The 72089-nt window shown below is 42.0% G+C and overlaps 2 protein-coding genes across 2 annotated transcripts; one reads left to right on the plus strand and one right to left on the minus strand.

Annotated features, from left to right (window-relative positions):
• The first annotated feature begins 40215 nt into the window (after positions 1 to 40215).
• LOC135711431 (nucleoside hydrolase-like) lies at positions 40216 to 47023 on the plus strand. Its single transcript, XM_065234300.1, has 3 exons — positions 40216 to 40279; positions 45864 to 46304; positions 46367 to 47023. The coding sequence occupies exons 2-3, from the start codon at positions 45864 to 45866 to the stop codon at positions 47021 to 47023; spliced, it is 1098 nt and encodes a 365-aa protein (XP_065090372.1). The 5' UTR covers positions 40216 to 40279.
• A 23693-nt stretch (positions 47024 to 70716) lies between these two features.
• Positions 70717 to 71369, minus strand: LOC135711401 (uncharacterized). Its single transcript, XM_065234278.1, has 3 exons — positions 71249 to 71369; positions 70988 to 71182; positions 70717 to 70916 (listed from the first exon to the last, which is right to left on the minus strand). The coding sequence occupies exons 1-3, from the start codon at positions 71301 to 71303 to the stop codon at positions 70717 to 70719; spliced, it is 450 nt and encodes a 149-aa protein (XP_065090350.1). The 5' UTR covers positions 71304 to 71369.
• Between the last annotated feature and the right edge of the window lie 720 nt (positions 71370 to 72089).

A 72089-nucleotide genomic window follows, 5' to 3' on the forward strand; every position in this document is an offset into this window, starting at 1 on the left:
GGGGGGTGATAGCCCGCTCGCTACACCAACTCCGAATCCCCAGAGGGCTGTACAAGATTCTGGAAATCTACTTCCAGAATCGTGTGTTGATGTATGACACAGAAGATGGCGAAAAATGCGTTAGAGTCACCGCAGTAGTGCCACATGACTCCATCCTGGGCCCGGTGCTATTGAACGTCATGTACGATGGAGTGCTGAGGATAAGATTCCCAGTAGGCGTGAAAATTGTTGGTTTTGCCGACGATGTCACGCTGGTAGTCTACGGGAAATCCCTCGAAGAGGTAGAGCTGACAGCGGCTCACTCCGTTAAACTTGTGGAGGAATGATGAGATCCAGAAAACTGGAGCTTGCTCACCACAAGACGGAGGTGGTCGTAGTCAACAATCGCATGTCGGTGCAGCATGCGACGTTGACAGTGGGTGTGCGCTCTCTGAAACTCGTGGGGGTTATGCTCGATGATAAGCTCAGCTTCGGCTGTCACGTCGAGTACGCCTGCCAGAGAGCGTCTACGGCGGTGAGGGCATTATCCCACATGATGTCCAACAGCTCGGCGGTTAGTGCCAGCAAGTGCAGGCTCCTCGCCGGGGTCGTAGTATCTATTCTCAGATACGGACGCCCTGCGTGGGCTGCGGTATTGGATACCGACTGCCACAGGCGGAAACTAGAGAGCATACATAGGCTAATGTGCTTGAGGGTGGTCAGTGCATATCGCACCATCTCGAAGGGGGCCGTCAGTGTCATAGTAGGGATGCTGCTGATCGGCCTCACCATTAAGGAGGACGGGGAGTGCTATGACACAATGCAAGTATTCCCACCTGCCCCGTGTGCGTTAGTGTCGAAGAGACGGCGGAACATGTTATGTTCGCCTGTCCACGCTTCTAGCCATTAAGGAGCGCTATGCTAGCGATATGCGGAGCGGACACCAGTCCGGATCATTATGGCTACTCATGAACAAATTTTCAAGCAAGCAATAAACCTAGAGATACATCAGGCATCAACTATGCAAAGAAAGTCCTCAGAAGTCTGTCTCGTCAAGATCAGTAGAGACATTGTGTACATGTCTACAGCTGGCTTGCTCCCTGAAACTTTCTTATCTTGAGGTCAAAGTCAGAAAAAAATATTTGCGGAAATTTTCCCTACTCAGTGGATATTTTATAAATAAATTCTATTTTTTAAGGATTGCAAAATCGGCTTTACACATTCAAATAAATAAACATAGATGGCATGGATCTTTAATTTGTTTTACTAAAATTGGCTCTACAGTCGAGAATTTCTCTCCCGCTAGATACCTCAAGGATTAAGTGAGGTGTTCTGTTTCACCTAAATTTAATCTTCATAAATCAGCTCAAAACCCATCCTCTGTCACCGAGTTGCAAAATCCACTCCAAGAGCCACCACCGACCGCAGATAGTAGAAGTACACGCCGTAGAACCCTGGGCGACTCCAACTCAATTGAGAATACATATTTATACAATTACCGGTTAATTAGAAAGAAAGCGTTTTTCCTACGGGTGTCTCTCTGCTGGCTTGCTAAAGAGAGAAAGAACCAACCGAAAGAGAGAGAGAGTGCGAAAAAATCGCATAAATTAATTTACTGCTGAGTTGCTTCTGCATCTGGCCCCGAACTCCTTGCAGGCACACCTCAAGATAATGACTCCCCGAGTTCCCTCGCTCTTTCTCTGTCCGTCCCATGCGAGACCTGAAAAGTGAATTAATTTAATTTTAATTTTTGCGAATCACCCCTTTCTCCGAGCGTGAACAACCGTGCTGCTCCATTTGCTACAAGCGACCCCCGGAACAGCCGGAAAATCCTCACCAAATCGGGTGGAAAGGTGGTGTGGCCCTGCGATGCATTATCATATAATTCACAATTATCCCATTTCTCGAGGAGAAACTAATTGTGGTTTATGTGTGAATGACGGACCTGGATTTGCACGGGGAAGAAAGAGACCGGCACCGGGCCAGAAAGGTTTATATTAAAAAGTGTTATTTAAACATGACCCCGTGGAGAAGGCAGGCGAGAAACGAAAATGCAATCACATTTTTATTTCATCTCCAATGGACCGCAGCTCGGGAAGAAAGCCGGCCGAAGAAATGGAACCGGAACTTCCGAACCGGGAGAGGATGAATAGGCTGAGGCTCAACGTTAGGGTGGCTTGCTATCAAAGCTGCTCTGGTTGGAAGAAACCCTCAGCACCTGCAGATCAACCCTGGCAACAAGCTGTATTTTACAATTTTATGGTGGACTTAGAGGTAAATAAATTATAACCGAAAGTGGAAAGTTATAATCGTCCAACCGGAATGGCGGCCGTGTTTGGTCAGAAATGTCCTTCCGGCAGAACCCACGGCGACAGCGGGAACTTCGCAACCAAATGTAATGCTTTTACCGTGCCAAGTGGACAGGTTTGTCGTGGGAAATTCAGTTGTCGTCGTCAAAATGAAGATTAAATGCACTTTTAATTGAAAGAATAACTGCAGACTCGTAACGGAACAGGTTGATTCTGTTTTTTGGTTTTCGTTTTTGGCACTCTGATGTGAGTGTGCGACCAATTTGATAAGCACGATTGTTTGCTGTAAGCAATGGTTTCGGGACCGGTTCGCAGCGAATTGTAAATTATGCAAACTCACAAGCCTTGGCAATGAACAAGTTGATATCGTTTTTATTGGCACCGTCATTTCAAGCGATGTTTGTATCTTTGTGTAATCTTTGTTTGAAGAGTGAACGACAGGGTTAAACACTGCCAAGCGGTCAAGTGCAAACACATTTTCATTGCAATCAAGTAATGGATGTTACATTTGATCAAAATGACGAATCGATCAGACTTCATACCTTTTCAGATTTGCATGAAACTTTGCATAATTGTTTTTTTTTTTATGGTATTTAAGTCACATTTGCCATTTTGAATGTTGCAATTTTTTTAAGAATGGTGCATTCGACATTTTTCAATAAATTGTTGTACGGAAACGTCACTTCTCATCGATGTGACGACGAAAGTTTGGAAGAAAAATAGATTCTTACTAGGCAAAATAGTAGGAAGGCGTGATCAGAAATTTTATGCCTCAGAAAATCCAGACGGTACTGACTTGGATTGAATCCAGGCTCTTTTCAGGCATTCACACTTATGCCGCGGATACACTTGTATGACAAACTATAAACGTGAGCGTTATTTGTAATATAAAATATGATCAAATCGATGGTTACACTTGTATAATTTTTGTATAGTTATTGTATGGTGTTCATAATTATTAAACAAATAATGCTCATGTTCATAGTTTGCCATCCAAGTGTATCCACCGGTGCCACTTTGTACATGTTCATGGAGCTGCCCTTAAATTGACGAAACTAATTCTTCAACAACTTAAAACTTCCCAAAATTATTGGAACTGTCCGAAAGATCTGTGAACTACGTAAAGTTCTCTAGACTTCTCTGAATGTCTTTGAAACACCTGTAATTTTCTTGATTAAAAAAATCATCTCAATCGCGGAACTTCCCTCAACATTTCTTATTTCACCTGAATTCATTGGCGTAGCTAGAAAATTTATCTGGAGGGGGCCGAAGGGGGGCCTGCTGCACTTTTTTAATTTGGCAAACTACGTCAAATTGCGTCCAAGGCAACTTATTATTGGGTACATTTTTTCTGTCACCAATAACACTAGTTTACAAAACAACATAAAAAGTGTGAACTTTAGTGGTTGACCAACGTTTCTAATGCAAAATCCTACGCTGAATTCAATGCCGTGGTCAGAAAAAATTAAAGTAGAGCCATTTTTGAGATATACAAAAATTTTGATTTTTTGAATTTTGGACAAAAGTACGATTACTAAAATGTCAATATCTTTGAAACTAGTGCACCAATTTTAAATATTTTTTTATGAAAATGAAGCTAAATAAATTTTCTATCGTTCACGTGAATATTATGTCCTAATTAAAAATTTACTTTTGAAGTCATTTAAAAATTTACAGTATTTTTTTTATTTTTCCTGCAAATTTTCCATAAAAATCTTGTTTTAATCAACATTTTTAATGGGATAAAAAGATTAAAAAAATCATTCCATAATTTATTCTTTAAGTCCATTCAAAACCGGAGAAAATGAGCCTTTAATGGATGAAATCGGTTGGAAATTGTCGAAGTTATGAGCATTTTTGTAAAATCATGGAAATTGAATGTTCCAAGATTGGCCGTTGTCCCGCTCCTAGGTTCATGCACCACTTCCAGTAAGCCTTTCTGTGGACGTGTACGCATACGGTGCATTTCACTTACACTACCAGCTGTCACGCAAAATTAAATGGGATATTTTCAACAATATAATTTACGCTAGTGTTTGTGAGACCGCTCGGCGAGAACCTAACGCAACCAACTCAATTTGACAGCTTTCTTTCTTTAACATTGCTTAACGATGTATACGACAAAACGTGAATTCAAGTGTAAAAATGTTCCTCAAAAGTTTTGTTACGCGTGTGGCAACTATATATTTACAAAATCTTTTGCATTGGAAATGATCATCACCTTACCGAGTTCAAAAATGCTGTAAACTAGTGAATATGACATTGAGGCTAACTATTATTTTAATAGTGAAACAATAAATTTGATTATATTTATTCCATAACAACGAATGTGACCTTTGAACAAGCAATGATCGTTTGTTCATGTTTTTTGTAATAAAATCACAGTCCGGATCTTGTAAATGTAAGCATCTCAAACTTCAGAAAATTCTCAGGGTTAAGTAATTTCATGAATTTTGTAACTAGATTTTTTTTATTGAGCAGTCAAATCTCAGACAAAAGAACCAAAATTGAATTCTAGGTGTTTGAATTTTATAATTTTATAAAATTCTGGCTGTTTCAAGGTAAAGTGCACACAGAATAAAATTTAATACACTTAGGATGTAGGAAAATGTTCAAGATGCACAATTTTTCAACGTAGGACTACGTCAGTGATTTCTATATGGGGGTACACTTTGTGAAAACTGAAAATGGAACATGTAACAAAATTAGCTGCTGGAGTGCAAATTTGTAACACTATAGCTAAAACACCAATTCCCTATAGAGAATCTACAAATATGGCCATAAAATCAAGATTCATCATTCAAGATTCCATCTGATTCCATTAGCAGGAAAACTTTTGAATATTTCCTGATCAACCTACAACCTACCAAATATCCAGTGAACTTTACTAATATCTTGTTGCATTAAAATCACCAATAATGAAGAATTTAGACCTATGACGGGTAAGTTTCTGGAGGTCACCCTTGAGAAAATTCTTTTACTGGCCTACGCATTGGAATGGCAAATAGGCAGCTAGAAACGTAAGTTATCCAAATTTTGCTTCAACAGAAACTCCCAAAGTTTTAAAAACTTTGGTTTCAAATGAAGAAAGAATTTGATGTTTGATTCGTCTATGAATAATGATGGCAACGCCACCACAGGGTCCATCAGGACGATCATTTCTATAAATTAAATAATTTGAGTCCTTCTTAACCTTATGGTCAGGTTTAAGGAACGTTTCAGTTATAACGGCAATATGCACGTTATGAACTCTCAAAAAGTTAAATAGCTCGTCTTCATTATCTTTAAGAGATCGAGCATTCCAATTTAAAATGTTTAATGCTTTAAAATCCATTACTGAATTTTAAAGTCATGACAATATTATTAGCAAATTTTACTCCAGTTTGAATAACTTCAAACATGGAGTTAGATTTAAGCATATTAGAAATCATGTCAATTAATGAATTCTGTAAAAATTCCATTTTAGGAGCAGTAATGCTGGCTAAGTCAAAATTGTCAAAATTTCCGTTTGAACGTTGGTTAGTATTTTGATTTCTACCCGCTGCAATAGCAGCATAGGTAGCTCCATTAACTCGCTGAACATTGTTAGCAGCGAGGGGAGTAGGTACAGATGAAAAATTTGAAGCAGGGGTGATATTTGTACCTACGGGTACTAATGTAGAATTTGTTCCTTGCTGACCGTTGTTAACAGCAGAGGAATTTGTACCTGGTCGGAAACGTGGAGCGTTTCCTACCTGTCGCTTAGAACGAGATTGTAGGATCGCTTTGCGAGTCTTACATTCCCAAAAATTGGGTTTGTGGTTTTCACCACAATTTGAACATTTAAATTTCTTAGGATCTTCCTTCACAGGACAGTCGTCCTTTGCGTGAGAGGAATCACCACAATTCATGCATTTAGCTGGCATGTAGCAATTTTTAGTTCCGTGACCCCATCCCTGGCACTTACGGCACTGAGTGAGGTTTTGGAAATGTCCTCCAGTCTTCCTGAAGTGTTCCCACTTCACTCGGACATGAATCATAAGGCTAGCTTTTTCTAAGGCCTTAAGGTTGTTTAGTTCACTAGACTTGAAGTGAACTAAATAAAAATAATTAGAAATCCCGTTGCGCGAATCGCCAGGACGGGATTTCATTTTCATTTTGATTACTTGGAGTGGCACAACTCCAAGTAATTTTGCCAGTTCATCTTTGATCTGATCCAGGGATTCACCACTGGGCAGTCCTTTCATGACAACCTTGAACACACGTTCAGTTTTGGTGTCGTAAGTAAAAAATTTGTGCTTCTTCTCAGTAAGATACTTGAGAAGACATTTAAATCCGTCCAAGGTTTCAGCCAATACACGGCATTCACCCCGACGTCCAATTTGTAGTGAAAACTTAACTTTCACGAAATTCAAAAGTTCCATGCGAAGAGCATAGAAATCGGAAGTGGTTATCACAATAGGGGGAATCTTTTCCTTCTTGGCAATAAGCCGGGAAAGTTTACTAGAATTTTTCTTGGATGATGGATCATTCTCATCATCCGTGAGCAAATCAAATTGATTACTCAAATTAATTTGAGTTTGCCCCTTTCTTTTGCGTTTAGGCGCCATGGCGGCAGTAAATTTTTATCCAAATCGACTTCCAAGCAGATTACTATAAGAATCTGCAGGATCGAAGAGGAATTTACCAAATCGATATCCAAGAAGGATTACCATGGTTAGGGTCCAAACAAGGATCGAAGAGGAATAAGAGTTGAACAAGGTAGAAAATTTTCTACAGGTTGAGCACTGAAAAGTGCTGTTTAAATTTGTTGTAGCTTTAGGTAGTAGTAACACTTCCTTCAGCAAAAAGCAAATAGATCCGCACGGCAAGAGAGCACGATGCGGACTACTATTCACCTTTGATTTGAATGTCACCTCAATGTTCGGCCTGTGTGCCACTGATTAGGAAGTAATATTAATAAGTATAGTTATATAATAATCATAGCAAACTAATAAACCTCATGAAAGGTATTCTCTACCAGCCAATCTTAGGTTAACAACCTGAAGGGTAGTATGAAGCTTCGTACCTCAACATAATAATGTAAATTGTTACACTGTAGGTGGATTTGAAAAATCTGTTTAAATTAAATAAATTTATTATAGATAAAGAAACACTAGAAAAGATATTAAACAAACGTGAATATAAACGATTCGGAACGCACTTGTATCCTTTCTTCTCTCAATGCTATTCATTGTATGACAGTACAGAGCTGTCTTACGTTTTATCTCCACTGAACTCGCTTCGCCCGCCAGGTCAGGGTTGCAGATCTACTGGCGGTGTCAACACTCCCTTTTCTAATAGCTGAGCGTTATTGATATCTTGCATAAGTTACTTTAAGAAACTGCTTTCGTCACGAGTTGCTAGATGTACTGCTCTGTTGTGATTTAAATTATGACACCAAACCAAGCCTTTTTCGTAATGGCTTCGTCCAATGAACAATGCAGGCATTATCAAAAGTTTTTGTAGACTGATGGTATAATACAATTTCCGTCTGACAATGGAAAATCGTCACTGCCGATGCAATGCAGAATAATCCAGTTTTGTAAGCTTAGTTAGGTCATTAGTTTTGCCGCTGGTTTGATTTGACTTATAATGCAATAATTTTCTTGACGTTTCTCAGAAGTAAACCTGCTGCTGCTAATGGTAACAGCAATTAGTGTAAACGCCAAAAACCAATTTTTAAATGGATTATGGTATTCTGGGCTCATTCATTTTTATACAAGAAAATATACTCCTCCAAGTACTCCCGTCTAATTATGCAATCTCCGGCATCCCTCCTATGCCCAAGTCGCCATAAAAGGACCACCGCTTAGGCCTCATCTTTCCACAGAAATGTGTAAATTATTTCCTCGTAAAGTACCTCGACACTTTAGAGACTGGTGAGCATCATCAAAAGAGACGCGCAGCCTGCCGGAACTTGACTCAGCAGCGCACTTATGCATTTTTTTTTTGTCGCCCCATGCCTCGTAACAGAATTAATTTCATTTTAACTTTTGTGTCCGACACATCAACCCCCACGAGCAGGGACAATCCCACCAGGGGGCATTTGAATCGTCCCTCCGCTCAAAGCACACATGCACCAAGCAACAACGAACCTGATAAGAATACCCTCCCTCCAACTCCACATTTGACAAACGATGAAACAAAAGATGGACCCTTTGAGCAAGTAGCAACTTGGCCGTCGCCGGCGTCGTCGGTTGGTTGATACGTTTCGGTGGATAAACCGAAAGGAATTTTAATTTATTTCAGTCAGGGAATTTGAGACCCACAACTAACCCGCGAGATGTGCGCGCGGCATGAATCCTCTATTCGTTCATACAAATTATATCTGGAATGCGCGCGCCCGGTGGGTAGTATTTATTATTTTTCTGTGCAATTCTGGTGGGAGGGTGGGAAATCCTTTGAGGTGGACCAGCATTAAAAATGCACACACGAATTCCCGCACCCGGCCGTCGTCGTGCGCGGGTAATCTTTTTGTCTTCTCGGACGTACACAGTCATGTCCCTTCCACATTCGGGATGACAAGTTGTGGGTGTGTGTGTGTTTGTTTGGTCCCGTTGGTCCTGTAAGGGGGGTGTCTGTGGAAATGCTAAAAGATATACAGCATGTTATCTTTTAATAATAATTATAATACATTTTTGCATCCCTCTCTCATACGAAATTATAAATAATTGTAACTGCGGCCGACTAGGGTGGTGCAATGCGTTGGTTTGATGACAAAATTGGGCAAGTGTTTACTGTAGATTTGTATCATTGAAGGTACTAGGGGTCTCAGATAGCCCACCAGAGAAACGTAAAATAACACCCTGATATCAACTAAATAGCATGTCTTGTATTTCCAGAATTCATTTTTGATGAAGGACTATTTTTGTGAAAACCGAAAATGGCACATGTACCGAAATTATGAAAGATTTTGAACGTTAATAACTCAGCTACCCCTGGATCAATTTCAATAATTTTATCACCAATCGATCAGAAATATTTATTCTTCGTATCGATGGCAATGCTTTTGATTGTTGATTTTCAACAAGAAGCTATTGAAAAAGTGGTAAATGTGAAGCATTGTCCAAAAGCTTCGAAATAACTTACAAATCCACCAATTACCTTCATGCATATGCTGCTTTCCCTACACAGTAATCAGATAATCGTTTCAAGACAAAACATGTCGATGTAGCATTGCTGCTTCCCCAACACTGTCATCAGAGAGTCGTTAGTAGATGAATCAAGTCGAAGTGACATTCGTCTCCGATCTTCGGGCGTGTGCGAATAGGGAGGATGCAATTGCGTAACATTTTGCACACTCATCGCCATATTCAGAACCAAACGCCCCCAACGACCACACAAAATGTTCTCCAGAGTTGTAATCATGTAACCAAACTTGGAAGCAGGGATGCAAGTTGTAGAGAATAAAAGTGAAAGAGACAAAAAGCCTTTTAGACTTGGGGCTAAGAGTTCCGATTGGTGGATACGGCAGCATATGGAAATGCGAGCTCGCTATGATGAACACAGTATCAGCTTCAGTCTCAGAGGAATTTCCGAAATTCAACGTTCCACCAGTACTACTGCGCTACAATATGGATTTTCCCCCAGCTAGAAATGTGTATACGCATATCCCGGCCGGTTTCAAAAGATTGACCCAGCAGAAACTCAGTGAGCTCTTGTCATCTGGAATCATTGAACCGGTTACGGAAGATATGGATAGATCTTTTTGTTCCTCTCTGCTAGTAGTACCGAAGGGAAAGAACGACATTCGCCTGGTCATCGATTTAAGAGGCCCAAACAAATGCATTTATAGGACGCCGTTTAAAATGCCGACTTTTGAATCCATACTAATGGAACTGCATGGGGCAAAATGGTTTTCAACCATAGATCTTAAAAGTGCATTCTTCCATGTCGTCCTAGACGAGCGCTGTAGACATTTGACAAACTTCTTCTCAGGCGATGCATTATACAGATGTCGTCGGCTACCTTTTGGCTTATGCAATGCTCCTGACATTTTTCAAGAGATTATGCAGTCCGTTGTACTGTCGGGATGCAAGGGCACAGTCAACTACTTGGATGATATCCTAGTGGTCGGCCAAACAAAGGAGGAGCATGATAGAAACCTAGCAGAAGTTTTAAAACATCTGGAAAATCACAACGTCAAACTAAATCAAAGTAAATGTGTATTTCACAAACAAGAAGTGACGTTTTTGGGCTTCAATTTGTCAGCTAACGGTTGGAGTATAGAGGACGAGAAAATTAAGGCTATCCAACATTTCCGTAGACCTGAAAATCAAGATGAAGTCAGGAGCTTCTTGGGTTTGATAAACTATATTGACAGATTCATTCATAACCGGGCAGACAAGACTTGGAGGTTAAGGGAGCTTGCGAGAGCGGAACGGTTCTACTGGTCTGAAGAGTTGGACCAGGAATTCGATTACTTAAGATGGGAAGCCTGGACGAAGGTCAAAACCTTGGGCTATTACTGTCAGACTGATGAAACCGAACTCTACGTGGATGCTTCACCACATGGTTTAGGTGCTGTTTTGGTCCAATTTAATAGCGATTCTAAGCCAAGAGTCATTGCGTGTGCTTCAAAAGCATTATCTTCGGCCGAACAGAAATACCCACATACTCAAAAAGAGGCTTTGGCCATGGTTTGGGGTGTAGAAAGGTTCTCCAATTATCTAATGAGTACAGCCTTTAAGATTAGATCAGATGCTAAATCCAACGAATTTATTTTTGGAGGCATGCATCGAATTGGAAAGAGGGCTGTTTCGCGGGCTGAGGCCTGGGCACTAAGATTGCAGACATATGATTTTTCGGTCGAGAGTGTTCCAGGTGACATGAACATTGCAGACACTCTCTCAAGATTAGTGATCGATAGCACACCAGCCGAATCATTCGACGACTCTTGCGAAGGACATTTATTATTCGTCTTTGACATGGGAAATATGAAGATGATTTGGAACGAAATCGAATTAGAAGCTGAGAACGACAAAGAACAGGCGGACATCAGAGAATCCCTTAAATCTGGTACATGGAATACAGAGTTGCGAGCCTACGAATGCCAAGCCAAGTATTTACGAGTACTGGGTGCCCTGATTTTCAAGGAGGATCGCGTAATATTGCCTATTAACTTGCGGACAAAAGCAATGGAACTAGCACATCAGGGTCATATGGGGACATCATCAATGAAACGAATCTTGCGTAACCACTTCTGGTGGCCTGGAATGAGCAAAGAGGTACAGAAGCATATAGACAAATGCGAAACATGCCTTAGATTATCGAAGAAAAACGCACCACTTCCTCTTACAAATAGAGAACTTCCACAAGGACCATGGGAAATCTTACAAATCGATTTTTTTACCGATAAAGATTTCGGCCATGGAGAGTTTTTGGTGGTTGTTGACACCTACTACAGGTACATCCATGTCATTGAAGTAAAGAACATCGATGCCGAAGCAACAAACTCCGCACTAGCAAAACTTTTTGAAGTGTGGGGTTATCCTATGGCAATACAGAGCGATAACGGACCACCTTGAAGCGCCCATACTCCGTTGCGCATCCATGTTTCACTCCCGTGTTGAAGTGCCCAACGTAGAGCAACAACTCGCGTGGTCTTTCTTTCTCCGTAAAATGGAAGACAGTGCAATTCCATTTCTACTGTATGGAAAAAGCTCTTTGATGAATCAGTTATCCTGAGGTTGGAACTGTGCTCGTCCGCACCTAGCCAACCTCGGATAGTAAACTCATCAGAACAACTGCCCCGATTCTTTATTCTTCGAAACCTTTTATACATGAATTTGTTACTTAAACTCTACACAATAGTTTTTCTCCAGTATGTACATATAAAGCGAGACAGATAAAGGGTGATACGGTCAAAATTTGGTCAAGGGAAAACGCGTGTAAATTGGTGAAATCGTTTATTTAAAAAATCAAATTAAATTTCTTTTTCAAGTTCAATTAGTATAAAATTCAGGAAAAATATTCAGTTAGGCTTCCGCTTTTCCAAATCCGAATTGCCGGGCCTTACGCTTGACCCCTGCCATCAGATTTTGTACAGCCACCTTGTCCACCTTCTTCGCCGCAGAAAGCCAGTTTGCCTTGAACTGCTGCTCGCCCTTAGCAGTTTTTTTGGTCTTCTTTAGGTTCCGCTTGACAATAGCCCAGTATTTCTCAATTGGGCGGAGCTCTGGCGTGTTGGGAGGGTTCTTGTCCTTGGGAACCACCTGCACGTTGTTGGCGGCGTACCACTCCATGGCCTTTTTACCGTAATGGCAAGATGCCAAATCCGGCCAAAACAGTACGGAACAACCGTGTTTCTTCAGGAAAGGCAGCAGACGTTTATTCAAACACTCTTTCACGTATATTTCTTGGCTGACAGTCCCGGAAGCTATGAAAATGCTGCTTTTCAAGCCACAGGTACAGATGGCTTGCCAAACCAGATATTTCTTTGCGAACTTTGACAGTTTCATGTGCTTGAAAACATCTGCTACCTTTCCCCTTCCTTTTGCCGTAAAAAACTTCTGTCCCGGAAGCTGCTTGTAGTCGGCTTTGACGTAGGTTTCGTCGTCCATTACCACGCAGTCAAACTTCGTCAGCATCGTCGTGTACAGCCTCCGGGATCGCGCTTTGGCCGTCGTATTTTGTTTATCATCGCGATTTGGAGTCACTACCTTCTTGTAAGTCGATAGTCCGGCTCGTTTTTTGGCTCGATGCACGGTTGTAGACGATACACCCAGCTTATTTGCGGCATCTCGGAGAGAGAGGTTAGGGTTTCGCTTGAAACTACCGGCAACTCTCTTTGTCGTCTCAGTGGCTTCCGGTTTTCGATTTCCCCCCGATCCACACTTCCTGGCTGTCGACAAACGTTCCCCAAACACTTTAAATACATTTGTAACGGTTGATTTGGCAACTTTTAGCGATTTTGCCAACTTTGCGTGCGAGTAGCTCGGATTTTCGCGATGCGCGAGCAAAATTTTGATACGCTGCTCTTCTTGCTTGGACGGCATTTTGACAACTGAAGAGTGAATTCCAAAATCAAAATAGGAGCAACATTCTACACACACACACCTTCAAAATGAGGGGTGTTCAGGTTTTCTAAGTGCAAAATTGAAAGAAATACGTCAAGTTGATATTGACCAAATTTTGACCGTATCACCCTTTAGTTTTTCTCTTGGAAAGTCGGTGTCTGTTTTTTTTAAACAAGAATTAATGCTCCTCGCGGTAGGAACGGCAATGTAGGATGCTTACTCACCAATGTTTACTTTGACCTTTCTCGAAGCACCTAGTTAAGCCAGCGCGCATCGCTGACGACGCGGTAGCAACTGCTTATAAACAACTGACCCTGGAAATGTGCAACATTGTCACTGCTGCTGTTGAGTTGTGTATTTTCCACTACCGTATGGGGGTCTATTACTGGTTAATTTCTTACTCAGATTGATATTGGATTTTGAGGCCTTTGCACACCTTTCCAGAGTGATAAGTTCGTTAAGATATGGGAAGACAGAGGCATCAAAATACGAAAGTCTATCCCGTTGAGTGCTCAATCGAACGGCGCGGTAGAAAGACAAAATATCGGAATCAAGCATGCTTTGGCAGCCGCCAAATTGGACAATATCAACTGGAGAACAGCTTTGGAGAGGTATGTCCATGCGCATAATAAAGTTCGGCCACTATCACGCTTTGGAGTTACACCCTTTGAGTTATTGGTGGGATGGAAGTTCCGTGGGACATTCCCCAGCCTTTGGGAATCAAATTGTACTGAATAATTAGATCGTACTGATATTAAGGAGAAGGATGCAATTTCTAAACTTGAGAGTAAAAAATACGCAGACAGCCAAAGAAGAGCTAAAGATTCGAATATTCAAGTAGGGGATACAGTTTTAGTCGCAATTCCGAAGAAGCGTAAGTCGAACCCGGAATTTTCTGCTGAAAGATTCTCGATAATTGCAAGAGATGGAGCAAAAGTGATAATTCGGAGTAAAAGCGGGATTCAATACTCTCGTAACGTTCAGGAGGTTAAGAAGGTTCCAGAAGATCTACAAGAGCTTGCTGATAGAACGGTCAACAATGACACTGAATTGGGAATCACAAACACAGAAACAGAAAACCATGAAAGTGAAACTGGAATTGAACTTGAGGACACGTTAGATGAAAATATAGAAGTGATGCAGCGTCCATCGCGAGCGACAAGAAAACCGAACAGATTCAAAGACATGATACTGTACAGCATTTTTGAATAACAAAAGATAATCAAACCACAGAAGAACACTCCAAAACGGATCTACATAGAAGAGAGCAACTGCAGAAGTCACACAGGAATCGAGCTTGACGGCATAATTTAACGAAACTAATGAATATTGTTACTACTACGAAGAAACTAAATAAAACAAAAACAAAAAACAAACGATTATATTAAGACACTTTTTTTAATTCTTAATAAAAATAACAGAGTAGTGGACCGAGGTATTGTAGAGAATAAAAGTGAAAGAGACAAATAAATAAATATCTCCTGAAATGAAATTTAATTGTTTTCAGACTTGAAAGCTACAAAAAAAAAACGATTATATTAAGACATTTTTTTTTAATTAACAGAGTAGAGGACAGAGGTATTGTAGAGAATAAAAGTGAAAGAGACAAATAAATAAATATCTCCTGAAATAAAAATTGTTTTGAGACTTGAAAGATTTCGTATCCCTTGAATTCCACCTCGCTAAAAAAAAAGGGGATTTTAGCTTCATTTGGACGTTTAAAATCTCGATGTAGTAAAAATTATCTGAACTGGCGAATGGCAAAACAAAACAGCAGCAGCGAGTAGGGTACAAAAGTAACTGTGCTATTTACAAAATTTTGGATCACCCTAATTATGACCCAACCTAATCTAATATTGGACCATGCGGGGAGATGCGATACAAAGCGACACGTTATACCTATTGCACTGAGGCGGGAGATGACTGGTGCGATGTTATTGTTTGCCCCAACGGCTGTTGGGACAATAACCTGATAGCTGGTATGCCTCGGTCGCCTCGGTAGGCAATTTAACGTGCTTTCGTTGTTGCTATCAATGGGATGATGTGATGATGCGATGATGATGAATTAAAGCTGGACCGTAATCAAAGCGCTCGGCGTATGATTAACGGCTTCCTCACTCGCGCACTAGTTGTCTTAACACTATGCCAACTAACTTTGGTGAGAAAAAACCCTCGCGTGGGGAAAAACTCAAATACTAGTGTCGTACAACGAGACCGATGCGACTTGACCAGCTCAGCGTGCCAGACGGAATGATTTGCTGAAGGTGGTTACGGGTGATTTTAACAAGATGCAAAGGAAAGTTGAAGTTACAAAGCTTGTATACAAGCCCATTGTGCCAGACATTATCAAACGCTTTCTCAACGTCTAACAAGGCCATGGCTGTGGATTTGGATACAGCTTCGGATGCTATTCATCACTCGCACTAGCTGGTGATTGGTGGAGTACCCCTTTCTGAACCCAAACTGTTCCGGAAGGAGAATGTTATTTTCCTCGACAAACTTGAGCAAACGATTGAGAATGAGTTTCTCGAACAATTTGCTCAGCGCTGAAAGGAGGCTGATTGGTCTGTAGCTTGAAGACAATATTGGATCCTTACCGGGTTTGCGGATTGGTATGATTTTTGCTACTTTCCAGATGCTTGGAAAGTAGTGCAGTTCCAAACATCTGTTGAAGATAGCGGTTAGAAGAGACTGCACTTTCATGCTGAGTCTCTTCAAGAGCAAGTTGAATATACCGTCAAACCCGGGAGCCTTCATGTTCTTGGTGCATTTCAGCGCTGAGAAAATCTGTTCCACTGTGATTCTTTCCTCCGGAAGGATGGCACAAGGGGAGGAATCAAGGTTGAGTACGCATTGCTCAACCTGAACTTCGAGCGGACTGTGGATGTTAAAGCCAAGCAAGTGCGATTTGACAATATGCTTACCAATCGCACCATTCTCCTGAGGGGTGATTATGAGCCGATCGTCATCATTTTCATCTTTGAGTGGAGGAATGGGTTTGGGGTGTGTCTTTAGGACCTTGGCAACCTTCCAGAATGATCTGGAGCGGTCGTTCAGATTCTGGATGAGCCGCCCGAAATTTTCGTTCCGGAGTGCGAACATTCTGGAAGCAATCTCCTTGTTTAGATCGGCAATTTCACGTTTCCACGCTAGATCTCCGGTTCTTTGGAACTGGCGTCTACGAACATTTCTCAGTCGAATCAATAGTTGGGTGTGGGAATCAATGGCAATAAACTTACCCCTCACAGGAACTTGTCGGACGCACGCCTCGTCAGCCACGGTTATGGCTTGGTGAAGTCCCCCCAACGCTCGGTCGATGTCCTCCACGGAGTCAAGCGGCGGGTTGTTGATGATGTGCCTGTCTACCACGCGTCCAAACTGGGCCCAGTTTACGCGATGGTAGTCCTTGCGCAGGCTTGGAGCAGGAGCTACGATGTATCCCAGTTCAGCCAACACCGGTTGATGGTCGGAGCTGAGTTCGTTCAAGGCTACCGGCTTGGACAAGCCGGTATTTGTAAGAAACAGGTCTAGCGTCGATAGGTTGCCTGCCGGTGAGATGAATGTTGGCTCGTTCGAGAACCAAACGGAGTACAGCCCATGCTGCGAATGGTCGAACAGCAGACGACCGTTCTGGTTCTGCTGGTAGTTCCGCCAGGCCTCATGGCGAGCATTCAGATCTCCTCCAACAACGAATCGGAAACCGGTACGGGTGATGGTGGCCAGGTCTTTCTTGAATTTAGCCGCTAGTCCGCTGCTGGCGGCACACTGTCGAGGGCAGTAGACGGCGATGAACTGGAAGTATCCAGTCGCCGACTCCACCTCCACACCAAGGGCCTCGATGATAGAGGTGCGGATAAGGGACAGTCTGCGGTATTTTATCCCTTTTCTGACGATGATCACAACACCAACACCCTCCCCCCTCCTCCCCCCTGGAGCTAGTACGATCAAGCCGAATGATATTGTGGTCTGGTAACCAGCAACTGTCGCCGGACTTGAGGAGGGTCTCGGTGAGGAGGCCCACGTCGATGGTATGCTTGCGGAGGAAGTCCGCAAGCTCGATGGTATTTGCTCTTAAGGAGCAAGCGTTCCATGTGACTATGCATAGTGGTTTAGACGCCATAATGCATAGCCAGTTTTACGATAGTTTCGAACTGTTCGTTCTTGTTGGTGCACTTGCGGAAAGCGCTTGTAATATGGACGAACATGTTCCAACACTCGTCCACCGAGTACATACCTTCTAGCGTTGGCGGTGTTCTCCAGGATCCAGGGGAAGTGGAATTTGTTCATCGGGCGTTGGTTGGGGGGGAGCGGGTTGCACTCACGGTTGCTGGTTGGTTCGAAGAGGCGAAAAATCGTCTGGCCCGAAAGTCGGGGACTTATTTTTCTTACGTCCTGGTTGGTTGGAGGTCGATGCATCCTTTCGGATACGCTTGAACTCCTCGCGTTTGGGGCACTGCCTGTCAGAGCCCTGATGAGCACCGCCACAGTTGACACACTTGATAACCTCAGGACTGTCATCTGGGCAGTCGGAGGAGGCATGATCCTTGGTGCAGAAACTGCAGCGTGGCAAATCATTTACATTCATTTCGGGCATTCATTTACATTCATTTACCTTTTACTTTTTTCACCAACAAAATTGCGTTACATAATGCATAAAGGTTTAGTAGGTTTTAGTATTAGCTACAACTTTTTCCAATAACTCAAATCTGTATTTCTTATGTATGCTGAACCAGAGCGATTAGAACCCACCATTGTTTTTCAGTCAATGTAAATTACATTCACTAAAAAATAATAACAAGTTCTTCCCGCTGTAGTTCGTCATGCAAAAGAGGTACATATTTGTATTAATGACTTTGTTCGACCATTTTCCACAGAGATGGCACTGTTCCGCTGGTAGGAAGTGATAAAAATCCCCATATAGAAATTAAGAGAAGTGGGAATAATTCACTTTCGGTGCATATTCAGGTCGAAAAAAAAATAAACGACAACCTAAAGAAATTAATCAGGGACTTGGTAGTTCAGTTTTTCCCGGAAATTATTGTTAAATAAGCTACAATTAAATAAAAATGATTTTTCCCTTATACAGTTTAACCTAATTTACTACCAGCTCCCAGAGAGCCAAAAAAAAATCAAATTTGAGAGAGAAAATTTGCTCTCACGACCTCAATCTCTCTCCTGCCATGTATTTTGTTGACACTCGATTTGTGATTTCCCTTTCACAGATTACAAAATAGAGTACCTGACACTACAAAACATGTCTGGTACCTCTATATATGCATTTACTTTAACATTTATGCCCCGCCCCATACTTAAAATTCGGCGGGAAATTCTGTGAGGGGTGAGCTATTTTGTGTGCAGAATGTGTAAAAAGTGAGGGACTTCGAATAATAATCTAAATGCATATATAGAGGTACCAGACATGTTTTGCACTGCAGTGTCCTCTGAGAACAATTATAGGAAAACAGATTGTGTGTAGTTTCCGATAGATGTCACCGCAAACAACAGCTGTGACATCTGATGGAACATGAATGCGGAAGCTTGACAAAACGATCAATTATTCGCAAAATTAAAAATTTACAAAAGCTTCATACATCATTTTACGGAATTCTATTGATGGAAAAAGTTAGAACCAAATGCATGTAATTGAATGTACGAAATTAATGTAGATGATAAGCTAAGATTAGTTGACTAAGAGATGAACTAGCCACAGGCGAAAAATCTCTATAATAAAGCTTTCAAAAATGACAGGTCATTTAGTGAAATTTTCATATGAATTGCTGCTTTAGAAGTAGGGTAACTGGGTGTAATAGCGGTATAATATGACCATCGACCTTTTTTCAAGTGCTTGTAAAGTAATTTGATTTGAATATTTCACCTAATGATAGGTGATATGTTTGAAAATTCCATGAAATAATGCTGTTATTACCCCACTGGCGCGTATTTGACCCAGTTCCCCTAGTTGACATGCAAACCAGATTGGGTTCAAGAGCTAGCCGATAACTTCCGCTGAATTCAACCAGCCTAAAAAATCGCCCCATCCATAGGTGGATCTCTTCCACTTGGCCGCTTCGGTGGAGCGTGTTTGAACTCTCTCTCGCTTTCGGTACTTACACAGCCGGGGAGCTGCCGTGCGGAAAGTGTATGCTTTTAATCGTGCTGCTTGGTGGACATTTAAGGAATTTTAAAAATTACATCTTTTTCTACACGTGAATCCATCCAAATAGGAGGAAAAAAGAATATATTTATATGAAAGAATAACAAGTGATCGTGTGTGGCTGCTCGCTTCTCCCGAACAACAGTTTGACATTTTAAAAACAGGGAGTTGTGGATGAAAAAGATTTACTTCTTCTTGCCGGTGGGTGGGTGAAAGGGGAGGGGGAGGGGAGGGAAAGGGTTGTGCAATATACAAATCTCTCGGCCCTGAGCTTCCGGGATGTTCGCACAAAGACAGAGAGCCACTGCAGCGCGCCGGTAATGTTTTATATAATTAATTTTTTTGAGTCACATATTTTTGTTTGGCTTCCCGGTGGATTCGGAATCTCGGATGCGTGATGGCAGGTCTCTCTTTTGCTTTTTTTGTGTGTGTTGTAGTTGAGTTCACATCTGCTTTGTGGTGAAGAGAAATGAATTCTATAATTTCATTACACGTTCAGCTGTGTGGTGGAATTTTATTTTACGGTTGGTGCATTTATTAAGATAAGGACTTTGAAAATTAATTGCCAGTGTGGGATTGGTCGGCTCTTTCCGGTTGAGTTGTTTAACTGAATTTATCACCGCAGAATGCTTGTTGTAGGAAATAATATCAATATGTTACTTAAAGCGGATTCACCCCACTCTAGAAAAACAATAATTTCAACTAAGATGCGGAAGTCATTTCTGGTCACGTGTGAAAGTTTTAGCCTCAGGTTGTGAGTTGGTAGTAGAATAGCCAATGTGAAAGTCATCCCCGCAGAATGCGATAACCGAAATCAAACAACGAGTCTTCAAGGATTAATAAAGTGACGGAAATTCGGGTTCCCTTGACAGTCCTTAACCATTGGCGTTGTCGGTCGCAAAATCATATTATTCTAAACCCTCGGGCAAATGTACCTACATTTCTGGGGGAGAATTCCTCTACGCTACACTTTTGCACTGCCAAAAACCATCGATTCACCACTCGATATCGATAATAGCCTTAGATGGGGTTTGACGCCTTTTACGTCAGAGGAGTAAATTCGAGGGAGGAATGAATACAAATAGAAAGGACTTTCTCCCCTTGTAATCGTCGTATGTGGAACATACGTAGGCGACCCTCTGGGTTATTTTTATGTTTTGCTTGCAATGTTTGTATATACAAGAAATTACCTCGATTCTTGGTCTGCAGCTTGGTTTTGCAAGTGATATTTGCAAATTGTGACATATTTATACAGCCATTCCATAGCAAAACGATATAGTGGTTCTCAGAATTTCGTAAAAATTTGTAGTTTTGTTCCTCATCGCAAACTATTAGACCCGTATTTTTTTTTTTTCATGTTACCATTTCTATGTTAGGGTCAGGCATGGAAAATCATTTGCATTCATTTCGTGCATTCATTTCCATTCATTTGCCTCTAACTTTTTTCTTCAACAGCATTCCGCAAAATAATGTAGGGGAAATGTTTGTAATATCGGCCTAAGTGTCCCCAATTTGGGCCCATACATTGATTCAGCAATCAACTAAATTTTCAATACCTGCCAAAAATATCCATCAGTACCGCCCCAATGACGCGATCATCTAGATATAATTGATTAATAGAAGATTTTTAGCGATGAGCCCCATCTTAGATCCATAGGCCAACATTAGAGCCATTTCCCCGATATAGCTTTTGTAGATTTTGTTTGTTTTTTTTTTTTAATTACTTTATTTGTACAGGCTCAATCGAATAAACTTTACAGAGCCAAGTTATCATTTTCTTTATACATTATAAATGTCTTAAATCTAAAATTAAAGAATTGGAACCGATTACTCGCGGTCTTCTCGAGGTTAGTGGATGACAATTGTTTGGATCGGGAGAGGGAAAAGGAGATTTGGAATATGATTTATGATTCAAAAATTTCACTATTTCTAAAACATATACTTAATCCTATCGACGTTATATCAACTCTGTAATTATACAATTATTACAGAAACAAATCTACAAAAAAAAATACACACACACATACAAAACACAAACTAAACACAAGGTTAATCAAACTAACAATCTATGGTTAATATTCTTCAAGAAAACATATATGAGTTGCATAAACTCCAGATCGCGTCTAGCCAAAATGTCCCGAACTGGAACATTAGGTTGTCTACCTCGAGCCCGAAGTGAATCGTACAGTTCAGATCTGACTCCGCGATGCTCAGCACAAGACCAAATAATGTGATCTGCGTCCTGGTAACCTTGTCCACATTCACAGAGATTACTGTCCCCCAGCTCAACACGGAGCAAGTGAGCGTTTAACGAGTAGTGATTGGACATGAGGCGAGACATCATACGAATGAAGTCTCGACCCACATCCAACCCCTTGAACTAAGGACACTTCGACACCTTAGGGATGATTGAATATAATCATTGTCCCAAACTCCCTTCACTCCATTTATTTTGCCAGCTGGCGAGTGACTGATGACCATAAATGAAGAAAAATTCATCGTAGGCGATTTGTCGATCGTAAATATCACCTTTGCAAGCGAGTCCGCCTTCTCATTGCCCGGAATCGAGCAATGAGATGGGACCCATGCAAAGGTGATGACAAAAGATCTTAAAGATAAAGCAGTTAGAAGCTCTCGTATTTTCATGAGAAAATACGAGGAGTGCTTTACCGGCCTCATGGAGCGAATAACCTCGACAGAACTGAGACTATCCGTAAAAATAAACTAATGATCTGGTGCAAGTGAGGCGATCGTTTCTAGCGTATAATGTATTGCCGCCAGTTCAGCAACATATACGGAACAAGGAGCATGAAGCATTCGAGAGACGCTATGAAATTCGTTATAAATACCAAAACCTGCGGACGCCTCTATTAGTGATCCATCTGTGAAGAACGATCTTGCGGAATCAACTTGGCCAAACTTTGCAGCGAAAATTGACGGAGCAATCATGGAACGATGATGCTCTGGGATTCCGCGAATCTCTTGCGTCATGGATAAATCAAATAGAACAGAATTGTCGAAGTCGGAGAAGCAAACACGATAGGAATTATGCTGCGAAGGGCTGACATCCTGTGTTATGTACACGTAGTACAATGATATAAAACGAGTTTGAGGGTTTAGCTCAAGAAGCTTCTCAAAGTTTGCAATCACCAGTGGGTTCATAATTTCACAACGGGTGAGGAGAACCAGCCCAAGGCTGAAAGCCTCTCTAATAAAGATAAATAATAATAATAACGGGTGAGGAGCCTGAGGGATAATTCCGAAAACCGATCAGAGAGTGGCAACATGCCCGCTAACTCACTAAGATTTTTTTACAGGAGTCAGTATTTTTTTACTGGGTTTTTGAATTACTGAAAAAGTCGGTAAGAATTCAAATGACCGTTATCCGTAAGGAATCAATGAACTCGACCAATTTTATTTTCTATCATTAAATGGGGTTAACAGAACTAAGTTTGTACAAGTTCATAACAAATTTTCTCATTCATAAATTTTCCACAGATTTTTAAACTTTCCGCAATTCAAAAACTTGGTAAAAGCGTACTGACTGGATTAGTGTGAACACTTCGAGACTCATCGTATGAGTCGAGTGCATGCATTCTAACGCGATACGAAGACAACGATACTGGATCCGTTCCAGTTTGATGATGTGCGTTTTAGCCGCCGACTGGAAGCAAAAACTACCGTACTCTAAAACCGATAAAATCGTTGTCCGGTACAACGTTAGAAGATCTTGCGGATGGGCTCCCCACCACGTTCCGGTAATTGTTCGGTGAAAATTGATCCTTTGTTGGCATTTCAGATACTCAATGTGGGATCTCCAGGTGCATTTGGAATCTAACCAGACCCCAAGATATTTGAAAGACATGGAATGAGTGATCGGCTTACCCAAAAGTTGAAGCTTCGGTTGTGCTGGGCTATGCTTCCTAGAAAAAACGACCAACTCAGTTTTCTCCGTGGAGAATTCGATACCTAGCTGGATAGCCCAAGTAGACAAATTGTCTAAGGTATCCTGTAAGGGTCCTTGCAGGTTGACCCCTTTGGGCCCTGTCGTAGACACTACGCCATCATCTGCAAGTTGTCTCAACGTGCAGTTGTCCCTTAGACAATTGTCAATTTCTCTGACGTAGAAATTATACAGAAGGGGGCTTAAACATGAGCCCTGGGGGAGACCCATGTAGCTAAATCGTGAAGCTGTAGAGTTTCCATGAGAAAAGCTCATATGTTTCTCTGACAGCAAATTGTACAAAAAGTTATTAATTAATGGAGAAAGGCCACAAGCGTGGAGTTTGTCTGAAAGGACTTCAACCGATACTGAATCAAAAGCCCCCTTGATATCCAAGAAGACAGAAGCCATTTGCTCTTCATTAGCAAAAGCCAACTGAATTTCAGTGGAAAGCAACGCGAGACAGTCGTTCGTTCCCTTGCCCCTACGGAAACCAAATTGAGTATCTGAGAGTAGGTGGTTCAACTCAACCCATTTGTCCAGGCGAAAAAGGATCATTTTCTCCAACAATTTTCGAATACACGATAACATCGCAATGGGATGATACGAATTGTGATCTGACGCGGGTTTTCCAGGCTTTTTAATGGCTATAACTCTCACCCGCCTCCAATCATCCGGAACAATATTAAGCTCCAGGAACTGACCAAACAAGTTCAACATGCGCCTCTTAGCGACGTCTGGGAGGTTCTTGAACAAGTTGAACTTGATTCTATCAGCCCCCGGAGCCGAATTGCCACATGAAAGGAGTGCAAGTGAGAGCTCCAGAACTTGAGAATCCAACGATCTGAGTACTCCTCGCTCTCGTTGTTCGAAGACCGGTTACGCATCCTTCGCGCCGCGTTCCAAAGCGTATTCATCGACGTTTCGCGCGATAATCCGTCCACGAATTGCCGCCAGTATCCGCGTTTCTTGGCTTTGATGAGGCTCTTGAGTTCGCGTTCAAGAGCCGAGTACGCTTCGAAATGTACGGGTGTTCCACGTTTCCGGAAAAGCTTAAACGCGTCGGACTTTTTACGATAAACCTCAGTGCATTGCTGGTCCCACCAAGGGGAAGGAGGTTTCCTACGGAAGACGTTCCTGGAACCGGCCGAGTTTGAGCTTGAAGCGCGCTGTCCAAGATCAGATTGGAGAGGAGGTTATATTCCTCCAACGGTGGAAGCCCTTCTACCGACGTTAGGGCATCTTCTATCACATTCTTGAACTTTGTCCAATCGATATTACGGGTAAGATCGTACGCGACGTTAACGGGTTCCGACGGATTGAACCCACTGGCAACTGAAACTTTGATCGGCAAGTGATCACTACCGTGGGGATCTTGGATCACATTCCACGTGCAATCCAACGATAATGAGTTAGAGCAAAGTGTGAGTTCTAATCTGCTTCCATTCGAGGATGGGCCAGCCAAACGTGTTACTTCTCCATTGTTAAGAATTGTCATATTAAAGCTGTCGCAGAGGTCATATATCAAAGTAGAACGGTTGTCATCATACAGTTCACCCCAGCCTGTACCGTGGGAATTGAAATCTCCCATAATCAACCGTGGAGCAGGAAGTACCGAACAGATATCTGAAAGTTGTTTTCGATTAACAACGGCTCTAGGAGCAATATATACAGAAGCAATACAAAGGCTCTTACCTTTAATGGTAGCCTGACATGCGACAACTTCAATACCTGGAAATTGTGGAAGATTCACTCTATAGAAGGAATGGCACTTTTTGATCCCCAAAAGTACTCCTCCTCCACGCGAATCCTCACGATCCAGTCGAATATTTAATGTTAAAATCATAAAAAGGAAGATCGATATCTGAAGAGAGCCAAGTTTCACAAACAGCAAATGCATCACAATCATTATTGTGAATTAAAAACTTAAAAGAATCTAATTTAGGAATGAGACTTCGACAATTCCACTGTAGAACAGTGATCAAGTCCCCGACCTCGTTTGGAAAATTATCCATCGAAGGAAATGATTGCTGCAATGAGGGGCCACTTCAATGTCAATTGCTTCAAGAGGGTCTTCACAGAAGGAAGCATTGCCAGAAAAATGCTTTTGAGAGGATCAGAAATATTGAGGTACTTGAAAATATCGTCCACGATTTTATCAAATGAGAACAACCCGGATGAAGAAGGGGCTTCTGTTCTTAAAAATGGGCCATCAGGGGTTTTTGATGTCCCCGGGAGAGATGGAAAGTTCTGGTTATAGTCAGTTCTGCGGAAACCAGGAGGAGTAGAAGCCTCCTTTTTTCCATCACTCCTTGATTTGGGTAAGCTGATTTGGGGTTCCTTATCTGCAACTTTCCGCGAACGGATGCGTTTTCGTTTCCGTGCAGAACCTTCCGGAAAACTGAAAGAAACTCCCTCCTCAGCCAAGTCAGAGTCAGACTCGTCATCAGACAAAACAGCAAAGGGATTTTTGTCGTTGGTTGATGGTGTGGCTGTTTTTAGCATTGCTGCAAAAGACTGCCTGGAACGCTCCTTAAGAGAGCGTTCTAGTTTCTCCCCGCGTTGTTTGTACGCCGGGCACGATGAGAGACCATGAGGAGTTCCCTTACAGTACACGCATTTTGGTGCAGTGACTGTGCAGGCGCTATCCTCGTGCTTCTCCCCGCATTTGGAACAGCGTGCCTTGCTGCCACAGTGAGAGGCCGTATGTCCCAACTGTTTGCAGTTTTGGCAGTTCATGACCCGAGGAACAAACAAACGCACAGGTAGCCGAAGTTTTCCCAACTCGATGTAGTGAGGAAGGGCTGATCCAGAAAAGGTCACCCGAAACGAGTCTGTGGGGGTAAAGCTCTTTTTATCCTCGCTGAAAGATACTGAGGTCAGCTTCTGGACTTCCAGTATCTCAACCGTGGGAAGCAAGGGGTTCTTGAAACGGCCAACCGCTTGCTTCGCCAAGATCTCGGGGGTCAGACTCGCTTCGGTGACCACACCTTCGATCTCCACATTACGAGCTGGGATGTACACTCTATACTCGAGTGTAAAGAGCTGGGAGGCAGCAATCTCGTTTGCTTGTTTCAGGTTAGAGACGACAACGCGAAGTTTATTGTACCTCACCTTCGAGATTTCGTTCACGGCCGAGAACCGCTTCGTCAGATCAATAGTAATTTGCATTACATTCAAAGGTTTCTTTTTGGGCTGAAAGTAAACAACCCATGGGCCAGTCGAGTCTTCTGGGTAGGCTCACGATCGGGGGCTTATCTGTCTCTGTCCATTACCAGACTGAGATGACGAACCAGGGAAGGCATCATCTGTCTTCTGCGAAGAAGTACGTTTTCGACCCTTCTTGCCATCGCGTGGCAAAGAAGTGTCATCTTCCGACAAAACGTCCATTTCGTCTTCCGACAAAATGTCGCAAAACGCTCTACCACTGCAACGATAATCAAAATTACTCGGACACAATACACGAAAAAAAATACTAACACAGAAACACAAACTTAAAATTCAAGAGATGGGAGAAAGAAAGAAACAAGAACAAAAACTTATCTGATAATCCTATACTACTACCACCGAGCGTTTACACAGCAGCAGCGGAGCGACGCGCAGCTTTGATGATCTTCGATCCGCGTGTGCGGGCGGTCTTCGTTGGTGTGTGCTTGTATGAAGCTCGGCACTCAGCTGAACACACGAGATGGAAATTGGATGAGCGGTTTGAATGTGGAGGCAGATGCTGACACTCGATGACGATGATCCGTGTGCACAGGTATGCGTGACCACGCACCGATGGTGCGCAAAATGGTTGGCGAATTGGCAATCGCAAAAACAATTTTCTTTCCGATGATGCCGAAAACACACTTTCTTCTCAGAAAAAAAACTCACTTTTTGATAAATTTATCGGGAATTATGCCAGGAATCACTAAGCGAGAAAAACTGATTATTTACGTCAGATAATAGCGAGAAAACTTCCACATTAACGGAGCGCGTAACAAGTCGACCGTACTTCTTGCTAGGACGCAGTGGTGTGTGAAGATTTACTTATTAGCTACAACTTTTGTTAGCAAGTCAAATCCGTATCTCTGATGCATGACGAACCAAAGCGAACAGAAGCCACAACTGTTTTTCAGTGAATGTATTTTACATTCACTGAAAAACAGTAACAACCCTAATAAAAATTGTATGGTTAATTTGCTTAACGACGTGTTCTGGGTATCATCCAAACCATTTGTGGAATAGTTCAATAATTTGGGTTATCGTTCGTTTATGGTTATTTTTTATTAGGGAAGTTCTGCCCGCTCTAGTTCGTGATGCATAAGAGATACAGATTTTTGTTATGACCAAAAGTTGTAGTTAATAACAAAACCTACGAAAACTCTATACATCATTTTGCGGAATGTTGTTGATGAAAAAAGTTAGAGGCAAATGAATGCAAATGAATGCAAATGAATGTATGAAATGAATGCAAATGATTTTCCATGCCTGGTTAGGGTTGCCCAAAAAAAAATGTTTTTTTTTCAAAAATGACTTTTTTCAAAATCTTTTGATTTTTGAACCACAAGGCCGATTTCAAAGATCAAAATATCTAAAAAAGAGTAATTAAAAATACTTTCTGGAAAAATATATTGATATTAAGAGAATTGGATTTTGTATTGAAAAACATTGATTGCATTTTTTTTATGGTTTTCATGGTTTGTACATAGAGGCCGCAATATGTTTATATTTTTCCTTGAAATTTTAGGCTTTTTTATCACAAAATCAGCGATGTGTTTTCATTCGTTTTTGAGTAATTTTTTTTTAAGTTATCAGGTTTTGGGGTTTTGCTCAATACTCCTATGTGTCTGATCTACCATGCGTCTCTATCGGCTTATAGCGACTGTAACATGGTCACGACGCATGGTAGTCTAGTCGCATAGCAGTATTGAGCGAAAGCGAAGGGACAGCCCTATTGGGTTGTACGCAATGGTGACGTAGGACTACGTGGTATTATATAATAAATGGTAATGTGTATCTTTATTCAGCCAGGTATTAATCTGAACCATACTTTAAATATTTTCCTTACCTCATTTTTATGTTTTCACTTTCTGTTCTATTTACTATCGTACAGATTTGTCTTGAATCTGATGAAATATTGCTTGGTGCCAATGCCCATGATTGTGGTGGATAATTAAATTTTATATTCAACAGATTGCGTTCAACGTATCGGCCATCGTATAATGGCCACGTCAAGCAGACCGCTCGTAAGTCCACCGGAGGAAAAGCTCCTCTCAAACAGATGTAGGAGTGAAGAAGTCTCACCGCTACCGGCCAGGAACTGTCGCTCTGCGTGAGATCCGTCGTTACCAGAAATCGACCGAGCTGCTGACTGCAAGTTGCCTTTCAAGCGTCTGGTCCGTGAAATCGCCCAGGACTTCAAGACCGATCTGTGCTTCCAGAGCTCGGCCGTTAATGGCCCTACAGGAATTCAGCGAGGCCTATCTGGTCGGTCTGTTCGCCATCCATGCCAAGCGTGTCACAATTAATTCATGTTCCATATTCGGTTTTCACAATGTCCCCATATAGAAATCACAGACGTTCTACGTCAAAACCGTACAGTTGTGTCATGGATGCAACCTCTTATTCTTTTTGTCAACATTATTTTCACAATGCAAATCAACTGATTTCTTATCGCAATTTGTGGCCCTGAAAAGGGCCGATTGATTGTTTGGATGGTACGTATTTACTTGGAGCTAGTGTACTTGGTGACGGTCTTGGTTCCTTCAGAGACAGCGTGCTTGGCCAACTCACCCGGAAGCAGCAGACGGACAGCAGATTGGATTTCGCGACTCAGCAGCAATACGTTCGAAGATGTCATTGACGAAGCTGTTCATGATGCTCATGGCCTTCGACGAGACTCCGGTGTCCGGGTGGACCTGCTTCAACACCTTGTAGATGTAGATGGCATAGCTTTCTTTCCTACGCTGTCTCCTCTTCTTCTTCTCTCCCTTGACGATGACTTTCTGCGCCTTTCCGGACTTCTTGGCGGCCTTTCCACTGGTTTTCGGTGCCATAGTTTAGCTGTTTGCTTCGGTAGAGGATAACTGATAGTCGTTTCGACGGTGGTGTCTCGTTTTGTGCCCGTAGCATAAGAAGCGAAACTCCTTCCCTTTTCAGTATTTTGCTTCCCACTGTATGTATTGTACCCTCCCTGTATTAATAATATGCTACTCGACACAGGTATAAGTATACCCTCGATGAGTGAAATAAACCAACCTATCTGGTCGGTGTGTGACGGTGCGAAAAAATCCGGTAATCCTGTGCACCGACGAGAGCATGTTTACCGTCGATCCCGTATCAAATTCCAGAACCGGCCGGTATATTAGTATTAGTGTATCTGACCAAGCATCCTGCTAGTGTTATGGTGTTTGGATTGGTGGCTTCCGATGGCAAAAAAAAATTGACCCGGTGTCCATTCCAGAAGGCGACAAGGTCAACACGGAGGTCTACATCGGGATTTTAAGTAAGTATGTTCTTCCATGGATCAAAGAACAGTACGATCCGAAGCCAAATGTTGTATTTCGACAAGATGGGGCTCCGTGCCACACCTCACACCATTTACGAATCAAACCGGGTGTTCGTAAATCGAATTAGTGCGTAAAAAAAACTCATTATTTGGAATTTACATCGTAAGAAGAGGTTTTTGAAAATATTATCAAATACCCCACAGTATTGGTATTTTTGGAATTCGGCGTGACGTGTTAGAACCGGAAATCCATGTCTAGCCCTATTTTGAAATTCTAGATGGTGGCATCCGGTTATAGAAAATCAGATAAATACTAGGAAAAATACTGTTAAATAACCCACAGTATGGATATTTTTGGAATCAGAGTAACGTGTAGGGACCGAAAATCGATTTCTGACGCCATTTTGAAATTCAAGATGGCGGCTTCTGGTTTCAGAAAATCAGAAAAATACTGTCAAATACCCCAAAATACGAGTATTTTTAGAATCGGGGAGACGTGTATGGACCGGAAATCGATGTCTGACGCCATTTTGAAATTCAAGATGGCGGCTTCTGGTTTCATAAAATCAGAAAAATACTGTTAAATAATCCAAAGTATAGATATTTTTGGAATCAGAATAACGTGTAGGAACCGCAAGTCCCTGTATGATGTCATTTTGAAATAAAAGCTGGCGGCTTCCGGTTACAGACAAACAGAAAAAATACTATCAAATACCCCACAATATAGGTATTTTTGGAATCGGAGTGACGCATAGGGACAGGAAATACATGTCCGACGCCATTTTGATTTCCAAGTTGATGAAATCCAGCCATCTTCTTCTTATTTTTCTTCGCATGGCAAGCTTATTGCTTATCGCATATTTGCTTATTGCTTGCTCTCAACTTAGTATTCTAGATGCACTGTCACAGTTGTTAATTGAGAGCTTTCGATGCCTGTACCATTTTTGCATTAGTATAATTGTGTGGCAAGTACAATCACACTCTATGCTCAGGGAAGTCGAAAAAGATTCCAATCCGAAAAATTCCTAGACCGGACCGGGAATCGAACCCAGCCAGCATGATCTTGCTTTGTAGCTGCGCCTTTACCGACTGAGCTAAGCCCCAATTCAACCACCATTTTGGATCAAAATAGCGTCAGACATCGATTCCTGGTCCCTCCATGTCACTCCGATGCCAAAAATACCCATATTGTGGGGTATTTTACTGTATTTCCCAGTTTCCCAAAACCGCTAAAAAGATAGACGTAAATTGAATACTGCGTAAAGATTTCGTAAACGGAGGTTTCTGTGTGTTTGGAAACAATCTAGATGATCTCCAGATATAGCTTAAAGAGGAAATACACATGCACCTGTCCACCAACCATAAGGCATTGAACAACTTTTCTATATGTCCAGGATCACGAAATATTCCATGTTGGAACCAATTAGTCCAAATTACACATGCTACGTGGACTCCGTATATGTGGTTTCCATATACTTATGCGGTCCGTATTAAGCGCACTATCAGAGGGATAGCTGTACTCCGCAGGATTAGGCCATTCATTCATTGGTACGGTAAGCTGAAGGCTGCATGACACCGGGCATTAGAGGTTATCTGTGTGGTGGACTTCTACGATGGTTCGAGACCCCTCTCCCCTCTGTAAGGGGGACTCCCGTATAAATGAAACAGAATTTTCAGCGTAACTCGAGAGGTAATCAAGCAAAAGGAACCAATTTTGGCATGTATCGGTCATATGGGGTAGCATGTTTTTTTTTTTTAAATTGGCGCATAAACTCAAGCTAATATTGAATCCCGATCAAGGCCGGGCACACTCAGCCAGTAGAATATAATAACACTTAAATAAACTTCTTACGTGATCGAACACCATTTAGCATTACCTTTTATACCATATTACCAATATACTTCACTCTTCCATTTTCTATACATCCCGCAGCACACAGAAACTGTTCACGGCCCATGAGATTAACCCAAATGCGAGTTCAGTTTACGCATAAATCTAAATATAGAGCAGAATCTTAGCGATAAGTAAATTTGCCTCAGATTTTTCCAGAAAAAAAATTAACGATAATGAGAAAAGTAAAGATTGCATTCTCTATCTCTATTGGTACTTAAGGCTGACTAAAAGTAAATTGGTACACACAAAAAGACCTGTAAATTGAGATTCAATAAGTTTAAAAAGTCCATTAATGGTTGCTTTACAGTACTTTTATTAAAACTTCACAGTTACAGCATTAGATATTTCCATTTCTCGAACCTTCCACTAGATGGAGTCCATCAGCACCCGCACAGTGGAAACGGACACCCGCATTTGCTGGATGTTCTTGACTGCTCCGCCGTTTCGTCCAAGTCGCTGCTTTGAAGGTGCCCAGTATTTTTCGATTGGTCGAAATTCCGGGCAACTCGGAGGATTCATTAGCTTGGGGATAAAATTGATTTTGTTGGCAGCATACCACTACAGAACCATCTTAGAGTAGTGGCAGCTGGCCAAATCGGGCCAAAATATGCTTGTGGATGAACGGCAAGACATGATTTTTCAGGCATTCTTCGATGTAAACTTGGGATGTCATCGTCGAGGATGTGACAAATGGTTCCGTTCTCAGGCCACAACTGCAAATCGCTTACCAAATCACTGAGCCAAAAGAACGTAAGAATTCCATAAGAACCACTTCACGCACTGAAATTTTGCAAAGTTTCGAATCTACAAATTATTTTGATGATAGTGAGTATGTTCTTCGAAGCGTGTACGACAAATGTAGAGCGTAAATATTTGCACAATTTTGTCGCAAAATGAACGAGAATTCAGAAATTGCGGAAGCGGATGCGGAATCCCTCGTGGAGGAATTCCTTAAGGAAGTACCTACAGCTTGATCAACTGGACCCTGACGAGCTGGAGGTGGTTAAGCTGTTGAAGCAATTTGACGTGTGTTTGGAGGTTATTACCGCATTGATCAGTAAGTATCACCCAAAAAAAACCCACAAAAAACAAAAGCAAATTAAGAAATGGGCGACGCTTTTTCATCAACAAATAAGTACTCGTTGCGCTCCGGCTTATAGAGAGGAAAGAGGTCGAAGAGCTAGTACAGACACCGTTCCTAACTGAAAGTACTGAGGTTATCCACGGACTGAACTAGTGGCGATATAATCAGGCATGTGTTAACAGATAACTTAAGACTTTTAACCACTTATAACGTAGCATAGAGTGGATAGAATAAACATGCATTGCCAAACATGTACTCCAACTCGTCAACCCATTGTTTACATCGCTTGAAAACTGTTATTGCTATTCCCCCTCAATTCCTATTCACCGTAATAACAGGTACTATTTTTCATGTTTCAGGGTATACCAAACCTGTCACACACGTCAGTTCCTATCGCATACGTTGAGAAGACCTCAGTATCTCGAGAAGAGTGTACGACAGCCAGCTACTCACTCACTCTGCAAAATGAAGATCGATCATCGAAAAGTACAATTTATCTGACCTTAAGCTTCTGTCACGTAAGGACGAGGTGTTTTTTGCTAATTTGAATGCAAATATATAATAACAATAAAAAATCAATAAAAAACAGAACATGTACTTTTCTTTGTGAGCAAAAAAGTCCTTACCGAACATTATTAAGTTAACAAAATGTTTGTTAATTCAACTAACCTACAACTAAACATTATAATTGATTTAACAAACATGATTGTGGACCCAACCAAAAAAGACTGTTGTAACGACAATCATATCTAGTGGTGGTGATAACTATTCTTGGACTGAAGTTCCAGCGGAATGAAAGGCCGAGTTTTTTAATATTTGATGATATAAACTTTATTTACACGAGATGTACACACATCGAGTTTACTTTTGCGAATGATATAAAATGGCGCACACAGCAGAAGGCTGATGCTGCGCTCTCGCTCTGCTACCGTCTCTTTCGCTATCACTGTCACTACAGGATAACTCTTTGCATCAAGGTGTGTAGTGAAAGGTGGCATGACCGTTGTTACACCAACACTCCTCCTCAACGAACACTGCCATCCTATGACGACAATCCCAGCATCCGTGCAAACTTCATCTGTTTGACTGAACCCACCGGTTTAGTGAGTACATCAGCCACCATGTCTTCAGTTGGACAGTACTGCAACTCGATGCATCCGTCATCACACAGTTGTTTCACGAAATGTACCCGCACCTCAATGGGCTTGGACCGACGACTCTTGCGTTCTGACGTTATGAACTGGATACATCTTTGGTTATCCTCCATCACTTTGACAGGATCGCTCAGCTGTTCACCCATGTCCTTCAGCAAGCTCCGAAGCCAGATCAGTTCCTGACTAGCATCACTCAGCGCCACATATTCGGATTCCATCGAAGACAGTGTGACGCAACTTTGCCTTCGACTAGCCCACGATACTGCTCCACCGGCATAGTGGAAGACGAATCCTGTTGTTGATCTTCTTGTACCAACGTCACCAGCCCAATCAGCATCCGAATATCCGATTAGCTTTCCAGCCGCATCGCTGTACTTCAATCTCCACTCTTTCGTTGCCTTCAAATAGCGGACAACACGTTTTGCCGCTATCCAATCCGCCTCCGTAGGCGCACTCACTTTACGACCCAATATCGCTACGCTAGCTGCTACATCCGGTCTAGCACACACGGAAATGTAGAGAAGCGCTCCGACAATACTCCGATAATCCATCCCGTCCGACAGTTGAGGACTCTTATCTTCCGTGCTCTGGAAACCCTCTTCCATTAGCGTCTTCGCCCGCTTTGCATCACGGAGCCCAAACTTCTCCGCAACACGATCGATGTACCCTTCCACTGAAACACTGTACTTTCCATGTTCCTTCCGAATCTCTAGTCCCAAGAAGTATTTGAGCTCTCCAAGATTGGTGATTTTGAAATACTGCTTCAGCGTTTTATACACCGCTTCGATCTTCGCTTCATCTTCGCAACCAACCAAAATATCGTCCACATACACAATCAGGTATACACGTTTTCCATGAATCAGCATTGTGTACAGGCACGGATCAGCAACACTTTGCTGGAACCCCATTTCCACAAGGACACCGTGCAATCGTTGATTCCAGCATCGTGCGGACTGTTTGAGTCCATAAATGCTCTTTCTCAGACGACACACCATGTTTTCCTTACCTTTTGCTATGTATAGCCTGGTACGCAGCTGAAAAGTAATGACGTTTTTACGTGCTACGGGATAGGACACGGAATGCTAAAGAAATTTCTTTTAATTAGCATTTCTTGACCCAGTACGCAGTTCAAAAGAAATCGGTAAAGGAAAGATCGATTACATTAGTATCGTGATCGATATGAAGGTGGCGCATTCTGAATGCAATTTCATTTTCCTTGCGGAATAATGGTCTGACCAATTATTCCGTTAGGTAATTTTAACGTTTGTTGTAAAAAGGATGTTTTGGATGCATTTTAACAACATAAAAATTGATAATTGTTGATTTTAAAATTAGACGACACCTACCTATGATCTCAAAATTTAGCAAAAGACACCTCCCTATAGCTGTCAAATTTACTTTTGGGAATATTCCTCAAAAATTACTTTTCCGTTTTCTTTTCAGCTGCTTATAGCCAGGTACGCAGCTGAAAAGAAAACGGAAAAGTAATTTTTGAGGATTATTCCCAAAAGAAAATTTGACAGCTACAGGCTGCTAAATTTTGAGATTATAGGGAGATGTCGTCAAATTGTAAAATCAACACTTATTAGTGTTTATGTTGTTTAAATGCATCCAAAATATCAGTTTTGTAATAAACGCCAACATTACCTAACGGAATAATTGATCAGACCATTATTCCGCAAGGAAAGTGAAATTGCATTCAGAATGCGCCACCTTCATGTCGATCACGATACTAATGTAATCGATCTTTCCTTTACCGATTTCTTTTGAACTGCGTACTGGGTCAAGAAATGCTGAGGAAAAGTAATTTCTTTTGCATTCCGTGTCCTATCCCGTAGCACGTAAAAACGTCATTACTTTTCAGCTGCGTACCAGGCTTATCCAGGTGGCTGCTTCATGAAAATCTCCTCGTTCAAATCGCCGTACAAGTAGGCCGTTTTCACATCCAAATGCTTCAACGTCATTCCCTTCTTGCTAGCAACGGCTAACAGCATCCGCAGTGTGGTGTGGCTGGATACCGGTGCGAAAATCTCGTCGTTATCAACTCCGTACTTTTGGGAATATCCCTGAGCTACCAGACGAGCCTTGTGTTTGATGGTGTCACCAGCTGCGTTCCTCTTCAGCTTGTACACCCAGCGACAGCCAACAGCCTTTCGTCCAGCAGGTAAGTTAGCAAGCTCCCACGTCCCATTCTGTGCGTGAGATTTCAGCTCGTCAACCATTGCCGCTTTCCAACTTTCTTTCTGTTCACAGGTCACCGCTTCCTTCAAGAATCTTGGTTCGACCACCTCCGTGTCCACAGACTCCGCAGCAAAAATCTCCTCAATCAGTCTCTGAGGCGCGATACTCTTCGTTGACCTTCTCGAACGCCGTGCTAGTTCATCTAAAGGAAAGCCATGAAACGATTGGTTTCCTTCCGAAGCACTATCGTAGAACGATCCATTCAGATCCCGACCGTCTTCTACCGATTCCATGAATTCTTCTACCGACTCCGAATTTTCTTCCGATGATGTTGAGGTCCCATCCGTCTCATCCCGAGACTCATCTCCTGATGGCAACACTAGCGGTACTTCCAGTACTCCTCCTGTTTCTAGACCCTGGATCCGAACAGCCTCTTTCGTATCGCATAACTCCAAGAACTTTGCATCCCTGCTAATCATAATCATATCCGTTTCAGGGTTCAAGAAACGATACGCCTTACGACCGTCAGCATACCCTACGAACACCAGCTTCTCAGCCTTGAAATCCAGCTTGCGCCGCTTTTCCTTGGGGATATGCACGTACGCTTTCGATCCGAAGATCCTTAGATGACCGTAGGAAGGTTTCTTCTTGTTCCAGAGCTCAAACGGTGTCTTACAGACTGTAGATGACGGCAAACGATTCTGCAAATAGTTTGCAGTGCAAATCGCTTCGCCTTAGTACCTCTTGTTCAACCGTGACTCGGAAAGCATACACCGCAGCATCTCAACGAGATAGCGGTTCTTCCGCTCGGCGACACCATTTTGCTGTGGTGAATACGGTGCCGTCTGCTCATGAACTATTCCACGCTCCGTGAAAAACTTCCGCAACGAACCACCCGTGTATTCGCCACCACCGTCAGAACGAATCTTCTTGGGATAATGCCCGAACTGATTTTTCACCAGACTGCAGAAATCCCGGATTTTCTCTTCTGCGTCCGACTTCCGACGCAACAAATGCACTACCGTGTAACGACTCTAATCGTCTACCAAAACGATGTAGAATCGATTACCACTTGATGTTTCTTCTTCCATTGGACCGCCCAAGTCAGTGTGCACTAGATCTCCTACCGCGCTAGATTTGCTGTCCGACACTTTTGGGAACGACTCTCGAATCATCTTCCCCTCACAACACGGACCACACACCGACTGAACTTCACAAGGATCCACTTTTAACCCGTACCCCAGGTTATCACGTATTATTTTGTCTACAGCTTGCACATCGCGATGTCCGAAATGACGATGGCACAAATGACGACACAGGTCTGCATGTTTCGGATCAACCAGAAATGCCTTCTCCGCAGCTTGCTTCAAGTGGTACAGCCCTCCTTTACGCTGCCCAACTAGCACTGTATCTTCTCCTTTCAGGATATGGCACTCCGTTTTCCCAAACAGCACCCGAAAACCCAAATCTGTGATTTTACTCACTGACAGCAGGTTACCAGCGAGCGATGGAACATGCAGGACGTTTTCGAGCCGAACGTTCATATTGATGCCATCTCCGTTGAAGGAGACTAGCTTACCGATACCACTTCCAGCTGACTTGATGGATTTTCCATCCGCCAGGCAGACCGCCGTTGCCTTAGATTTATCGACACTATCCAGCAACGACGCGTCACTCGTCATATGTGCTGTGGCACCTGAATCCAGGTACCAGAAACCAGTTCTATCGGCTTCGCATGCTGCCAAGCACGTTTCAAAAAAAGAACCGGATTTGATGGCCATACTCACCTTCTGACCATCCGTCTTCTCTTTTTCCCGCTTGTCCTGCGCTAATTTCCGGCAATCCCGCCGAAAATGTCCTTCCTTCTTGCAGTAATGACACAACACTTCTTTCTTCACGTAGTGCTTACTTGCATACTTCGGTTTAGCTGTGTTCATGACCAGTGCCTTTTCACACGTACTATCACTCTCACTTTCAGCACGACGTCGACCTTCGTCCAGCAGTTTACCTTTCACAAAGTCCACTGTGAGGTCTGCATCTGGTCGACTTTCAAGTGCCACGATCAAACCGTCGTACGATCTGGGAAGACTGGACAACATCAACGCAACGAACCAGTTGTCCTTGACTTCTTCCCCCAGTGCCACCAACCGAAGCCGGAGAGCCGCCATCTCCTTCAAATGTTCCGCCATATCACCGGTTTCCGTCATTTGGATGGTAATTAACTTACGCACTACGTGGATTATGCTGGACAGAGATGCGCGCTCGTGGTAGTCCTTCAACGTATCCCACATCTCCGCCGTTTGCTTCTGCATAACGTGGATCAGCTGCGTGTCTACCAATGCCAAGCCGATAACCGCTTGCGCCTTCTCATAGTTCGAGCTCCAGGTCGCATCAGCAGCCGCTGGCTTCGGATCGGTCACCACTCTCAGCAGCTTCTCCTTCGTTAGCAGCAAACTCATCTTGAATTTCCATACCGCGTAATTACCGTCGTTCAACTTCTCGATCGTCACTTTCATGTCCGCCATCTTGTTTTCCACAAGCAAAACCCGGTCACTTGCAAAGTTTCGATCCGATTCGTACGACTCACAACACCGGTGAAAAATTCCACTACCGTTCCGCGAACAACAAAACTCAAGCACTTCCAACGATAACTGGGCCCATAACCTCTTGGACTGAAGTTCCAGCGGAATGAAAGGCCGAGTTTTTTAATATTTGATGATATAAACTTTATTTACACGAGATGTACACACATCGAGTTTACTTTTGCGAATGGTATAAAATGGCGCACACAGCAGAAGGCTGATGCTGCGCTCTCGCTCTGCTACCGTCTCTTTCGCTATCACTGTCACTACAGGATAACTCTTTGCATCAAGGTGTGTAGTGAAAGGTGGCATGACCGTTGTTACACCAACAACTATCACGATTGTAGAATCAATAAACATACCGGGTTGAAATAAAAAAAAAATGTTTGTTAGCCCTCAGATTGTTGATTTTGACCCAATATTTTGTTGACCGTGCAATTCATTTCTCTGCGTGTTATGAATTTTAATCAGAAGAAATTTGCCTTATGAAAAATAATGTTGACAAAAAAATAATAAATTGGAGCAGACTGTAACCGAACCATAGACACTGGAACACTCGTCTGTCAACGTTTCGGAAAATAAAATAGCTAAATTCATATAAGAGCTACCTCAGGTTAGACGAAAGTCGTTCAGTAGTCGAGCCATATGAAATTCTTAAGTCTATTTGCTTCAGTGTAGGAACACGAAAATAATTGTTTAAACAAGTTTTGAGTTGCTCTCAACAAGTTTTGAGTAGCTTTGAAGCATCCCGCGTAATGTCTATAAAACACTTTAGTGTCCTTTCCTGACTCAAAGGTGTGAGTGTCTCCGAAAAAAAAAAGTGAAAAAAAAGAGTGAACTACCTATATTACTAATACAGTATATTTGTTATTACTGAGGATACAATTATTACGATGGCAACGACGCTTATATCCCACATGCGTGTGGTGTTTTACGGCGAATGGCGACGTTTGACAAATCCGGACGCATTAATTGAAAAACTTAAATCATGTCTTATTGTCCGAACTTGCAACAACCTATGCCGGTTGATTCACCGAAGTCGTTTGTATCATCAATCGTAAAAAAAAACTGAAAAAGCCTTCAAACGGCATTCCGGTAAGTAAAGGCAAGAATGCATCAGGGTTCAATCGAATAAGGGGTATCGCCAACCGATTATATGCGTAGATCTAAATCAAATTCAGTGCTCATTTGCACCTTAAGCAGACATTAAATGGGCTTGCTTAGTTGACTCCGACTTCCCTCACTCTTAACTTACAGAGCATACCATAAATTGCAAATGCCTTTGTGTCACCGGCTTATCGAATCACGCAAAGTTGGTTGTAGTTTATATGAGTTGGTTTTTCGCAATCCGTCAATATAACACCTCCCGACTCCAGCGCTCTGAAGCTCATACGTTGCCAGACTGCGAATCTGCACACAACAGCACACGGAACTGATTAGCAGCTTGCTGCCGGCGCGAAGAACCAGGTGAGTAAATGCCATTCCGAATTGCGTTAATTGCGACCGGGGTACGATCAATGCGGTTGAACGCGAGCGGTTGTGTGAACTTTGATAGTGTTGCTAATTGATTCAGACTTGCCCAATTCATAAATGAATGATTGGCGAACTTGCAGTAAGTGGCTGATTGTCTCATGGAAACACAACAACTACAACTACAACAGTGCTTGAGCGAAGATCCAGGAGAAATCCTCAATCCCTTCCGGAAGAAAATATGGCATCAATTGAGCAAATTCCCTCTGATCCAATAAGCATGAATTTCCATGCCGCCCCGAACTGCCAGAAGCCTCTTCCTATGCGAAGAACGGTTTGACTTTTATCTTTTCCGCTTCCGTCCGGAGTCAACTCATCCATCCACTTAAGGTTATTATTTATGATTTCGAATAAATAACCATACCGTAGTCGGCGCGCATAGGTCGCCCAAATCAAAGCGGCACACGACCTCAAAAAATACGACACATCGGCCGGGTCGCAGTCCAGATTTTTTCGTTCCACCCTCGGAGGGGTGCATTTACAATGAGCTACGCCACCACCATCAATCGCTGCCTCAAGAGGAAATCTGAATTGTAAGATTGCCGACGGATGGCCAGAAAGGAGCCAAAGAAGGAATTATTCACGGTTGGACGCAGTGCGTGGACCAAGAACCGAGAAGTGGATGCGAAAGATCAAATCAATTCAATTTGTTTCCTTTTTCTAACGTTTTTTTTTTGCTTCCTCGGAGGTTTCTCTCCAGAGGACCAATTGAGAGTGAGATGGTGATTTTCGTTTCGTTTCTTCGGTTGAACTGAAATCAGGGGGAAATTGATATTTGTCTAGCTCATAAATTGCTGTTTTGAATAATTTTACGATATTTTTATAGCTTATTAGGTCCAATTTGTTTCATCGGGAAGCTGAAATGGGCCATGATTGAGATGTGCGTTCGGGTGGGGGAAACTGGTCATTGTATCGAAATTGATGATTGTTTGTTCGGCAGTATTTTACTGAGTGCCTGAATCTCGGATTGCAAAGGATTTTTTTTTAAATCAAATTCGTTTATTTTGAAAACCCAATTGCGGTAGCTTTACGGAGCCAATTTTTAGTTGTTTGTAGTTTAATAAGAATAACGTAATACTACGTCTAGTAGAGGTGGACCGATTACTCGCGGTTTACTCGAGGTTAGAAAGGGTAACATTGCCACCAGGATTAGTGAATTTAACTAAGATGTTGAAGACAAGAAACTACTTTTAAACATATTATGTAACGTTCCAGATTTCTCGATGTCAAGATGAGGAACGATTCTGAGTCGTCTTTCAAACTAAAATTCTGGTCACTCCGGCATTCTGGATATAAGGGTGTTTTGACCAGGATGTCTGTCTCTACGTACTGTCAAGAGCACGAATAGAACAATCGCAATTTCACCACTTTAATTCTGTTTATTGCTTCCGAGAGGTATCCTGCCTGCTCGGAGGTAGAACGAACACTTATGGACTAATTACATACCAATTTTCTTCTCTTAACATTAAGCCACGGACACTTAATTTCCATAACAAAAATGGCTCTACAAAACAAACTATACTTAACGTAAACAATAACAACGCATGTCATATATACAGTCAGTAGTCCTTGTGGCCAGGGTTACGGGAGGGAGCCTTGAAAAAGGAACGGCGAATAAGGATACCCACTGGCGTATGGGATTTTCACTAATAGGGGCTGTGGTCGATTTTCTCATTTGATTCAATATACAAAAAACTAGCCATCACCTGGAGGTCATTGTAATAATTTCTGATCAACCTTCCAATAGAAGAGACTATCTGAGAGATGTGATATGAAATGTTGGGCAGATTAAGATCTTGCCTTGAACAAATATGCTGAGAACTTTTTGGAAATCTCTTATCACTTGGCAGTCTTTGAAATAATTTCTGAGCAATTTGGTATTTGAAAGGACAGCTGGGATATGTGATTTGAATTGATGTGCAGTTGTAAATCTTCACAATGATCAACCAGATGTCTTGATCAAATATTTTGATGAATTTTTTGAGATCTATGGCCACCTGGGGATCTTTGGAATAGTTTCTGAGCAACCTAGTATTTGAGAGAATAGTTGGGAAATGTGCATAATCTGCCATAGCTTAATTCTTGAACAAATAACCTGATGACTTCTGGGAGGTCTAGATATTTGTTCAAGACCTCAGGTTGCCACGTTGAAAGATCAAAGTTCTTCATCACATTGACTGGATATTACTTACCTCACCAATCAGGCTAATGCCTTGTTGTCCTCTGCTGTCCGAAGAAGTCGTTTTCACTCTACTCGATTCATGGCCACACTTCGGCAACCTAGGAGTCTGCGAAGGGTCCGCAGGTCACCTTCTACTTGGTCGATCCACCTTTTCGCCCAACTTTTGCAATGTGGACGATGGATGGTTCTTCCAGCAACTGGTGCAATTCGTCAAAGTTTCGTCATCCATCTGCACTTCACCGTAGATGGTACGCAACACCTTCCGTTTGAAAACAGGGCGCGTTGGTCCTTCACGAGCATAGTCCAGGTCTCGTGGCCGTAGAGGAACACCGGTCTAATGAGCGTCTTGTAGACAGTCAACTTCGTGCGGTGGCGAATTTTATTCGACCGGAGCGTCATCCGGAGTCCAAAGTAGGCACGATTCTCTGCCAAAATGCGTCTTTGAATTTCTCTGCTGGTATCATTTTCGGCGGTCACCAGTGAGCCCAAATACACGAACTCATCGACCACCTCAATTTCGTAACCGTCAATCTGAACTATGGGTGGGAGGCTAACATTGTCTTCTCTAGAACCTCTTCTTTTCATGTATTTTGTTTTTGATGCGTTGATGGCAAGTCCAATCCGCCTAGCTTCAACCTTCAGTCTGATGTTCGTTTCCGCCATCGTCTCAAAGTTCCGTTCCATGATGTCAATGTCATCGGTGAAGCCACGAAGCTAGATGGACTTCCTGAAGATCGGGCCACTCGTGTCTATCTCAGCTCTTCTGATCACACCTTCTAACGCGATGTTGAACAGCAGACACGAAAGTCCATCACCTTGCCGTAACCCCCTTCGAGATTCAAAAGGACTCGCGAATGTCCCCGAAATTCGAACAACGCACATCACTCGATCCATCGTCGCCTTGACCAATTTATTAAATATTTACTCATAATGACAAGTCCGTCATCTTGGATTCCAAAACAGCGGTGACCAACGAGTTTCGACATCTACACGTCGTCCTCGTTCCAAAATTACCCTTCTTCTTCTTCTTCGCATTTCAAGCTTATTGCATATCGCATATTAGCTTATTGCGTGCTCTCAACTTAGTGTTCTAGATGCACTTCCACAGTTATTAATTGAGAGCTTTCGAAGCCTGTACCATTTTTGCATTGGTATAATTGTGTGGCAAGTCCAATCATACTTCTATGCCCAGGGAAGTCGAGAAATTTTCCAACCCGAAAAATTCCTAGACCGGACCGAGAATTGAACCCAGCCACCTCCCGCATGGTCTTGCTTTGTAGCTGCGCCTTTACCGACTGAGCTAAGGGAGTTGTTGGGTATTTTACAGTTTTTCTAAAGCTGACTGCCGCCATCTTGGATTTCAAAATGGCATCCAACATCGATGTTTGACCTCTACAATTCGTCTGCGTTCCGGAAATACCCATATTGTAGGGTATTTGACAGTTTTTTAGAATGCCCACCGCCATTTTTTAATTGAAAATGGCGGTGGGCATCGAATTTTGACAGGTACACGTCATCCTTTTTCCGGAGGTATCCATATTGTATGGTATTTGAAAGAATTTTTAAAAACCAACAGTTACCAGATTTGATTCAAACATGACGTCCAACATCGATTTTAGACCTCTACCTGTTCGGAAAATACCCATATTATAGGGTATTGGACAGTATCTCTAAAACATATGACCACTATCTTGGATTCCAAAATGACAGCGGACATCGATTTATGACGACGTGTAGCTCGTTACAAAAATACCCATATTGTTGGCAGACTTTTTAAAACCGTTGGACGCCATGTTGGATTCCAAAATGGTGTCCATCATCGACTTTCGACCTCTACACGTCGTCCCGGCTTCGGAAATACCCATATTGTAGCGTATATGAAAGTTTTTTATTATTCAAAAACCAATGGCCTCCATATTGGATTCCAAGATGGCAGAGGACATCCACTGTTCTACATGTCATCCTCATTCCGAAAATACCCATATTATAGGGTATTTGACAGTGTTTTTAGAACCGATGGCCGCTATATTGGGTTTCAAAATGGCCTCCATAATCAATTTACGACCTCTTCAGGACGTCCTCGATCCAGAAACCCCCATATTGAAGGGTATTGACATTTTTTTTTTAAAGAAAACTGATGTCCGCCATCTTGCATTTAAAAATTCCGGTGGACATCAAATTTTGACATCTACACATCGTTCTCGTTTCGAAAATACCCATATTATAGGGTATTTGACAGTATTTCTAGAACAGATGGCCGCCATCTTGGATTCCAAAATGGCAGTGGACATCGAATTTTGACATCTGCAAGTCGTTTTCGCTCCATAAATACCCATATTGTTGGGTATTTGATAGAATTTTAAAACCGATCTTGAATTAGAAAATGGTATCCAACATCAACTTTCGACCTCTACACGTCGTCCTCGTTTTGGAAGTATCCATATTGAAGGGTATTTTTTTTTTTATAGAAAACCGATGTCCGCCATCTTGGGTTTCAAAATGCCATCGAATTTTGACATCTACACATCGTTCTCGTTTCGAAAATACTCATATTGTAGGGTATTTGACAGTATTTCTAAAATAGATGGCCGCCAGCTTGGATTTCAAAATGGCATTGGACATCAAATTTTGACATAGGCAAGTTGTTTTTGCTCCATAAATACCCATATTGTTGGGTATTTGACAGAATTTTAAAACCGATGGTCCCCATTTGAATTCCAAAATGGTGTCCAACATCAACTTTCGACTTCTACACGTCGTCCCTGTTTTGGAAGTACCCATATTGTAGCGTATTTGAAAGTTTTTTAAAAAATCTTGGATTCCAAGATGGCGGCAGACATCCATTGTTGATATCAACATGTAGTTATCATTCGGAAAATAGCCATATTGAAGTTTATTTGACATAATTTTTAAAACCGAATGGATTGGATTCCAAAATGGTGTCGATCATCGACTTTCGACCTCTACACGTCGTCCCCATTTCGGAAATACCCATATTGTGGCGTAGTTGACAGTCGACGCTTCGCCACGGGTTTCCCAATTAGGAAAATTTGCTCCAGTGTCGCACCCTTCTCACGATATAGCTGAAATAATACTTCTACATCTGTGAGCCAAGCTATTTATTCTTAGGCTCTGTCTTCAAATACTTGAATATCTCTTAAGAAATCGGGAACCTTTCCCAACTCTTGCAACTGCTGATTGGTTAGTACATTTCGCAATGGTTATGATTGTGGTGAATCCAAAATGGCCGCAATTTAACAAATATGCTAAGTTTCATGCAAATCGGAGAAGGTGGAGTTTGTCCTATTCGTCATTTGATGCCTCTTCTATTCCCTCAAGATGATAAACCGCATTCTACCGTTATTCTCCCTGGTAACGGTGATCTCCGCTGCGTGCCCTCCGAACGCCGATGCAAACGTTCGTCGGATCCTTATCGATCAGGACGCTGGTGGAGATGACGCCTGGGCCTTACTGATGCTACTCATGAACGAAGGGGAGTACAACGTTTGCGTGCAAGCCATCACCTGCACGCATGGCAACACGGATATCGACAATGTAGCTATGAATGTTGCCCGCACGCTGGCAGCACTGGATCGAAGCGACGTACCCATGTACAGGGGAGCGAGCGAACGGTTGATAACTCCAGCCCCTGATCGGGATGGTTCCGGGTACTTTTGGGGAATGAACGGTTTCGGAGATGTCCGGTTCAACAGCACTCCCAGTTTGGCAGCGATTCCCGAGGATCACGCCGTGATGCAGATGCATGAACTGCTACAGAAGGTGAGTTTTAAAATGAAATTGTTACATGGAAAAGATGACTGATAGTACTTTGATGATTTCAGTATCCGCAACAAATCACGATACTTTGTACGGGTCCGCTGACGAATTTGGCCTTACTGTTCAAATTGTTTCCGGAAGTGAAAGGTAACATTGCGGATATTTTCATCCTGGGCGGTAATCGGTACGGAGTCGGTAATACGGATTTCACGGCGGAGTTTAACTTTTATGACGATCCCGAAGCTGCCAATATCGTAGTGAATAACGCCCCGGTGGTGTTGAACATCTTTCCGTGGGAAACGATTCTTGATTTGGAGCGCGTGTTTCCGACCCAGTGGCGGATGGAATCGTTTCGGGAGCCTAGGAACGAAGCGATCGCGATGCTGAATGCAGTGGAGGCGGTGGTTTATGCCAATATCACCGGCTGGACTCCGTGTGACATGTACCTGGCGGCTGTTGTGTTGGATCACGGCTTGATAAGGAAGTCAGTTCAATACAGGGCGGATGTGGAACTGAACGGGAAGATCACCCGTGGTATGCTGGGAATTTTGTATCACGAGCATGATGAAGATCAGTTCAATGTGAATATCATCGACGGAGTTGACGAAGACACGTTAAAGCAGATGGTGGTGGATTTGAACAGAGGAGCCGACGAGAATGGTGTAGACGTCCGGCCGTACCGGGACAGGTTGATGGCTGGTTTGAAATTCAAAGGGATTTGATGATGATCTCATGGTTTGATATTAATCATGTCCTCATTATTGCGTGATTAACTTCCTGCATCCTTTTGAACTGAACCGAATGGAATACTTTCCATCGTTCTCGAATTTTCAAGCCGGCAATCACAAAGCGGAGGAAGTAATTGATATTACGGAATAAATATTGAATGCATTATTTATCTATTATATATGGTAATTTAGCATGCATAATTTATCTGTTGAAAAATGTTCGAGTTTTTTTCTTGGCAGCAATGCTCTTTCATCTCCACGCCAATTTCTAACAGTAAAAAGAAAAAGCAATAGGGAAACGGAAAAAAGCGATTTCGCTTAAGTGATTTTCCCGCATCCGAAACCGTCCTTCTCCGCACCACTCTTCTCCACCGGAATTAACGAAGAAAAGTGAACAGTCTATTTATGATATACACATCACTTGCTCTCCAACCGACGACGACCTATTGGCGATGCGATAAGGAACGAGGAGTGGAAAAAAAATATGAAAGGAGAAAATCCTTATCGTGTGACGACGACGATGACGCCGACGACGACGACGGTGAAAAAACGCGAAATTATTGCTTAATAGAAAGAAAATGATTAAAGCGATATTGACGACGATGAGGCTGCTGCTAACGACTGCGATGACGACGCCGCGGTTGTGCCGCCGATATGCGAGGCGATGGAGGGTAAAAGCCTCGTTCTTCACGCATCGTTTTTCGCATAAATTGCACATTAATTTTATGGCTTGCCATCAATATGGTGGAAATTAAGTAAGAGCGGAAGTAATGGCTCTTTTCCGAATTTCCGCCGTTCGAGCGTTTGGGGGGAATGTGTTTAAGAGAAAAGCGGAATGCCAATCGCAGTTGTTGTGGTTGGAAATTCACTACGACTTGAAAGGCTCAACTTTCGATTGACTATCGCATGGAAATGACCATCAACCGTCACACGTGGCCATTCTTTCGATCCCTGCGGCTGACAAGGGTGCTCTTGACTAGGTTTGATAGCCTTCAAGAAGGTAGCCCCAAAATTCAATACAAACTGTCCTTTTGTCAGTTTGCTAACAATGAATGGAAAGAAAGTATTTGTATTTGATGAGAGGATCAACATCCGAAGAAAGGTTGTATCCAATTCTGGCATCCTTCTTCGCAATTGTAGGAATGCTCCGTCTTCTGATAGGGGAAATTTACATAAGAGCGTGTTCGAAGAAGTAGATGCGTTGAAATTCGGTATGAATAAATCTGATTCGGTTGAATGCTGCTGCCTCAAGTGAGCCGGGAGTAATCTGGTTTGAATGGAATTCGGTCCGACATAAGGGGAAGGGATGGGACCCATCGATCCTTGACCACATTCTTCTCCACATTGTTTCAGATTGGATACCTATAGAAGACGTTGTGGCAGGGTGAATTTAGGATGCCCCACTTGAAATGTTGATGCTTTTCGAAAGTTGTTTCCTTGGGATTGATTTGGAAGCGTAATCGAGAGATGTGAAATTTTTTAGCTGGATTTTAGAGCTAGAGTCAGAATTGCATTTGTTTTAGCAGGAAATATTTTTTTAGTAGTTTAATAATTTTGGGAAGCTGTTTATAAGGGGGAAAAATACCCTCAAGTCTGTTTTTTTAAACAGGGGATACGTACCGTGTAAAAAAAACCCCGTTGTTTCAAAAAACCGTGTAAAAAAAAACGTGTGTGTCACAAAACCGTGTGATAAACCCGTGTTATTTCAAAATTAATCATAACAAAAAACTGAGCAGTGTGCATGGGATTTTATTCGGTACTTGTAAGCCATGATCACCTATAACATATTCGTTCATGATAAAGTTCCTCTGGAGGTACAGACCTTCCGAATGCTCTGTTAACATCATTTCGGAATTTTCTCTCATCTGTAAATCCTAACCATCTTGAAAAAAGCTGGCTTGGGGCTGTTCATATACTATGTAGATATTTTTTTTGGATTCTTGACCCCCCCCCCCCTGCGTAGACAATTGTCCATACAAATTTTCCTAAAATTTGTATGGGCCGTGGATAATTGTCAACCCCCTAATCTTTTCTAAGTAGTTTATGAACAGCCCCCTTCAACAAAGCTGTTCCCGTAGCTGAGTAATGAACAGTAAAACGTTGTAGGTACAAACATATGTAGGGTATACGTCCCTAACCTCGGTCTAATATGCAGCCATCGATTACGTTTTTAATCATAACTCATCAATGAATTTACCTGCAAACGATATTCTACTGCTAAATGGTATGCTTAGATATGCTTATCATGTCGTTTGCTATCAGAAACCACGAAAAGTTGAAAAACTTACTTTTTTTAAGACAATAACTCACGAGGGAAATGTATGTAATATGGGTCTATTGTCCCCAAATTGGGTCTATTTATGGATGCAACTTCGTCCTATCTTGTTTGATCCTCAAAAAAACGCTCTTGGTAACGTTTTCTGATGTATTTTTTTTTATCACTATCACTGTTAACTTAATGCTCTTCATTCCTCAAAACATTTCTTAGAGAAAATTTTACGAAAACTACATTAAATCACTCAATTTAAAAATTAAAAATTAAAAATTTCGCTTATCGTCTTTTGACCGCAGAATATCTAAATCAGAACATTGTGATGTTCATTATACAGGTTTGGCAGAAAAAATCTCCCTTCCTGTTCGTTCCTTATCATCCAAATGCAAAACAACATTGTTGACGTTACTCTTATTGCTATATGCTGTCAAATGAATTTCATGGGCCATAGTTAGGAACATAGAAAAGAAATGTGTCCCTAAAGTTGGGTCCATGTTTTACTTGTGAAAACGTTGTTAAACAATTAAAATAAACATAAAATATTCAAACAGCAACTGTAAGTTTTACGTCTAGTGTGTATTATCAGGTAATTCCAATCAATAAATGCCATAATCAGGCCATTTGATGATCGTCAGTCAACCTTCCCATCTTAACCTTATAAGTCATGGCGGCTAAAAACTCCGAACATTGTGATATTCTCAACCAGTTTTATTACTTACGAGAGCTGAAAATGTATTGAAATGTTGTGATATAAATTGATTTGTGTGTGGTACACATTTATCAACCATCAGTGATCAATATTTTCCTTATTTTTTGTGTAATATTCCTTAATTAATTATTTATTTGCGTGATAGGCCGAATGAAAGGACTAGACCCACATTACATACCGTAACCCTATATAAATTCCATATCTACGTAGTGCAAATGTGCATACCGTGGTGCATCCTTATTTCAATCAGTGCCTAACTCCATCCAAGCAAATTAAACATTGAATATCAAACCGATTTGTCACGTAACACCAGTAATTTAGTTTTACATATGGAGCAGTTCAAGGCAAAAACGGAAAAAAAAAACATTTAAATTTTAAAATCGACCCTCTCCGATTTGCATGAAACTTTGCGTAATTGTTTGTTATGGGCAATGATTCTCATTGGCACAATGCCATTTTGCTAAAATTTGGCAAAATACCGTCCTTGAAATTTTTCAAATAATTGTGGATAGGGACCGGTATTTCTGATTGAAATGACGTCTGAGAATAAAAAAAAAGTCTTTCTAAAAAACAACGTGTTTTTTTAGTTATATTATGTAAAAATTATTAAAAAAAAGTGTTAAAAACCCGAATATTTAAAAATGTTTGTGGCCACTTTTTGAAAAAAAAGCAGAAAAAAGAAAAATGCAAGCTTTTGGAATGTTTGTTGACCCACAAGATCGACGGAAAAAAACAAACCAAAGGAAAAAAAAAAATCTAATGTGGGTGGCCCTTGAGAGTGAGTTCCCTCTCGCAATCATCAGTGAAGCTGATGATTGTTGTAGAGTGGGTTTGATAAGAATAAAAGTGATTGAAATTAAAGAAATATTTTACAAAAGCTTAAAAAAAAAGCGTCTATAATAACCTTTTTAACACTCTGAACATGATGCCTCTGGTCCACTGTGTAACGGCAAACTTGTAATGTTTGAAAAATCATAGCTCAGCTATTTATTGACGAATTTCAAATCTATGGGCGTCACTTCAAACTAAAGATTTTAAAAATTTATTCGGTATGAATAGGTTTAAAATCTATTGATAAATTGCTGAGAAATGATTTTGCAAACATTCCCAATTTTTCGTTACTCATTTCACCGGTTGTATCGTGTTCGGAGCGTTAAGAAGCATCCTAGGGAATATTTTTTAGAAGCTCCTTTTAGATGCTTATTCTAGATGCTCGCCCATGGCTCCACTCTTCTGACGAAAAAAAACGGGCAGAACAGTAAACCAGACTAGCTACGCAGTAAGGGGGAAATTTTCCAAGGTTAATAGATCAAATAAAAAAGTAGAAGGGTCTGTGCCTAGGGGCACGAACGGAAGCTTGACGTAGGACCGCTAGTGGACAGAACAAATGTGAAGAGTATTTCGTTCTTTTAATTGATCAATTATCTATTATCTCAACTCTTTCCGTTTTTGAATTGCAGGCGTACCAAATTTGTAGTAATCTTTTTCAAATAGAAATTTAAGATTAAGAGAATCAATCAAAATCACTTGCACTGCACCCCTGATTCCAAATTTGGTTACAAGATTACAACTCTGGAGAGCATTTTGAGTAGTCGTTGGGGGTTGTGATTCTGGACAAACAAGCTCAGATAAATTCTATTCCAACTCTTTACTGATGTAAGCTTGATGGCCCTGAAAAGGGCAGTTTTATTGAAAAGGACATCCATGGCCACTTACGCGTGTTTAGTGTAGGTGACAGCATCACGGACCTCATTTTCCAGGAAAACCTTCAGTACACCTCGTAGATCAGATCGGAGATACGTTTGACACCACCACGGCGAGCCAGACGACCGATGGCGGTTATCTCGAAGAACTTTGCGATGACGCTTGGCGCATTGCTGTTCACCACGCCATCCGAAGCGAAAATGAGCTAATTTCACACAGCAGCGCTCTTTTATATCTTTTCAGGTTAAAGCAGAATGATGTGCAACCAAGTGGTATAAAAGCTACAAAGACTCCTCCCATTATGAGTAGTTTGCTATCAAGTAGCGACACTGGCTTTTTTCCTTTTGCATACACGGCGAATGAGAACGACCCAAAATTTGAGTTTAGTTCACTCATAATTGCCAAAAGTGCAGGAACTCAGCGATGAGTAAATTTGTCTCATGGTTTCATAAAAAATCTGCCAGAAAATGAGGAAATTGACGAAAACTTTATTCAGTCTCGGAGTAGTACCAATAGACTGAGTGAATCCAATCTTTACTTTTCTCAAATTCGGGAATTTTTCCCTGGAAAATCCTGGAAAAACCTGGGAAACATGAGGCAAATTAACTCATCGCTGAGTTCCTGCACTTTATTTCTTATATCTGAGATAACTAAACTCAAATTTGGGTCGTTCTCATTCCCCGTGATATCACCTTGAAAGATATCGGCGCCGGTGGTTACCGTGATTACCTGTCACCACAGCAGGCCTGGGTCCAATCTCAGTCGGCGCCACCGGCATGTTCTAAGGCATAACATCTCTGATACCGCCTTCCTTCGGGAAGTAAAGCCGTTGGTCCCCGGTTGAGTTGATGGGTCGATATGTTGGGTCCAGGTGTGGGAGCTGCCTCCCTTGCGTCGGTAGCATTGGAGCTCAGTACGGAAAACAAATCTCACGTCACTTTTCAATAGATCCTATCTACATTGATCGATTCTCTTCATCGACACTCTCTTTCGTAAATAACTCGCCTTCACAAATGTTTCCTGCCGTCTTCGTCGAATTAGATGCTAGATTGTTGCTTCTTCCATCGAAAATATCCGGCCGTGGCGATTCAAAGTTGATCAAGGTTGATCAAAATAATTTGTACCACTGCGTCCACTTTGATTACATGAGCATTTTGTGTGGTCGTTGGTTCTGAATATGGACAAACTGGCAGATGAATTCTATTCCTACTCTTTACTGTAATAAGCTTGATGGCCCTGAAAAGAGCCGTTTTGCTGCCAAAGTTGATGATGATTTAACCTCCGAAACCAAACAGAGTGCGTCTTCAAAACGTAGATGACATCCATGGCCGCTTACGCTTGGCGTGTTTAGTGTAGGTGACAGCATCACGGATCCCATTTTTCAGGAACACTTTCAGCACACCTCTTAAATCAGACCAGAGATACGTCAGACACCGCCATGGCGAGCCAGACGACGGATGGTGGTTATCTTGAAGAATTTGCGTTTGGTTCTGAATATGGCGATGAGTGTGCAAAATATTACGCAATTCCATCCTCCCTATTCGCACGCGCCCGAGGATCGGAGACGAATGCCACTTCGACTTGTTTCGTCTACTTACTACTCTCTGACGACTGTGCTGGGGAAGCAGCATATGCATGTAGGTAATTGGTGGATTTGTTAGTTAATTCGACGCTTTTGGACAATTACCAGTCATTTACCAGTTTTTCAATAGTTTCTTGTTGAAAATCAACATTCGGAAGCATTGTTATCGATGCGTAGCCATATTTCTGATCGATTGGTGATAAAATTATTGAAAGTGGACCAGGGGCATCTGAGTTATTAACGTTCAAAATCTTTCTTAATTTGTTACATGTTCCATTTTCGGTTTTCACAAAGTGTACCCCCATATAGAAATCAAAGACGTAGTCCTACGTCAAAAAAATAGTGTCCAAAACATGAACAATATATGTCTCATAAATGAATCGTGCCTATATTTTTAAGTGCGCAAGCTTGATTTTCTATGGATCACTTTCATTAGAGAAAGTGAACTTCACGATTTTCGCATACACACGACTCCGAGTAATTTTTTTCAATTTGTTGTTTGTTTTCACACTAGTGAGTTTTATATTTTGATTTATTCTGATACATGAGCCCTGATTCATCTATTCTTTTTGCAAGCAATGAATAAATTATATTTTTTTCCAGAAATGAGCGCCGGTATCAGTGGACTAATAGCGAATTTGTTTATTCTCAGGTTGGAACTAGTTTTGCACCAGTTTCAACCTAACTGCTGTCAAAACGTTTTTTTATTCGCTTGGGTTGAAACTAGTTCCACACGAGTTTCAACTCCAAAACCGACAGGTTCGCACTGAAATATTTTACAGTTTCGCAGTTGGGTTCACCAATACATTGAAACAGATCTGTCAAACCAATCTTGTTTTTAATGTATCGCGACTGGGGTAAAAAAAAATCAATCAGTGACAACTTTTTGTTTCTCCTGCAATGAAAGGTAAGAAAATTAACCTGCGACAAATATGATAATTTCACCAACACATTTGTTGCCGGTTTTTTCGTTTGCGAAAGCACTGTACGAAAAAGGATTAATTTGATTGTTCATTTTTCTCTTGCTGCTGATAGAAATCATGCTGTCTCGACGAAGTTGGGATACGAGCACAAGTTTCGGCTGGCGATTAGTTCAGGAGATGTAGGAAAAAAACCGATAGTGTGTTTGAATTGTCTCCAAAATAACCATGCTGGAATCTGTTCCAGATGTTTCAAAGTGACCATATCAGTTTTACGGAAACCAATCTCAGCCAATCATGGTAAAAACTATACCAATAACCCTTAAATATTTAAACAACCTGCAGCCTGGGGGTGGGACAACTTGGCTAAATAAAACAAAATATTTTTAAATATTTATCTTTTCTTGAGATAGACTTCAAAACAAACATATTCTTAGAAGAAACAATGTTCAGGACAAAAAGCTCTTTCTCTTACATTAATTTTTGAACATACTTCAATTTTTTCGTTTATATTTTGAAACACTTGAAAATATTTGCGAATATATCTGAGTTGTCTTACCCCTTGCCTGCAGCCAAAAGTTCCGAAGTTTTATGCACGTTCTGAAAAGTTATAGCTCCTACAACTTTTTTGGAGAGATATAAAAAATCACGTTGTAGTTTAGAAATAGGCTAAATTTAAAAAAAATAATAATTCAGAAGTGATTGCTTACTTTCATAACTATATAGGGGAATTTACGTATTCTCGGCAACCTAAGCAGCGACCTTCTTTCTATAGCCTTTTTCTCTAAGGAACGCACACATATGCAGTATTGGTTTGTTTACAATCTTTTGCTGCTAGCTGATATAGCAATTTCAGTCGAAAGAATTGTCAAAAACTGTTTTGAAACGCTTTTACAAAGCTGCAATCTTCTCTAGTGAGAGCGAGTATTGTCGGCAACCAATTTTTCTTCGGCAACCGTTCCATTTGAACTGCATGTAAATCTGCTGTTCTATTATCGGCAACTCGAAATCAGCTACAATTTGTAGTGCGTGTGTTGCATTTCAAGAAAACCTTGCTAGATTGCTTTTTCTCAGTGGTAAAAATGCAGCCAAATTGAAGCTGAAAGCATAAAGAATCGTTTGCATGCATTCAGCGAAGTGTTTTCGTAAGAAAATCCAGTGAAAATAGTGTTTCAATTTGGGTCGCCGAAAATAGTCTGTCATGCCGAAGCCGTCATTTCCCCTACATGTTATTTTAAAGAGATAAACTACTCTCCGTAGTGATTCAGTAGTTTCTAAAGTTGCTTCAAAAGTAGCCAAAGTGATCCAAAATCCAAATTCCTTTGTCAAGTGAATTCAAATGTTTCCGAGTGATTAAGTACATGCCGAAGTAATTCCAAAGTTTTCCGAACGGAATCAAAACTTTATCATTCCAAAGTTTTCTGAAGTACTACTTTCAGTTCTTTGAAAAATGCATCCAAATTTTTCTCAAGTGATTCGCTACTTTCAAAGCGATTCCGAACATTTCATAAGAAATTCAATACTTTGCGAAGTGATTCCACACTTTTCCAAGTGATTCAGTATATGACGAATATATTCTTAACTTTTCCGAGCTAAATCAAAAATTTTGTACCTAAGTACAAACATTTTCTTAAGCAATTCAGTAAAAGTGTTTCCAAAAATGTTCGATGTGAATTAGTACTTTCTTATGCGATTCAGTTACTCTGGTTCAGACGGGTTGAAAGTTCGCCAAGAAAAACGGTGGGTATTGTATCTGTTTACTATTACATCAATATTTCGTACATCTTGTTGAATTATGTTTATCGATATCTCGCTTAACATTTGAAAAGGGCCTTTTTTGTGAACAAACTATTGTAAGCCAAAGTACGCCTACGCAAACCAACAATACCATCAGGTAGGGGAAACTCTACCCTTCCCGAGAATGTTGGTTTGCGTGGGAGTACTTCGGTTGGCGAGTAAAAGGCGTACAAAAGTATGTTAACAAAAGTTGAAAGGCCTTTTCAATTATTACGCGAGATTTTTTAGTGCTATATACTTGATGCTTTCTAATGTGTAACCATTCTGAAATAATTAATGAAAACTCAAATTTAAACCCTTGATGATTAGCGAATGGATAATCTTTATTGAACTTTTTCATTGACGTTGACTTATACTCTTTTCAGTTGTATTAAAACCCAGATTTAGTTTAAAAAAAAAATACAGAAACAGTAACAAAACCAATTTAAATTTTCTTTGCAAGTTCTTCGAGAATATTATTGAGATGGTCAAATATTTCCATTTTTTTTTATGCTGACTTACTTTTTCCTTGCTTCTTAGGTTTTTTCTCTCGCATTCGCTTCTATATGCTTCAAGCAACTGACTAGCAGCATCGCTATGAATCCTTTTTCCGACTGGAGTTGATGAAGTGGATTCGTCTGATGTTGAAGCATCGCTGTCTGCTGTGCGTTTTATTCCCATGGCTTGGTTGATATGATCGATATTCTTGTTTTTTCTCCTTATAAAATAAGAAGTCATGATAATTTCCGGTTTGACCGAATCATCCACCGCTGCAATATGGGACATCTCTTTGTCGTATGGGGTTGTGATGATTGTATTGCTGGAAGTCCGGTTATTTTTTAACGGCATCTTTGTTCTTTTTAGACACGTGAGTGTTTTCCAGCTGAAGGCCGGAATATTTCAGCCACTTCACAAAATCGTGCTTGAACCACTGCATAGCCTAAGAAGAAAATAATGATTGTTAACATATGATTGAAAACATGAATAAAAGAAATGAACTTAGATTTTTGTATAGATTAGGAAATTAGAAACATTTTCAAGATATGAGCTGTTCACAATTTATGCCGTAGCGTACTGACTCGTAACCTCCCTCCCCCTTTAGATGAGTGTGACACATTGAGGGGGAGGGATGGTTGCAAAATAATGCCACGCGTAATATTATTGCGCACCCCTCTCTCCCCCTCATTCATGTGTAACATAAAAGTGTAAGGGACGAGGGACTTACGGGTCGTTACGTTACGGAAACTGACTATCGAAGAGAGCCTCATATAGGGGTTGCAGTCGGTATTTTCGCTACTGTTCGTGTTTTTGTTTTAAAATCAAATTTAAAATACCTTAAACATCCAGATGTAATTTAAAGTGAGTGAAATTGATAGATACACTATGCCTTATCCATTATACCTGTATACCCGAATGCTACCCTAGCCACATACGAAGAAACCAACAATAAAATTAAGTTAGTTAAGTGTCCTGAGCGCCATCCCTGGCGCAAAGGGCCAACGTGAAAGATCTCCATCCTGGGCGATTGTTTGCTTTCGCCTTGACCTGGGCCCAGGTCAAATTCCGGTCGACTTGCTTAATCTCCTTGTTTAGGCTTCGCCGCCATGAGCCCCTGGGTCTGCCTCTGCTGCGATGTCCGGCTGGATTCCAATCCAGCGCTTGTTTGCAGATTTCATTTCCGCTCTTCCGTAGAGTGTGGCCAACCCACCTCCACTTACGTTCCCGAATTTCTGTCGATATCGGCTTCTGGTGACACCGTCGATGGAGCTCGGCATTCGAAATCCAGTTGTGAGGCCACCAAGCACGAATTATATACCGCAGGCATCGGTTGATGAACACCTGCAGCTTCTGTGTGATCTCCGCTGATACGCACCATGTTTCGCTAGCGTACAGCAGTACAGATTTCACGTTAGAGTTGAAAATTCGGATCTTCGTGCGGAGACTAATCTGATTTGACTTCCAGATGTTTCGTAAACTCGCAAAAGCAGCCCTTGCCTTCTTGATCCGTGCACCTATGTCACTCTTGGTTCCGCCGTTCGACGCTATCTGGCTGCCAAGATATTGGAAACTTTCAACCTTCTCCACTTCCTGACCAGCTACCGTAAAATTGGATGGATTTCCCGTGTTGATATCCAACGATTTAGTCTTGCTGACGTTGATGTTGAGACCTGCCGCTGAGGAGCGTTCGGCGAGATCGTCGAGCTTACTCTGCATGTCAGAACGCCGTTGTGATACTAAAGCAACGTCATCCGCCAAATCTAGGTCGTTTAGATGCTCCATTGTAATAAGCTGCCAGAGCAACCCACGGTTCGGCACACGGTCGATCGCACCAACCATTATCTCGTCGATTACGATGAGGAACAGTAGCGGTGATAGAATACATCCTTGCCTCACTCCAGCGACTACCCGAATAGGGTCAGATAGGGCTCCGTTGTGCAGCACCCTGCACGTGAAAGCCTCATACTGAGCTTCGATGAGGTTGACGATTTTATCCGGAACTCCCTTGCGCCTTAGGGCGCCCCACAGGTTTTCGTGGTTGAGTCGGTCGAAAGCTTTTTCGTAGTCAATGAAAACCAAGTAAAGGGACTCTTGGAATTCGTTGACCTGCTCCAAGATTATGCGGAGCGAGACAATATGGTCCACACAGGATCTTCTAGCACGGAATCCCGCCTGCTGCCGTCGGAGAGTCGCGTCGATCTTCTCCTGTATCCGGTTGAGGATAACTTTGCATAGAACTTTGAGAACACAACACAGTAACATAATGCCACGCCAGTTATCGCATACAGTTGGGTCCCCCTTCTTTGGGACCTTCACTAAGACGCCCTGCATCCAGTCAGCCGGAAAAGTCGCGGTGTCCCAGATATTGCAGAATAGTTGATGCAACATTTGTGCAGATAGCATGGGGTCAGCTTTGAGCATCTCTGCTGATATGCGATCGACCCCGGGAGCCTTGTTGGATTTCATGGTTCGGATAGCAGCTTCGATCTCCGGTAGGGATGGCGCCTCAGAATTGACGCGAGTGATGCGTCGCACTCTTGGCGGTTCATGCCGAGATGTTGATGGCTGGTTGACCGACGAAACTTGTAGAAGCTGTTCGAAGTGTTCAAACCAGCGTTTCAGCTGATCAGTGGGGTCGGTGAGCAACTGACCAGTCGCGTCCTTCACTGGCATCCTAGGATTCATCCTTGCTCCACTCAGGCGTCGTGAGATATCGTAGAGGAGACGGATATCGCCTGTTGCTGCGGCTTTCTCACCTTCATCGGCTAGGGAGTCCACCCACGCTCGCTTATCCCGCCTACACGAGCGCTTCACTTCCTTCTCGAGAGCCGAATACAGTTGGCGGGCCTGGTTCTTCGCTCCTCTGGTTCTCGCCCGCTCTATCGCGGCTTTTGCATTTCTCCGCTCCTCTATCTTCCTCCAGGTGTCATCCGTGATCCACTCCTTTCTCTGAGCGCGCAGCTCGCCCAGGTTGTTTTCACTCGTTTCAGTAAAGGCATCCTTGATCGCCGTCCATTGCTCTTCTACGCTGCCACCATCAGGAATATCCGCAGCTCTGGTCTCCAGTTCCTCGACGAATGACCTTTTTACTGCTGGATCTTCCAATCGGCGTGTGTTGAATCGCCGTCCGAGCCGCTCCTCCCGCCGCTGGACCCGCGCGATACGAAGGCGGATCTCTCCAACGAGGAGATGGTGGTCAGACGCGATGTCGGCACTGCGTTTGTTCCGAACGTCAAGAAGGCTCCTTCTCCATTTTCGGCTGATGCAGATGTGGTCGATTTGATTTTCGGTATGTCCATCACGGGAAACCCACGTGACTTTGTGCACTGGTCGATGGGGGAAGAGCGAACCCCCGATCACCATGTCGTTATTGCCACAAAACTCTGCCAACAGCTCACCGTTTTCGCTCATTTCGCCAAGACCATGGCGCCCCATGACACGCTCATAATCCGTGTTGTCGGAGCCGATCTTCGCATTGAAGTCGCCGATGTAGATCTTGATGTCACCTCTCGGAATTTTATCCACGACTGCATTCAGTTGACTGTAAAAGTTCTCTTTGTCCTGTAACTCGGCAGCATCGGTTGGCGCATAACATTGGATTATGGTTAGGTTACGAACCCGCGTTCTGAATCTGGCAACGATTATCCTCTCATTGATAGGTTCCCACTTGATGAGCGCCGCATTTGCTTGGGCGCTAAGCAGGAAACCAACTCCACGGTGGCGGGGAGCGTTTTCACCTCGAATACCAGAATAGAGTAGTACCTGTCCCGACGGCAGCTTGTGTTCTCCAAAGTTTGGCCAACGGACTTCGCTTAGTCCCAGGATTTCGAGCTTCATGCGTCGAGCCTCGCTGGCGAGTTGTGCCAGCTTCCCCTGTTGGGCTAGCGTTAGTACATTCCATGTTCCAATTCTTGTCCGTTGTTTTGCGCTAAAAGTCGTTGCCGTAATATCAGTCCGTGATCTTTCTCTATTGGTTTCTGTAACAGTTGTAAAGTTTCGGGGACAGTAGGTAGTTAGCCTAAGGTCTCCTATCCGCCGTGATGGGGCTGCCATCTTGGGTATAGCTTTCGGGGATAAGCATTTCTTGTTTCAGCCGCTGGATGCCAGTCAGACGCTGTTTGAGCCGCACCTCCATGGTGAACAGACGCTCAGGCCGTGTAGGCCGAACCCGCTAGGGGCCCCCTTCCCTGTCAGCATATGACCAAAGCTCCCACCGGGGTTGGTTACCCGATCTTCGCTAAGGTTGCTCATATCCCAGGAGACACCACGAGGAGGTAGGGATAGGAGTTACTGGGTAAGAGGCTAATGGACCACTAATGGGGTCTATTTTATCCTTCAAGTACTCGCGGTACTGGTGGTACGCATTACCCAGTCGTTTGCCCCGCTGGCCAATGGCCAGCGGTGATGAAAAGAATATGATACTTTTACATCATCCCAAATAACCATAAAATTAACCTACTTGTTTTATGCCGAAGCAGCACACATTCCTTTCCCTGAAGTACGGCGTTTCCCGATTCTTCCAGCACGACTTCATACTCGGTGAGGTCTACGGATGTTTCCTCCATTTACGGTTACCGGAACACAGAAACCACAAACAAAAAACACAGAAAAACACTCGTAAAACGCGAAAAACTGCTTAAAAATGCGCAAGTTGGTCTTCCTACGCGCGAACATGAAGCAAATACGATGAAACACAAATTTATTGACAGCTCGATGCTTGCTCGGCGTGATCTCACGCACACCATCATATCGTCTGACTCGAAACCCGAAACCGTGTGTTTTTTAAGTGGGCAGGTTGGAACTGAACCAGGTTAAAAAACAAATTAGCTATAAAAATGTTTCGCACTAATGGCATGGTTCCTCTGTCGAAGAGCATTACCGCAATGATATTCTGGTTAGCATTGACTGACGTGATATGCTTAATTTCATCATTTGCTTGTATTAAGTATCGATAAGTCTTAGTTATGTAAATAATACAAGGGCGTAGTCAGGTTTCCAACTAGAGTTACTTTGAAGTATTTTGCCAAACGGCATTAGGTCGAACGCCATTTTGCCGAACGCTTTGAAGTTGCTGAGTTTAGGAGAAGAGCCAGCTGGCTACGCCTATGAAACGATAACTTTTCATACTTATGGGGGTTTTTGAATGTGTTAAAATATGTTGCTACTCTTCCTGATCGTTTCAGAATTATCAGACTGGACAGTTTTAACGTGTTAAAAATCTATCTTGATGATTTTTCCAGTAAGTAATTAAGTAAGTAAGTGTGCAGGTCATTACCAATTATACCTGTATAACCTCTAGTGATACATGTTGTTTTACATGGAATTTATGAAATTCTTGTAAATGTAAGAACATTATTTACAGATTATCGAATAAAAAGGTTAATTTTTTTGCCTAACATTTTTTTGAAACATTCACAAACCGGAAGTCGACATCTTGGATTACAAAATGGAGTTAATCATCAATTTCCGGCCTCTACACGTCTTCTCCGTTCCGAAAATATGTATATACCCATATTGTCCGCTGAATCCACTCGGAGCACACTTCCAAGTTTGTTTTTTAAAATGTTTTGGCTCTTTAACCGCGTTATTTAAAAAAAAAAAACCCTGTAAAAAAAACCGCGTTATTTCAAAAAACCGTGTAAAAAAACCGCGTTATTTCGAAAATCGTCGTAAAAATAACCGTGTAACAAAAAACCGAGTAAAAAAACCGTGTAAAATAAAACTTCAGTGTAGGTAATCTTATGAGGACTTTTTAAGCAAATCCTAAAAACCTCGCTTAAAAATTAATTAACTTTTCCAAACGAAATAAAATAGCGGTGCTGGTGGTGTAGTGGTAAGCGTGATAACTTCTCACCTCAGCAGGCCTGGGTTCAATCCCAGTCGGCGCCGCCGGGATGTTCTGAGGTTTGCCTTCCTTCGGAAGCGAAGTAAAGCCGTTGGTCCCCGGTTCATGAGTTGATGGGTCGATAGGTAGGGTCCAGGTGTGGGAGCTGCCTCCCTGGCGTCGGTAGCATTGGTGCTCAGCACGGTAAACAAGATCGACGGAAAACAAATCAAGGAAAAAAATTGGTTTCGTTGTGTACAAGACACGACCGCATGGTTGACTTAGACTACGTTAAGCTGTGTAGTGAAATTCTCGTGCGTTTTTCTAGATATTGATTTAAAATACAGTAGAAGTAACCTATGATTTCGGTCCTATGTACATATTTTGGATTTCCTATTTAGTAAAACTTGGTTAACTTCAGGACCTCATAAAAGTGCGAATACATATTCTATTACAATTTGGTTCCTAAATTACAATCATATATGAGTAAGGCTTTCTTCAGGTGTTTCATTGAAGCGTCCAACAATGACCGTCATGATGGCTGATATTCCCTAGCATTTCAAGATTTTTTGGACACAAATCTTGGACGGTTGTGACATCACTCATGAAATTGAAACTCCTTGTGTACTGCACTGCAACAAACGTGAAGTTCCAGTTTCATTGTTATAAGTTTTGTGAGAGCTGATATCTGTACTCTTTTTATGTGGTAATGAGATTGATGAGAAATAAGGTTTCCTCAGCGATTCAACTTCAAAACGCTAAACGGAGTGCACCAATGTTATGCAACATTTCATAGTTGATCGGGATATCAATTAGCCATGAATCCCTCCAATAAGTCCATCTTTTATCTACCGATTGAACAAATAAAAAAAATACTAAGGCTGTGTTCCATTTGGAAAATTTTCACTTAGATTTGACACTTCGAAAATAAATTAAGATGTTCTAAAATCCTTTTTTCGAGAAAGCGTCTGTCAAAATTGATTCCTTTTCTGTCAGAAATAAGTCTGCTGGATAAGCAGGTTTATTTGAAAATTTTCCATCTGTCAAATTTAAGTAAACATTCACCAAATGGAGCACAGCCTTAAAAACTTGAGCACAAAAACGTTTCTTGTTGTGTTTGTTGTATTAGATGCAAGATAAAAACATATTTTATCGATATGTGTGCTGAAAATACCTGGTCCGAGTGGATTCAAGGAGAAAGTCGACGAAGAGAATCTTGTCAGTGTTACTTAGGACCTAATGCAATGTTCAGATTGAATTGTTTTGCATAGCTGTAGCAATGTAAACAGAAAATTGATGAAGAGAATTGAACATTACAAGTAGGCCCTTTTGAACGCTCATTTTCGAATTTCAGAACCTAGCACTGAAAAACCTTTTTTTTTTGACTTTGAATGATCTTTATTTCTTATATTTGTTTGGTTTACATGTATGAATTTTCAAGTGACACAGATGCGTCTTTTCAACTTTAGTTATTTTGAAATTTTAATTATTATTTACTGTTCCTAGTTCTATCAGGCCTGTTAGAGTATGACCACCTTGGTGGGATTGGTTTGTTTTGAATTGGAAAAAGGAGACTAGTTAAAACTACTATTTACAGCTACAACTAATGTGCAACTACTATATACACCTAACCTACTATATGCAAATTCCTTATCAAAGCATGTTCCGATGTGTTACATTTCTGCACAAATGTGTTCCTAGTTTCGTTAGTTTGAAAATCTACTTTCGGAATGTTAGCCTCTTGGTGGAGGTCGGAAATACGGGTATCGAAAGGGTGATCAAGGATCATCCTCAGTACCCTGTTCTGCGCTATCTGTATTTTGTTTCTGTGAGTTTGTGCACATGATTCCCACACCGCAGGCACAATGATTTGTTTGTAGACAGCCAGTTTGTTCGCCTTAGAGAGACGAGATCTGCTGCAAATTAGCGGATACAAGCACCTAACTAGATTGGAACACTTAACTACTGCCCTATCTATGTGCGAGCGGAAAAGGAGCTTCTCGTCAAATATGTTACATGATTGGGTTTTGGAGGCATTGATTTTGATTTTCCACGTGTTGACATAATCAGCAAAGGTGTCAAGGCATCGTTGAAGTTTGTTTGTTATGTCACGAGGCCTCCTTCCCTTGACGGTTATAGCGGTATCATCTGCGAACAGGAAGAAAACGCGACCGTTGCCCAAGGGAGGAATGTCGGAAGTGTAGATGATGTATAGCAAAGGGCCCAACAGACTTCCTTGCGGAACACTTGCTGGGATGGAAAATGTGTTTGAATTAATTAATTAATTAATTTGAATTGCAACCATTCAACGATACCTTAAACGACCTTTGCTGGAGGTAGTTACGGGTGATTTTAACCAGATGTAATGGGAAGTTGAAGTTACAAAGCTTGTACACAAGTCCGTTATGCCAGAATTTAGCAATGTCATGGCTGAGGACTTGGATACAGCTTTGTTACTTCGAATGTTATTCATCACCCGAACTAGCTGGTGATTTGTGGAATGCCCCTTCCTAAACCCAAACTGTTCAGGTAGGAGAATGTTGTTCTCCTCGACAAACTTGAGCAAACGATTGAGAATTAGTTTCTCGAACAATTTGCTCAGCGCTGAAAGGAGGCTGATTGGTCTATAGCTGGAAGGTAGTGATGGATCCTTACCGGGTTTGCGGACTGGTATGATTTTTGCTATCTTCCAGATACTTGGAATGTAATGTAGTTCCAAGCATCTGTTGAAGATAGCAGTCAAAAGCGAGTACACTTTCGTGCTCAGCTGCTTCAATACCAAGATGAATATACCGTCAAACCCGGGAGCCTTCATGTTCTTGGTGTTTTACAGCGCTGAGCAAATCTGCTCCACTGTAATATTTTCTGCCAGAGGGACGACACAAGCGGAGGCATCCAAGTTTTGTACATATTGTGCAACCTGATTTTCAAGCGGACTTTGGATAGTTGAGCCAAGCAAATGCGATGTAGCAATATGATTGCCAATCGCATTTGCTTTCTCTTGTGCGGTAATGAGCTGATTGTCATCATTTCCGACTCTGAGAGGAGGAACGGGTTTGGGATGAGTTTTCAGCACCTTAGCTACCTTCCAGAATGGACGGGAGCGGTCATCCAGATTCTGGACAACACGCCCGAAACTTTCATTTCGGAGTGATTCCATTCTGGAAGCAATCTGCCTGTTCAGATCGGCCATTTCATGTTTTTTGCTCAGATCTCCAGTCCTCTGAAACTGGCGTCTACGCACATTTCTCAAGCGAATCAGTAACTGGGTGTGGGAATCAATAGCAACAAACTTACCCCTCACAGGAACTTGTCGAATGCATGTCTCGTCAGCCACGGATATGGCCTGGTGGAGTCCTTCCAGAGCCCGGTCGATGTCCTCTACGGTGTCAAGCGGCGGATTTTCGTTGATGTTCCGGTCAACTGGACCCAGTTTACGTGGTGGTAGTCTTTTCGTAGGATTGGAGCAGGAGCTATGTTGATGCCGACCTCAGCCACCACCGGTTGGTGATCGGAGCTTAAGTCGTCGATTGCCACCGATAGCCCGAAGTTCGTCAGGAAGAAGTCTAGCGTGGAAGGGTTTCCCGCCGGAGAGATGAATGTCGGTTCATCCGGCAATTGCACCGTATACAGCCCATGCTGCGAGTGGTCGAATAGTAGTCTACCGTTCTGGTTCCGTTGGTAGTTGCACTATGCTTCGTGACGAGCATTCAGATCGCCCCCAACAATGAATCGGGAGCTCGTGCGAGTGATAGCGGTGAGGTCGTTCTTGAATTTTATCCTTAGTCCATTGCTGGCAACACACTGACGAGCGCAGTATACGGCGACGTTTCCGGTTGGTGATTCCACCTCCACACTAAGGGCCTCGATGATAGAAGTGCGGATGTGCGGCAGCGTGCAGAACTTGATTCCTTTCTTGATGATGATCACAACACCATCCCCCCCCCTCCTGGAGTCAATACGAACAAGCCGGATAATGTGGTGATCAGGCAGTCAAAAACTGTCAACGGATTTAAGATGGGTCTCTGTTAGGAGGCCCACGTCGATACTTTGCTTGCGGAGGAAGTCAGCAAGCTCGAGTCTTTTTACTCGAGCATGCGTTCCATGTGACGACAGTTATCGGTTTGACACCATACTGAATAATAAACTTACCGAGCACTTGGATCTGTTCGGGCTTGCTGCGGCACTGACGAAGAGTGCTGGTCATGTCGACGAAAATCTTCATCAGCTCATCCGCAGAGAAGACGTCGGGATTGGCGTTTTGTGCTGATGGTTGTTTCCAGAATCCAGGGGGGGGGGAATGGGAGCTTTGTCCAGCTGAGGCACCAGACGTTTCTTGACGGGGGCCGGATTGCACCCGTGGATTTGCTTGACCGTGTTGCGTAGCACGAAGAGGCGGGAAGTCCTCCACCCTGAATGTCGGAATATTTTCCTTCTTCCGTCCTGGTTGACTTCTTGTGGACGCCTGCTTTCGGATCCGCTTGAAATCCTCGCGTTTGAGACACTGTTTGTCGGCAACGCATTCGGAGGAGACATGATTTTGGGCGCATTTGCCACAGCGCGGCTTGATGTAGCAGTTTCGGGTGCCGTGCTCGAAATTCAGGCAACGCTGACACTGGATCATGTCGTGACGGCCGCCACGGTATGGCTCCCATTGAACAATGATGGAGTTGATGGAGCGGATGGCCTTTCAACGCATTGAGCGTCACCGTTCTCTTCTGGAAATGCACCATGAAAAGGCAATCCGGATATTTCTTGACGTTCTCGTCCCTCCTTGTCATCCGAAAGACGGCCAGCTTGTAGCGGTTCTTGATTTCCGCTTCGATCAACTTCGGGTCAAAGTTCGGTAGACCCCTGATGACGATCTTGAATGGTTTCTCACCGGGAATGTCATGGGTGAAGAATTCCACCTTGCAAGTTCTCAGGTGGGCAACGACCAAGTCATACTCCGCTTTCGTACGGAGCACCACCTTGGTGCCGACTCTGCCCAACTTGAATTCGGCTTTGATGCCCAGCGACGCCAGATCCGCGATGAGCTCATTAAGATGGGCATTTTTCACTACCAGCGGAGGTAGCTTCACTCTTGCCGCGCTCCTTTCAGCAGCATTTTCTATTTCGGCAGCGTCGCCGAAATCCTCGTTTGCCGCAGAGGCATCCTCGCGACCAATTGTGCCATCGGACTGGCCCTGATTCTTCATCCTCTTCTTGCTGCGTTTTTCCGTCACAGTTGGTTGGGAATATCCATGGGGAGAACAGCAAACCTGTTGGATGTAGGTACACCCGAACTTCCTTCACCGGGGTTCGCGAGCGATGCTTCCCCATATCGGGGCACGCACACACAAAAAACCGCGAAAGAGAGAGAGAGCGCGAACACTATCACTACGAACTTTTCGAACAACTCGCCAGAGCGAGCAAAAACCGAACTATACTGCTTGACGATCAAGCAGAGAATGGTGATAATGCACTGAAAAAACTCGACGGTACCTCTATTTATGCTAAGAGATAAGCATTGCAAGTCCCTCCTTCTTGAAGAATTATGCAATCGAACGGCTGGCTTAAGAACTGGGGTTGTATAAACCGTTCTATAGCATAATTTTCCAAGTAGGAGGGACTTTCATAGCTAATCTAAAAGCATACATAGAGGTACCGTCTGATAATTTCAGTGCTTGGAACAGAAAACTGTAATCTGTGTAGGAAAATCATTCTTATCACCACAGAAACACCCCGTTCCCGTTTTCTTATGCAAAATAATGAATGTGCGTTCACAAAACGCACGAAATCTTAGAAAACCATTTTAAGATTTTTTTTTATTCAATCAATAGATTAAATATGTACTGATAATTAAATGGAGGGATTTCAGGCTAAAATGTTCTGATCGCGAAATATTGATGATCAAAACCGAAATTGTCCAACCCGTTTTGTGTGGTGTGCTGCTGATTTTCAGTGTTGCTCAGTGGGAACTTTCATAAATAGCGTAGTAGTTGAGGGAGGCAAGGGGTTTCAGAAGTTGGGACCGGCCATGTATTATATGTATTGCAAAACACGCTCCGAGGGGGAATTTATGGATGGCCCAAATTTTACTTCCAAGACTGGGTCGCAATGTGCGAGTTCAATTTATCTCATGGTTAAAAGTGACAGATGAGTTATCCAATAACTCTGCTATACGAGCGTGGCTATTTCGGACCGACTAGAAATTAAATTTTGGTAACCTTGGCTGAGCTCTGTTTGAAAACTGATCAATTTCCGGTATTTTCGAACATGGAAAATAACTTTCGAAATGTCACGTTTAACCACGAGTTAAATTTAACTTGGCAATTGGTACACACCAAGAAGTATTTCTCGATTACTTTTTTGAAGGGACGTATCAGCTTTTGTAAGCAATGAATTTGATCGTTGATTTGGCGTAACTGATAGCTCACTCACGCATGCGAACACTACCATCAGATAGAGGAAATTTTCCCCTACCTGATATAGTGGTATTAGTTATGCCAAACCGACGATAAAATGCGTTGTTTACGTTGTTGTTCTTTCGAAAAGTAATCGAGATTTGTAGTTATCATTCAGCCAAGGAGCGCTTGCGCCATCGAGGCGACGCTGCTACCAGCAGCCAGTGATCTCGACGGGAACGACGCGCAAAGTTCGAGGTGCAAAACTCGAACGCTGCGCGCTTGACAGGAACCGCCTTCCTACTGCTGCTGCTGGTTCGCGGTTGACAGAAAATTGGTTCATAAATGTCCCCCTATTGTCTCCTCTTCCTCTTTGGACTGAACAAGTGTTGTGGAATAATGAATCTAATACGTCACTTATAAAGCATTTACAAAGCATGCAATTAAAACATGGACGCATACTGGAATAAGCGCTATTTTGCTGACTGTATTCACCTTTATACAGCAATATTGTAAAGCAATGCATTGAAATCTAATAATGGAGCTAGAAAACATTTTTAAGACGTCTAATAAAGCATTTTATGAAATCAATTGAAAACAGTCGAATTAAAGCGTCAATGTATGTGCAAATTACACTTATCCAGTTTGCTATTAGATAAAACTTCTGGTTCTTAATTAAAAATATATTCAACGTTTATAAAGCTTTAACTAAGTAAATTAATCATACAAGAGCAAACAGCGAAATACATAAAAGCGTATCTATCTACTTATTTCAATGAGCTTTTTTCAGCACATAGCTAAACATCCTGTTTTATTCAGCATTGTACACTGTTATCCGGCATTTATTCAATATGTATGCTTATTGGTGACTTTGAATTATTTGCTGGGATTCTATAATAAAAAGTAACGAAAAGGCCCCAAAAGAGCGATCCATTACTGCTCTTGACCATAAAATTTGCATAAATATCCATATCAATGGGGCTTGGAATTATTAAATTATTCTGAGTGTGAAAACTCCGGTAAATCAATGCTATCAAGGCTATTACATTATTATGGTCATCGGTGAAGGGGAGGATTGTAAATTTGACAGACATTGCAACTAAAGACCGAACAAACCTCTGCATCGCCACATCTGTCATGCGAAGGGAATTGATGTTTTAGTGAGAAAGGTATCAGATAAGGAATCACTTTGGAAAGTAATGTAAAGCAGCTTGGGTTCTAACCTACGGTCTTCACGGTCGCTTTGCCATCTGTCTTATACATAATGTATACACTAAGTATAGAACGGACTGATTCCGGGTCGTTTCTGCCATTTCTTTGGATTTCTTTGGACATAAATCATGGATAGATTTGGAGAGTTCGTTCCAGTTGTAAAATATTATTATACATTTATTATCATCGTTCTTGATTCCCGTTTGTTACCCAGCTGCATAACCTCGTTGGTGCGTGATCTATTACTCGGTTGTTGCAGTCAGGCACGTGTGATGAGTTTAGCTTTGGCTCATTTTGAAACATATGTCCAAATTCCGGAAAGTGTATTTCTGGATAGATTTAAATATTAGATTTATTATCATTATTGAACTCCACTTGTTACCCATCGGGATGTCCTCAACCACGCGAGCTATATTGTTCGGCGAATAGTTAAGCGTAGGTTCATGTTGAAACTTGATGCTCTTTGAAAAAATATAGATAGCACGATGGCGATTGAACATGCAGACATAATGTAACCCTCGATGCGGAATAGGTTAGAGAACCCTGTCAAATCAATATCAAAATACTAAATTTTAGATCTATGTTTGGTATTCAAGTATCAGATTTTGTTTTTAAATGATATTTGGCATGTTATTTATTTGTACTATTTCCAGATATTCAACCTCTTATCCCATGCTAATCCATGTCAGCTTTAGAAATCAATAGTAGGGCATCTACCCGGGTATCCTATCTAACTAAGAAGAATCAGACGAATTATTGACTTTTCTTTTCGCTTTATTGCATTAAAATCCTCCGTAACTAGTTCTACTTAACCATCCTAGTAGCAGCCAATCCCACCATCAGCAACAAGAAGCTCCATCCCAACGTTACACCACTATTGCATTTGTTCGTATTGCAGGAATGGCAGCTGAAGTTTCCATTGGGAATATCAGTTTCCAGTTGGCACAAAGTTTGCTTCGTTTCGAACATGCAACCCTTCACCATAATGGATGCATTGGTTGCTCCTAGAAAAACGGATCAAGAATCTACATTGAAACGACCGTTGAGAAGCTTACTTTCAATTATCAGTAGGTACCTGTCGGTGTAAACGCAAGTGACGCACATTGAAACTTATTGTCATCAGTAAAAGATTCGCTGAGTTTGGGAAAGAAGAAAGCCGATATGACCGCCACTTCTAGAGCGCTTTGGTTGTTGCATTGCACGATGGTATTCTTATCATCGCCTCCGCATTTTTCAACATTGAAACATTGATAGCACATCAATGCGGCCACTGAAATTGAATATATTGATCCAATTGATCATTATCTTTAAAAAATAATAAAACGCACCGGATTACCTGATTTGAAAATCACCACCAGTAGGAAGACACCAATCAATTTGTATCCAGACATTTCGAATGTTTCGAACTTTTTTCAACAAAGCACGTCTTTCTATGACTAGATTCTACAAGCGACTAGCTCTATTGAAGTGACTATTTCTTCTTTACTGGGTATGAATCAGGATGATCTAATCAGTCTAATATGAGTGCATTGCATACAAAGTATGTATCAGCATTTCGAAATGCTCAATCGATAGATTTTGAACGGGTGTCGACAAATTTGTTTGTTTTGTTTATCAGTTATCCGCAAAAGAGAGAGTGTTCCGCAATCGAAACAACTAAACGGACAACTAGGCGCTAAACCGGCCAACCATTCATTTATTTCATTTCATTGATAAGCCTAGTGACGTAGAAGGGCCGATGATTGATAATTTTCAAACCAAAGCTAGACCCTACTGTTTGAGGCAGAGCCGATGATTTGTTTTGAATTTATTCGACGTTGCGAAAATGCTTGGCAAAGGGCGTACCATTTCTGATGACAAGCACAACGGCTTAACAAAAAGGGCTTATAATATAAATTGTTATCGATTTTCGCATATTTTTTAAAGCTTTTCGCATATTTTTGAAAGCTTTTCGCATATTTTGGCTGTTGTATACTGAGATACAGTTACTATTGTTATTGTGAACAATATAAATGCCTAAAATACTTCAATTTTCTTAAATATAAATTGAATAGTGGCGGAAAAATTTAAAATTCATTTTCTGGCTTGTTTACGTTTTGGACATAGGCCCATTTCAAATGTTACTCTAGAATCGATGATACACTATGGAGAGGCGGAAACTAGAGCAAGTGCTGGAT

Source organism: Ochlerotatus camptorhynchus, unplaced genomic scaffold (genome assembly GCF_037179485.1).
Source record: "Ochlerotatus camptorhynchus isolate MF236.1 unplaced genomic scaffold, CSIRO-AGI_Acam_v1.1 ptg000432l, whole genome shotgun sequence".
In the NCBI taxonomy this organism is placed as follows: Eukaryota; Metazoa; Arthropoda; class Insecta; order Diptera; family Culicidae; genus Ochlerotatus; species Ochlerotatus camptorhynchus.

What these genes read in the sequence shown, in the direction of transcription:
- LOC135711401 (XM_065234278.1), bottom strand. Translation starts at nt 71,303, where the DNA reads ATGTCTGGATACAAATTGATTGGTGTCTTCCTACTGGTGGTGATTTTC. An exon ending in GGTGGTGATTTTCAAATCAG is followed by an intron (nt 71,183 to 71,248) that starts GTAATCCGGTGC and finishes ATTCAATTTCAG; the next exon opens with TGGCCGCATTGATGTGCTAT. An exon ending in ACTTGCGTTTACACCGACAG is followed by an intron (nt 70,917 to 70,987) that starts GTACCTACTGAT and finishes CCGTTTTTCTAG; the next exon opens with GAGCAACCAATGCATCCATT.
- LOC135711431 (XM_065234300.1), top strand. Translation starts at nt 45,864, where the DNA reads ATGATAAACCGCATTCTACCGTTATTCTCCCTGGTAACGGTGATCTCC. An exon ending in TGCATGAACTGCTACAGAAG is followed by an intron (nt 46,305 to 46,366) that starts GTGAGTTTTAAA and finishes TGATGATTTCAG; the next exon opens with TATCCGCAACAAATCACGAT.